The 71,926-nt window shown below is 45.2% G+C and overlaps 3 protein-coding genes across 7 annotated transcripts; all 3 read left to right on the forward strand.

Moving 5' to 3' along the window:
• The first annotated feature begins 11,720 nt into the window (after positions 1-11,720).
• LOC123073971 (very-long-chain (3R)-3-hydroxyacyl-CoA dehydratase PASTICCINO 2B) lies at positions 11,721-16,925 on the forward strand. Its single transcript, XM_044496947.1, has 9 exons — positions 11,721-11,911; positions 12,012-12,123; positions 12,235-12,253; positions 14,537-14,625; positions 14,759-14,812; positions 14,990-15,060; positions 15,186-15,267; positions 15,368-15,464; positions 16,623-16,925. The coding sequence occupies exons 1-9, from the start codon at positions 11,835-11,837 to the stop codon at positions 16,691-16,693; spliced, it is 672 nt and encodes a 223-aa protein (XP_044352882.1). The 5' UTR covers positions 11,721-11,834; the 3' UTR covers positions 16,694-16,925.
• A 1,688-nt stretch (positions 16,926-18,613) lies between these two features.
• LOC123077163 (uncharacterized) lies at positions 18,614-21,718 on the forward strand. 2 transcript variants are annotated; one of them, XM_044499377.1, is made up of 3 exons: positions 18,614-18,804; positions 19,088-20,927; positions 21,205-21,718. In XM_044499377.1, exons 2-3 carry the CDS (start codon positions 19,350-19,352, stop codon positions 21,253-21,255), a joined length of 1,629 nt encoding a protein of 542 aa, XP_044355312.1. In that variant the 5' UTR covers positions 18,614-18,804; positions 19,088-19,349; the 3' UTR covers positions 21,256-21,718. The 2 variants fall into 2 exon arrangements, with proteins under 2 accessions (XP_044355312.1, XP_044355311.1); XM_044499376.1 differs by having other exon boundaries at positions 19,088-21,344.
• Positions 21,719-26,770: 5,052 nt separating this feature from the next.
• LOC123077164 (inner membrane protein ALBINO3, chloroplastic) lies at positions 26,771-31,002 on the forward strand. 4 transcript variants are annotated; one of them, XM_044499379.1, is made up of 12 exons: positions 26,771-27,237; positions 27,985-28,095; positions 28,192-28,266; positions 28,462-28,522; positions 28,762-28,835; positions 28,910-29,014; positions 29,462-29,569; positions 29,648-29,751; positions 29,864-30,013; positions 30,095-30,215; positions 30,347-30,494; positions 30,575-31,002. In XM_044499379.1, exons 1-11 carry the CDS (start codon positions 26,902-26,904, stop codon positions 30,452-30,454), a joined length of 1,353 nt encoding a protein of 450 aa, XP_044355314.1. In that variant the 5' UTR covers positions 26,771-26,901; the 3' UTR covers positions 30,455-30,494; positions 30,575-31,002. The 4 variants fall into 4 exon arrangements, with proteins under 4 accessions (XP_044355314.1, XP_044355315.1, XP_044355313.1 ...); XM_044499380.1 differs by having other exon boundaries at positions 26,774-27,237; positions 30,350-30,494; positions 30,590-31,002; XM_044499378.1 differs by having other exon boundaries at positions 26,775-27,237; positions 30,590-31,002.
• The last annotated feature ends 40,924 nt before the right edge of the window (positions 31,003-71,926 follow it).

Consider the following 71,926-nt stretch of genomic DNA (forward strand, 5'->3'; position numbering starts at 1 on the left):
TTCACATCGCCATGTGATTTAACATCAATAGTTCACATCACCATGTGATTAACACCCATAGTTCACATCGTCATGTGACCAACACCCAAAGGGTTAACTAGAGTCAATAATCTAGTTCACATCGCTTATGTGATTAACACCCAAAGAGTACTAAGGTGTGATCATGTTTTGCTTGTGAGATAATTTTAGTCAACGGGTCTGTCACATTCAGATCCGTAAGTATTTTGCAAATTTCTATGTCTACAATGCTCTGCACGGAGCTACTCTAGCTAATAGCTCCCTCTTTCAATATGTATCTAGACCGAGACTTAGAGTCATCTAGATTAGTGTCAAAACTTGCATCGACGTAACCCTTTACGACGAACCTTTTGTCACTTCCATAATCGAGAAACGTATCCTTATTCCAGTAAGGATAATTTTGACCGTTGTCCAGTGATCTACTCCTAGATCACTATTGTACTCCCTTGCCAAAATCAGTGTAGGGTATACAATAGATCTGGTACACAGCATGGCATACTTTATAGAACCTATGGCCGAGGCATAGGGAATGACTTTCATTCTTTTTCTATCTTCTGCCGTGGTCGGGCTTTGAGTCTTACTCAATTTCACACCTTGTAACACAGGCAAGAAACTCTTTCTTTGACTGTTCCATTTTGAACTACTTCAAAATCTTGTTAAGGTATGTACTCATTGAAAAAACTTATCAAGCGTCTTGATCTATCTCTATAGATCTTGATGCTCAATATGTAGCAGCTTCACCGAGGTCTTTCTTTGAAAAACACCTTTCAAACACTCCTTTATGCTTTGCAGAATAATTCTACATTATTTCCGATCAACAATATGTCATTCACATATACTTATCAGAAATGTTGTAGTGCTCCCACACACTTTCTTGTAAATACAGGCTTCACCGCAAGTCTGTATAAAAACTATATCCTTTGATCAACTTATCAAAGCGTATATTCCAACTCCGAGATACTTGCACCAGTCCATAGATGGATCGCTGGAGCTTGCATATTTTGTTAGCACCTTTAGGATTGACAAAAACCTTCTGGTTGCATCATATACAACTCTTCTTTAATAAATCCATTAAGGAATGCAGTTTTGTTTATCCATTTGCCAGATTTCATAAAATGCGGCAATTGCTAACATGATTCGGACAGACTTAAGCATAGATACGAGTGATAAACTCTCATCGTAGTCAACACCTTGAACTTGTCGAAAACCTTTTGCGACAATTCTAGCTTTGTAGATAGTAACACTACTATCAGCGTCCGTTTTCCTCTTGAAGATCCATTTAATCTCAATGGCTCGCCGATCATTGGGCAAGTCAATCAAAGTCCATACTTTGTTCTCATACATGGATCTCATCTCAGATTTCATGGCCTCAAGCCATTTTGCGGAATCTGGGCTCATCATCGCTTCCTCATAGTTCGTAGGTTTGTTATGGTCAAGTAACATGACCTCCAGAACAGGATTACCGTACCACTCTGGTGCGGATCTTAATCTGGTTGACCTACGAGGTTCAGTAATAACTTGATCTGAAGTTTCATGATCATTATCATTAACTTCCTCACTAATTGGTGTAGGTGTCGCAGAAACTGGTTTCTGTGATGATCTACTTTCCTATAAGGGAGCAGGTATAGTTACCTCATCAAGTTCTACTTTCCTCCCACTCACTTCTTTCGAGAGAAACTCCTTCTCTAGAAAGGATCAATTCTTAGCAACGAATGTCTTGCCTTCGGATCTGTGATAGAAGGTGTACCCAATAGTCTCCTTTGGGTATCCTATGAAGACACATTTCTCCGATTTAGGTTCGAGCTTATCAGGTTGAAGTTTCTTCACATAAGCATCGCAACCCCAAACTTTAAGAAACGACAACTTTGGTTTCTTGCCAAACCACAGTTCATAAGATGTCGTCTCAACGGATTTAGATGGTACCCTATTTAATGTGAATGCAGCTGTCTCTAATGCATAACCCCAAAACGATAGTGGTAGATCGGTAAGAGACATCATAGATCGCACCATATCTAGTAACGATTACGACGTTCGGACACACCATTACGCTGTGGTGTTTCGGGTGGCGTGAGTTGCGAAACTATTCCGCATTGTTTCAAATGTAGGCCAAACTCGTAACTCAAATATTCTCCTCCACGATCTGATCGTAGAAACTTTTTTCTTGTTACGATGATTTTCAACTTCGCTCTGAAATTCTTTGAACTTCTCAAATGTTTTAGACTTATGTTTCATTAAGTAGATATACCCATATCTGCTCAAATCATCTGTGAAGGTGAGAAAATAACGATATCCGGCACGAGCCTCAATATTCATCGGACCACATACATATGTATGTATGATTTCCAACAAATCAGTTGCTCTCTCCATAGTTCCGGAGAACGGTGTTTTAGTCATCTTGCCCATGAGGCACGGTTCGCAAGCATCAAGTAATTCATAATCAAGTGATTCCAAAATCCCATCAGTATGGAGTTTCTTCATGCGCTTTACACCAATATGACCTAAACGGCAATGCCACAAATAAGTTGCACTATCATTATTAACTTTGCATCTTTTGGCTTCATTATTATGAATATGTGTATCACTATGATCGAGATCCAACAAACCATTTTATTGGGTGTATGACCATAGAAGGTTTTATTCATGTAAACAGAACAACAATTATTCTCTAATTTAAATGAATAACCGTATTGCAACAAACATGATCAAATCATATTCATGCTCAACGCAAACACCAAATAACACTTATTTAGTTTCAACACTAATCCCGAAAGTATAGGGAGTGTGCGATGATGATCATATCAATCTTGGAACTACTTCCAACACACATCGTCACCTCGCCTTTTACTAGTCTATGTTTATTCTGCAACTCCCGTTTCGAGTTACTACTCTTAGCAACTGAACCAGTATCAAATACCGAGGGGTTGCTACGAGCACTAGTATAATACACATCAATAATCTGTATATCAAATATACCTTTGTTCACTTTGCCATCCTTTCTTATCCACCAAATAGTTGGGGTAGTTCTGCTTCCAGTGACCAGTCCCTTTGCAGTAGAAGCACTTAGTCTCAGGCTTAGGACCAGACTTAGGCTTCTTCACTTGAGCAGCAACTTGCTTGCCGTTCTTCTTGAAGTTCCCCTTCTTCCCTTTGCCCTTTTCTTGAAACTAGTGGTCTCGTCAACCATCAACACTTGATGTTTTTCTTGATTTCTACCTTCGTCGATTTCAGCATCACGAAGAGCTCGGGAATTACTTTCGTCATCCCTTGCATACTATAGTTCATCACGAAGTTCTACTAACTTGGTGATGGTGACTAGAGAATTCTGTCAATCACTATTTTATCTGGAAGATTAACTCCCACTTGATTCAAGCGATTGTAGTACCCAGACAATCTGAGCACATGCTCACTGCTTGAGCTATTCTCCTCCATCTTTTAGCTATAGAACTTGTTGGAGACTTCATATCTCTCAACTCGGATATTTTCTTGAAATATTAACTTCAACTCCTGGAACATCTCATATGGTCCATGACGTTCAAAACGTCTTTGAAGTCCCGATTCTAAGCCGTTAAGCATGGTGCACTAAACTATCAAGTAGTCATCATATTGAGCTAGCGAAACGATCATAACGTCTGCATCTGCTCCTGTAATAGGTCTGTCACCTAGCGGTGCATCAAGGACATAATTCTTCTGTGCAGCAATGAGGATAATCCTCAGATCACGGATCCAATCCGCATCATTGCTACTAACATCTTTCAACATAATTTTTCTCTAGGAACATATCAAAATAAACATAGGGAAGCAACAACGCGAGCTATTGATCTACAACATAATTTGCAAAATACTATCAGGACTAAGTTCATGATAAATTTAAGTTCAATTAATCATATTACTTAAGAACTCCCACTTAGATAGACATCCCTCTAATCCTCTAAGTGATCATGTGATCCAAATCAACTAAACCATAACTGATCATCACGTGAAATGGAGTAGTTTTCAATGGTGAACATCACTATGTTGATCATATCTACTATATGATTCACGCTCGACCTTTCGGTCTCAGTGTTCCGAGGCCATATCTGCATATGCTAGGCTCGTCAAGTTTAACCTGAGTATTCTGCGTGTGCAAAACTGGCTTGCACCCGTTGTAGATGGACGTAGAGCTTATCACACGCGATCATCACGTGGTGTCTTGGCATGACGAACTTTGGCAACGGTGCATACTCAGGGAGAACACTTTTATCTTGAAATTTAGTGAGAGATCATCTTATAATGCTACCGTCAATCAAAGCAAGATAAGATGCATAAAAGATAAACATCACATGCAATCAATATAAGTGATATGATATGGCCATCATCATCTTGTGCTTGTGATCTCCATCTCCGAAGCACTGTCATGATCACCATCGTCACCGGCGCGACACCTTGATCTCCATCGTAGCATCATTGTCGTCTCGCCAACTATTGCTTCTACGACTATCGCTACTGCTTAGTGATAAAGTAAAACAATTACATGGCGATTGCATTGCATACAATAAAGCGACAACCATATGGCTCCTGCCAGTTGCCGATAACTCGGTTACAAAACATGATCATCTCATACAATAAAATTCAGCATCATGTCTTGACCATATCACATCACAACATGCCCTGCAAAAACAAGTTAGACGTCCTCTACTTTGTTGTTGCAAGTTTTACGTGGCTGCTACGGGCTTAGCAAGTTTTACGTGGCTGCTACGTCCTCTACTTCGTAGTAATTTCAAAAAAAATCCTACGCACACGCAAGATCATGGTGATGCATAGCAACGAGAGGGGAGAGTGTTATCCACGTACCCTCGTAGACCGAAAGCGGAAGCGTTAACACAACGCGGTTGATGTAGTCGTACGTCTTCACGATCCGACCGATCAAGTACCGAACGCACGGCACCTCCGAGTTCAGCACACGTTCAGCTCGATGACGTCCCTCGAACTCCGATCCAGCCGAGTGTTGAGGGAGAGTTTCGTCAGCACGACGGCGTGGTGACAATGATGATGTTCTACCGACGCAGGGCTTCGCCTAAGCACCGCTACGGTATTATCGAGGTGTAATATGGTGGAGGGGGGCACCGCGCACGGCTAAGAGATCAATGATCAATTGTTGTGTCTATGGGGTGCCCCCTGCCCCCGTATATAAAGGAGCAAGGGGGAGGCCGCCGGCCAAGGAGGAGGGCGCGCCAAGGGGGGAGTCCTACTCCCACCGGGAGTAGGACTCCTCCTTTCCTTGTTGGAGTAGGAAAAGGGAAGGGAGAAGGAGAAAGAAGGAAGGGGGCGCCCCCCCCCTCCCTAGTCCAATTCGGACTAGTCCATGGGGAGGGGTGCGGCCACCCTTTGGGGCCTTTCTCTCCTTTCCCGTATGGCCCATTAAGGCCCAATACGAATTCCCGTAACTCTCCGGTACTCCGAAAAATACCCGAATCACTTGGAACCTTTCCGATGTCCGAATATAGTCGTCCAATATATTGATCTTTACGTCTCGACCATTTCGAGACTCCTCGTCATGTCCCCGATCTCATCCGGGACTCCGAACTCCTTCGGTACATCAAAACTCATAAACTCATAAAACTGTCATCGTAACGTTAACCGTGCGGACCCTACGGGTTCGAGAACTATGTAGACATGACCGAGACACCTCTCCGGTCAATAACCAATAGCGGAACCTGGATGCTCATATTGGCTCCCACATATTCTACGAAGATCTTTATCGGTCAGACCGCATAACAACATACGTTGTTCCCTTTGTCATCGGTATGTTACTTGCCCGAGATTCGATCGTCGGTATCTCGATACCTAGTTCAATCTCGTTACCGGCAAGTCTCTTTACTCGTTCCGTAATACATCATCCCGCAACTAACTCATTAGTTACAATGCTTGCAAGGCTTATAGTGATGTGTATTACTGAGTGGGCCCAGAGATACCTCTCCGACAATCGGAGTGACAAATCCTAATCTCGAAATACGCCAACCCAACAAGTACCTTCGGAGACACCTGTAGAGCACCTTTATAATCACCCAGTTATGTTGTGACGTTTGGTAGCACACAAAGTGTTCCTCCGGTAAACGGGAGTTGCATAATCTCATAGTCATAGGAACATGTATAAGTCATGAAGAAAGCAATAGCAACATACTAAACGATCGAGTGCTAAGCTAACGGAATGGGTCAAGTCAATCACATCATTCTCCTAATGATGTGATCCCGTTAATCAAATGATAACTCATGTCTATGGCTAGGAACCATAACCATCTTTGATCAACGAGCTAGTCAAGTAGAGGCATACTAGTGACACTCTGTTTGTCTATGTATTCACACATGTATCATGTTTCCGGTTAATACAATTCTAGCATGAATAATAAACATTTATCATGATATAAGGAAATAAATAATAACTTTATTATTGCCTCTAGGGCATATTTCCTTCAGTCTGTATGAACCCCGACACTGTATGCAAGTTGCGTCACGTTTGGCCATTTATCACTTAGAAAACTTTAGAAAATGCAAGAATTGTCGAAAACTCAAATAACTTGTCATGGTGCTTTGAATTGGTCATACAAGACCATGAAAAAATTGGAGCCTTTTAGGGATGTTGAGAAATGAAGTGCTCCCAAACGGACCCTTTTCGCCTACTCGAATATACTCCGTTGAACATTGTCTATTTTTAGACATGTATGTACGAAATGAATCCAACTTTTCCCAGCTGGTGGGCATACCCATGATTGGCATTCATGCCAGGTTTGAATAAACTCCAACATCGTATGCAAGTTGCGTCACGTCCAGCCATTATTGGCCAATTTTCACCGAGAAAACTCCAGAAAATGCTAGAATGGTCGAAAACTCAAAGAACTTGGCATGGTGCCCTGAGTCGATCATATAACCTCATGAAAAAATGGGGTCATTTGACAGTTGCCGAAAAAAAGCTCTCAAATGGACCCTTCTGGCCTACCCGAACACCCTTCGTTGAAAATGGTCTATTTTTTGAGATGCATGAAATGACCCAAACTTTTGCAAGCCGGTGTGCATGCCCATGTTAGGCATCCATGCTATGTTTGATCGAATTCCGACACCATATGCAAGTTGCGTCACGCCCGACCATTTATCGATCATTTTTCACCAAGAAAACTCCAGAAAAAAATTGTCGAAAACTCAAACAACTTGTCATGGTTCTTTGAATTGGTCATAAAAGGCCATGAAAAAAATTGGGGCCATTTAAGGGATGTAGAAAAGCAACATGGATCTGACAAAAAGTTCACAGATTTATAAAATAAAGAATTTGAAGAAGGTTCATGAATTTGAATAAAGATTACAGTTTTGAAAAAAATCATGTATCTAATTTTTTTCACCAATTTTAAAAAGTGTGTGAATTTGAAAAATAACACAAGATTTGAAAATAAATTCACGAATTTCACAAAATTTAAATTTTGAAAAGTTCATGACATTTCAAAAAGATCATGAAAACTGCAAATTTTCATATATATTTTTCAAAAAGTTCACAGATTTAAAAATAGTTGAAGAATTTAAAGAAAGTTCACGTGTTTTGAAAAATATTGTAAAAATTAAGAAAAAATGGTGGATTGGGAAAACATTCATGTATTTGAAAAACGTTCCCAATTTAAACAAATTATACACGGATTTGAAACGTAGTCCAGGAATTTAAGGAGAGTTCAGGATTTTAGAAAAAATGCGAATTAAAAAAAGGAAATGTAAATGAAAAAAGAATTATAAAGAGAAAAAAAAGCAGTAGAAAAACTGGCAGAGAAGACCTAAAAAAAGAAAACATGGCGTTGCCTTTTTGTTGGCAAACCCTATTTGATGTGCGTGTGCGTCCAGCTGCTATGCTTTCGCTGAAGCGCGCGAGCGAAAGGTCATAGCGGGCGGCCCACTTGAAACCTTTTCTATTTTCTTTTTCTTTTGCCGATTTTCTTTTTTTTGCTGCTTTTTTATTTTTCTTCCTTTTTGTTTCTGCTTGTATTTTTTCTTATCTTTTTATCCTTTTTTATTTTATTTTTATCCTTTGTGGTAAAAAATGCTCGAGATTCCATTTTTCATGATTTCAAAAATTGTTCACGGTTTCAAAGTTTGTTCACTTTTTAAACATTTGTTCACAATTCAAAATTTGTTCAGCATATATCACAAAAAATTTCAATGTGTATTTAAATATTGTTCAACGTAGTTCACAAAAATGTTCAATGTGTATCGTATTGAAATATTTTTCAGCATATGCCATAAGAAATGTTCAATGTGTATTTAAATATTTTTAAGTGTATATCATAATGTTTCACCGTATATAAAAAATTCAATAATTGTTCATAATTCAAATTTGTATTCATGTTTTCAATTTGTTTCTTCACTTTTTTCAGAAATTTGTTCGAATTTCAAAATTTGTTCATGAGTTTCAAAAATTAACCGCATCTTTAAAAAAAATTGTTCACGTTTTTCAAAGAAATATTGAAATTTTTGAAGAAAAAAAACGGATCTACCACTGTACGAGTAATTTAAGTTTTGCATTGTGTTTTGTTTGTAAACAGTCGCCAGCTCAATTGGTTGGAATAGCTGCCCTCGAACCTGAGGTCTTAGGTTCCACTCCAATCTTCCTTTTATTTCCCCAAAAAAAGAGGTTGTTCACACGAGTTTTTTAGCACAAGAATATCCAAAAATAATAGTTTGCACATCTGGGCGGGATGTCCTAGTTGATTATTGGTACCGGCAGATATGAAGAGGTAACTTGTTGAAATCTCACTACCCGCATTTATTTTTGAATATTAAAAAAAGGGCCGAGCTCAAGACTCGTTGGTTTAGCACAGAGTTGGGCTTCTGGAACATACGTGTACGACGGGCAACCCACCATACATACGAAAATGGATAAGACGAGTGAAAGGGGGGTTGTACCGAAGCGGGACTCTACAAAGAGTACACAATTGTGTGTCATCAGTGGGTGTGCGCACAATTGGAGTACTTTCGCGTTGATCCATACCAAAGTGAGAATAGGCTAAGTTACATTAAGCTGACAAAGCTGGTGTACACACGTTACAGCTTGCAGCTCCGCCTTCAGCAAAATGAGACTTATCGAGAAGACAAGGAGGTTGATCCATGTGCTTTCATGATGGATGTTAGTATGTTACTCAATATGATGAAACAAACCCAATCATGGATTGGATGAGCAACTCAAGGAGTGAGTCGGAACCACTTCTGGACGAGGGAGGTCGCCCATCTCTTGTTTGTGACATAGTTCGCGATGTGTGCTCAAAGAGGAAGATGGTCAAGGTTTCAAGTCTTGTGAGGAGGAAAAGGGTGAAGAAAGGTAAGATGGCTGCTTTGGATGAAGAGGGGGAAGCTTCGGAAAGTGAAGATGATCAGGAAAAGACGAAGAAAGTGGTGATGAAGAAGATTTCGATGATGAAGAAGAGGAGGATATGTGGGATGCCTTCACCTGAAAGAAGCACTCAAGGGGTTGAACCAGGAGAAGAGGCTGAGCTAGTGAGGGTGACCGAAGAAGCGAGTGAGACTCGGAAGTCAAAACGACCATCTGGGAAGAAGGAGGACAAAGATAGTGTCTACTATTAGCAATGGTCAGTTCTTCTGCTTAACTTATTTGCTAAATTACAAAGCTTCAGTTTGCAATTGGATTGGTTTATACCTGATTCTAGCTTTACTTCTATTATAGTAATGGCATCTGTGCAGTGTAGATGACTTGCTGAACATGCCAAATATGTGGATATGTGCCTCTGCCACTGTTCTATATTATACTAATTCCACATGTACATGTATTCCCTCCGTTCCAAAATAGATGACCCAACTTTGTACTAACTTATTTTGGAACGGAGGGAGTACATAATTATTTAAAGGTGTCCTTGTTTTTCAGCAAACTAACGTACTGAAATCTGGTGTAACCACAACAGTTGTCACTACTTATCAAATAAATATTAAATTGGCATGTTCTGGAAAATCCTCTCATGCATCCTTGGACTTGTGCATTTTTGTGTAGTGTAGATGACATGCTGCAAGGGCGATCATGGGTGACTTGCCAAGGGTGTCAAGAATCAAGAAAGGCGACAAGACAAGTGACTTTGACTTTGGCTTGCCGAGGGTGTCAAGAATCATATTTTCATCATCTTTTGTGATATTTGTATGAACTGTTATGGACTGCCGAAGTGATGTTATCCTGGACTATCATGAACTTCTAATTTTATTTGACTCCATGAAGTAATGTTTGTCGTTGAGATGATGATTTATATTTTGTAGAATTCATATGCTATTTGACGGTGATCTGGTGTTTTTTCTTTCCCTGGATGTTTTGTTTCTCTGCACTGAAATTTCAGTTCAGTCAATTTTCGGTAGGTTTTTAGGCGAAATTCAAATCACAATTTCGGTCATTTGGCCGAATTGAAAACTGAAATCATAGAGTTTCACTAGAATTCAACGGTTTCGGCACCGGCTGAATTTTTTGCCAACTGAAATTCAGTGATTTCAATCGGCGCCAGCTGAAATTTTTTGTCAGCTGTTTTTCTTTTTCATGGCAAGCACACTCATATACCAGGCCACAAGTAACCTTCCAGAAGAACCGCTGGCGGGCATGAATATGAAAGATCGCAGATTTGAGGGGAGAAAAGAGGCCGTCTTCATCACGTCCACCACCCGCAACTTAGTTTCCTGCAGGCAAACAGCGTTCGATCGACTATACATACATAAGTGCATCATTGACTAACGAGCATTTTGTCAGAATCGCCAAGTCCCTGAACATTTCAATTAGCAATCCACAGCAGAGCCTAAGCCATACTCAAAGTCAAGAACAAATTGCGGTAGAAGATGAAGCAAATGCAATAGGGATCCTGGATTGATAACTTGCTCAAACGAGCTTACATAGGTGGAAATGCAAAAGTCTAGAAGAAAGAAACATGCAGTACAATGCTGCATGCAGTTGTTCGTTGACATCCATGCATGCGTGCTGTTTCCAGTTTAGCTAAATGTCAATCAACTGATTTTGAAATAGGGTCAGTCGATAGATGGCCGGAGTGAGCCGGAGGTAATTAAGGAAGGAGAAGGAAGGGGCTCGCCGGAGGGCTACCCTAGTATCTTTCTTAGGGTTCAGGGTGGGGGCGGTGGTGGACGGCGGTGGTGGGGGATGGTGGTGCACTTTGCCGGAGAAAAAACTTAAACGCGGGCGGGCCTAGAGGGATGGCCGGGGGCGGCGGCTAGACCGGCGGTTTCGGGGAGGACGGCGCGGGAGCGCCGCCGGCCGTGGGTGGTGGTCGCAGGCGGTTCGGCCGGCCGCCCGGGCGGTGGCTGGAGAAGAAGAAGAGATGGAGATAGAAGAAAGGTCGGGCGTCGTTGGATTTCGATCGTGCGTTCAAAAAATCGATTGACCCGATTTGAAAAAGTCGGTCAACTGACGTGTAGCCTCATCGTGCTGTTTCGGCTATATTTGCATGCACGTTTTCTTCGATTTCCAATATACTCGTTTGAGAATACATATGCGTGCAGGGTGTGGTGAAGCATGTGGATCACATGCATGCATGGAGTTGGCGGGAAGTCGGTCGCTGCAACGTCAATCCAACGGTTCCACTGTGCACTCCCCAACCGTATCCGTCCGCCGGATCGATCAAATCGATGCCGATTCAATGTTGAGAAGCAGTGCAAATATCCCCGGCAAAGTGATCGTGGCGGCAAGCCAGATAGCTATCAGTATATATTTGACTTCCGACTTCATCATTCTGATGCGTATGATTTGCATGCAATCAGTTAACTGACATCGAGCAAGCTATCCACCGCCGCAGCTCGATCTGCAGCTAATGGCGGCCGCCGCGCCCGGGTCGGCGCTCCGGCGGCTCTACCTCTCCGCCTACAACTGGGTCGTCTTCTTCGGATGGTGAGTAGCGCAATACAAACGGCCATGGATGCATGGATGGGTGGAGTGGATCTCTCTGGTTTCTTGCTCCGTTGACCGTGAAGATCTCTATGGTTCGCAGGGCGCAGGTGCTATGCTACGCGGCCTCGGCGCTGCTGGAGACCGGCCACGAGGCCGTCTACGCCGCCGTCGAGCGGCCGCTGCAGTTCGCGCAGACCGCAGCCTTCATGGAGGTCGCTCTCTTCTTAGCAGCGGACTCCTTTCTTTCTTAATTATCATGTTACTAACTGAACGTCTTGATTCTGTTTGCCTGGTGATGGTACGTCCTCTTGCTGGCAAACCAGATTCTCCATTCGATTTTAGGTAATTACTTTCTTCTTTCTCTAGCTTTCACATTATTATATATTTACAAAAAAGGGTTTCCCCGCTTTAGATTATAAAGTAACATCCAACCGATACAACCAGCTCGCTGGGGCCGCAGCACAAACAAACCACAAAAAAAAAAAACAAAAAAAACAAATGCCGACGCCGACAGCTCAACTAAGCAAAGATGACCGACACCCGCTGCACCCACCGGAGAAGAACCACCGCCCGCCAAGCACTCCGAAGCCTCGCGTACCAAGCAACATCTTCAGGAAGAAATGCGACGACGACGACGCTGCTGCCTGGACAAGTCCTAGGGTTTCCCCCGGTACGCGGATGGCAGTGGGGAAGGGGGTATCACCGACGCCCCTCAGGAGGGTCCGGCAACGCCCACGGGCGCAGCTGTGCCGGTGGCGAGCCGCCAGAGATTTCTCCCGCCCCGAAGCCACCACCGCCACCTCAAACAATCGGAAGCGCACCGCCCAACATGCCGCCCACCAGCCTGTGCCACCACGGATATCGCACCATCTTCACCGTTTCACTGAGGCCACCAACACGAGACCTGGAGGTAGGACGAGAAGACACCGGGCTCAGAGGCAACCGCACCGCAGCCGACAGGAGGGAACAACCTCCACTGCCGCACGGAGCCGGCCGGACATGGTGACAGGGACTTGCCGGGCCACCACCGGCCCGGCCGGACCCCAACGGGTCCGGACAGTCCCTGCAGCTACGCTGCAGCACGCCGGCCGCCGGAGCCACCACCACCGCAGCCACGGCCCCCTCGTCCCACCACCAGGGAGCCACGCCGTCGCGCACCGGACCGCAGGCCCGCCCCAGCCCAGATGGGGCCCGAAAGGGCCTAGATCTGGGCCGAGCGGGCGCCGCCAGCCAGCCGCCCACCGCGCCGCCCCGCAGCCAACGGCCACGCCGCCGCGTCGAGGGCACCCGAGGCCCGCAGGACGCCGCCGCCGAGCCTCACCGCCGCCGGGGAGGAGGGAGCCCCGACTCTCCCTCCCGGAGCGCGGGGAAGGGACGTCCGCCACTGGCGGCGCCACCCGAACACGCCGGAGGCCGCAGCCGACGGCGACGAAGGGGATGAGGGAGGAGGAGGACCGAGACAGGGGGAGGGCAGGGGGGCGCTCCGCCGCCTCGGGGCCGCCGGCCTCCCTCGCCCCTCCCGCCGGCGCGGCCGCCTCGCTCGCGCCCCCCCCGGTCCCCCCTCCTCTGCCCCTCCCCCTCCCCCTCCTCCGGCGCTCCTGCCGCCCCCCGAGGCGGCGGAGCGCCCCTGCCCTCCCCCCGTCTCGGTCCTCCTCCTCCCTCATCCCCCTTCTCCGCCGCCGGCTGCGGCCTCTGGCATGTCCGGGTGGCGCCGCCGGCGGCGGACGTCCCTTCCCCGCGCGCCGGGAGGGAGAGTCGGGGCTCCCTCCTCCCCGGCGGCAGTGCTGCTCGGCTGGCGGCGTCCTACGGGCCTCGGGTGCACTCGACGTGGCGGCGTTGCCGTTGGCTGCGGGACGGCGCGGTGGGCGGCTGGCCGGCGGCGCCCGCTCGGCCCAGATCTAGGCCCTTTCGGGCCCCATCTGGGCTGGGGCGGGCCTGCGATCCGGTGCGCGACGGCGTGGCTCCCTGGTGGTGGGACGAGGGGGCCGTGGCTGCTGTGGTGGTGGCTCCGGCGGCCGGCGTGCTGCAGCGTGGCTGCAGGGACTGTCCGGAGCCGTTGGGGTCCGGCCGGGCCGGTGGTGGCCCAGCAAGTCCCTGTCACATTATTATATATTCTCAACATTCGTCAATCTCGACAAGTGTAGTGTAACTGTGTAAGTATGTGTGTGCAAGTTCTTTGGCAAACGGATTTTGTCTAAAAGATCCTTCCAAAAAGTGATAAGTTGATCTATATATTTTCTAGAGTGATGCTACTATGTACTCCCACCGTTACAGATTATTTGATGTTTTAGGTTTGTTCTAAGTCAAACATCTTTAAGTTTGAGCAAGCCTACAAAAAAATATGTTAATCTCTGCAACATTAAATATATACAGTATGAAAATATTTTAATAATGAAACTAATTTGGTGTTGTAGATGTTGGTATTGTCAAATTTTAATAAGTTTGGCTTAGGACAAACTCAAAACTTCGTAATTTGGAACTGAGGGAGTAGTATCCATTATTTTCCTCTTGTGGTATGGTTCACTCAAATGAGTATATATAACACACTCGTGGCAACTTATGAACTTGCATGGTGTGCTCACCCAACCTTGGTGTTTGTTGTGATGAATGTCCAATTGTTTAAAGGATTCGTGAGGTCTCCGATCTCGACAACTCTTCCACAAATCACTGGAAGATTGTACATCACATGGGGAATCTTGTGGAGCTTTCGTGAGGTATCATCGGCCACTTGTCCCTAGCTAGCTACCAAGCCTTTGATCTTTTCATATTATAAGAAACATTAATTTAGTTTAAGTTTCTCAGTGATATTGATTAATTGGTCACTCTGCACATTTAACTCTCTTGCAGGCACAATCTCATATTCTTGTAACTTCATTGATCATAAGCTGGTCCATCACTGAGGTACACATTTATCACTCCCCAAAACTAATGTACTAGTACTATTTAATGAAATCTAAACTATTTAATGAAGTTTCTCAATGTAAACACTATTTTCTTGTGTTGATCTGAACCAAACCAAGATTTGTAGTATTCTTCACTTTAAATGTAATGTTACATAAACTTATTGGTTGCCTGCAGATCATCAGATATTCTTTCTTTGGCATGAAGGAGACATTTGGGTTTGCACCTTACTGGCTCCTATGGCTTAGGTAGGTACTGGTTATAGTTAATGAAGAAATTGTTGTTTAACACAAACTTCTAAGCAAATGTAGTGCATTTTATGTTAAATATTCTTGCCTTTTGCTTTATAACTTGTGTGACGATTTGTTTCCAGATATAGCACCTTTTTGGTGTTCTATCCTATCGGTCTGTTAAGTGAGGTTGGCCTAATCTTTGTTGCCATTCCTTCTATGAAGGTAACCTGATTATTAACTAAATATGGAAAGAGCTCAATGTTGTTCATTTGAGCATGCAGTCATGTTTGCTACATGCTCTGATATTTGGAGTTTACCTCAGTCATCATGGAAATGCCGCCTTATGATGCCTAATAAATGGAATTTCTCCTTCGACTACCGCTATGAATTGGCTCTCACCATGGCTCTATATGTTCCAGGTACAATGCTTCATCTTGTCGACATTGTAGTCCTTCACTTCACAACCGAAGTGATATTTTTCTTTGAGCAACTAAAAAGAGTGGTGAATTTTCATTAGGAATGATATATACATAATTATAAAAATGGACCATGTTTTCATGGGGAGCATGCTTAACCCCTCCTATTATACACCTAGTAGCTACTTTGCGGGCATATGCTACAATCTAGGTTGTTGTGCCAAAAGCGATGGTATTCTTATTGATGTCCTCTAAGGCCATGTGGATCACTATGATGTAGGTTAGCCTCTGCTTGGTGAAAATTCTTCTATATCAGTCCTTCTACACACTACGCGTGACATAAGGAAGCCAATCAGTTCACATGTGTTCGACTCTTATGTTGACTCAGATCCCATCAATCCATAGTCGAGGGGGAATTCCCAGATCTTGAGCCATCGGGTTCTCATAATTTAATTTGACCAGTTGTTGACCAAGAGCCATATATCCCTGGAAAGGACAATCCTTACAAAGGTGGATAACAATCACCAAGGCCCCAAGGAAAAATTGGTAAAGAGGGTTACGAGCCATATATCCCTGGAAGGGACAATCCTTACAAAGGTGGATAACAATCGCCGAGGCCCCGAGGCGAAATTGGTAAAGAGGGTTACAAGCCTGTGTTTGACCACCAAGTTGTCTGCGTCGGTAATGTAATATTAGCCAAGAAAGCAAAGTATCAATAGTTGACCAAGAGCCATGTCTCCTTGTAAAACACAATGCATATAGGTGGATAACATTCAATGAGGTCTCAAAGCGAAGTTGGTAAAGAGGGTCATCGAGCTAGTCTTTGACGAATAATTTGTCAGCATGAGAATCTTTCGATGTAGAATTAACCAAGACAGCAAAGTGCAATTGGGCTCCCCATGAGCCTTCCAGACCTTCTCAGTCGAGAATATAATGTAGAATCCCATAAGCTGAAATGGTGGTGTACCCGATTCGATGTTTAGAGGGTGAATCTCACATGCATACCCGAAGCTATAAGGATGTTTTATGTTTCTTTGTGCATATATAGAAAAGTAAAGCCTAGAGAATACCGCCTATATTTTCTATATAATAGTGTTAAAAAATTCGTTAAAATGAGGAATTTAACAAAATAATTTTTGTTTTCTTGGGTTGCGCTTGCAGGGTTTCCATACTTGTTCCGTTATATGGTGGCTAAGCGGAAGAAGGTCTTGTCAGCGAGAAAAACTGCATGATGTTGCAATTGCTTCTTGAGCAATCAAATTGAGACGGAAGGAATGTGAACGCCATAATAAAACTCTTTAGATTTAGTCGTGTTTTGTGTCATTCATTGATCACTAGCTTCAAACTTCCTTGCATCTCGTACGTGTAATCTCCAAATGGGGTATTTTCAATCCTTTTCAGCAATAAATGGCTCGCTGCAACAACTTCATAATAATGATATGTTGATAATTTTCTATGTTATTATTTTTCTATGACATGTCTTGATGTTTTCTTGTTATCTAAAAAACTCTAGATATTTTTACCCTTTTTATCTGAATAGAATGAGTCATGAAACTGAAGGTAGAATGGCATAGGCTAAACCAATTGCATCTCTCCAACTTTATTTGCCTTTTGTAGATGGTATGACATTTCTTTCTCCCATCAAAAATTGCTGAAAAGGAGTATCTCTATTCCTCTTTTCTTCAAGTGTACTTTTCCCTACTGGTACTACGTGTATCCTTTCCATACTGTCCATTTGTGAAACCCTAACAACCACAAGTGACATGTTGGCTAGAAAATAGTCTTCTTTCCCCTTGGTGCAACATTTCCCTTTCACCTTTGTATGTTCGATAAAAAATATGTGTTTGTTTGCACATTTCATCTACCCGATCGAACACTCAAATATAGCTCAACACGTGTGCACGCAACGCAACTCAATTTTGCATGTCAACTCTATAAAATGCCCCCCCCCCCCGGGTGCGTGCAAGAATAGAGAAGTTTTTTCCCTCATATTTGTGTAGACCACTTGATCCGGAGAATCTTCCATAACCGATTGCATCATCCTTCCATGGATGGTATGTTTCTTCCTGCAGCCACGGGAATGATTTTAAGAAGGCCGGATGGAAGTGTTATTTTTGCTGCCATGTTTCTCTTCAGTTGTAACAATGCGTTGGAAGCTGGAATTCATGCATTGATGCAAGGCATAGCCTTGGAGTACTCTGAATAGATGAGCGCCGAAATTGGAGGTATAACAACATATGACAAACCAATTGCATCTTAGGATAAACTAATTGTATCATAGGATAAACAAACTGCATATCTCTCCAGCTTTTTAAGGGGATCTCTCTCTAGCTTGATTTGCCTTCGATCTATTGGTATGTGTCTTTCTTTCTCCCATCCAAAATTGCTGAAAAAGGTCGCTTTTCCTCATTTTTGTTCAGTTGTGCTTTTCTCTACTATAGCTATCCTTTCCATATTATCCATTAGATCATCCTAACAACAACAACAACAACAACTGTGACATGTTGGCTCGTGGCGCAACATTTCCCTTTTACCTTTGTATGTTTGATGAAAAAAGGTGTTTATACACATTTTGTCTGCTTGACCAATCACTCAAACATAGGTCAACAACATGTGCATGCAGACTACTCAATCTTGGATGCAGAGTATCTTCCCTAAACAATTATGACAACTTTGGCCTCTCCGAACAAGTAGTACTTAGGATGGCTTAGTTTCATGGAAATTTCCTAATAATAAATCCTGGGAATAACCCTCCTTCCCTTGTACTACTTGTGTTGAAGAGAGAAAAAAGATCTGAGGTGGTGATTTATTATTATTATTATTATTATTATTTTTATTATTTTATTATTATGTGAATGCATCGTTGCAAGTTGCGCACAAATGTATCAGGCTGGGGGTTCACACTCACTTTCGAAGGCAGCGTCGACACGACTATCATTGTAAGCAATTTCACACGGTAGAAATTCCCTAGAACAGGCTCCAAAAAATTCGAACAGATTTTGAGAAATTCAAGTAAAATTCAATCGAGTTTATATACCAAGAAAGAAAAAAGAAAAGGTAAACTGGGGAAAACGCGGTTGCAGGTTGCGACCCGCAAGGCCGCAACGAGACGAGACCCGAACCCGCTGACGCCACGCCTCGACCGACCACCCCTCTTCTTCTTTGGCTGGCCCGCCCCCCCTCCCTCTCCTCTCTCTTCCCCTCCTCCTCCCCTCTCCGCCCCACCCCCGCGTCTCCGGCGAGGGCTCAGGCCGCGGCCCCGTCGACTCGCGCACCTTCTCCGGCAGAGCGCCTCCTCGGCGGAAACAGCGGTCTCGCGGGAGCTCCCTTCCCCTCCCCCAAGGTTAGAACAGATCAGAGCAAGGGTCCCCCCGCTCCTTTTCATTTTCGGCGGCGATTCTTGGGGTGCTAGTGGGATTCCCAAGGTTTACTCCCGCATGATTCGAGAGCAGATTGGTTCCTCCGGGTGAAATTTTGCTTAGTCTGTAGGTATCTACGGGGAAATCGGCTTGCTTAGAACAGAAAGAGGGCTCAAGATTTCAGTACTAATTCGCATGCTGTTAATGGTGCTCGTTCATTTCACGATTGTGAGAAGTAACTTTTGTTCCCCGTCGATCGATTCGCAGGTCTGCGGCGCCGGATTGGCCTCATCAGCTCGAAGATCTCGATTTTGTTTCCAAGGAAGGAAGGGCTCCTCGTCGCAAATCTCGATCTGTGGACTGGTGGGCAGAAAGACTCGCCTTTTATGGGGCAACCCCGTGAGAAGCCCGTGCCATGATTGGGGCATCAGGGGAGGAGAGGCAGTGGTAGGAGGTACAGCAGGAGGCAGGAGCAGAAGAGCAGGCAAGGATAGGCAGGACCAAGGAAAAGGAGAGGAGGGAGCTCTCCATGGGAGGAGAGCCCCTCCTCACCTCCCTCTCCATGGAGAACAGCAACAGCCATCCCTGCACCCTCCTCTCCATGGACCCCGCGGGGTCGCACCCGGCCTCAGCCGAGTCCTCCGGCGGCGGCGGCGCCGGCGCCGTCAACGGGGTCGGCGCCAGTGCTGACAGGGAGCTCTTCATCATTCCGCGGCATGAGTCTGTGCGTCAAGGCCCGCCGGACATCAACGTCCCGCTGTCGGCAGACCCCTCCCCGCCGCCTGCATTGTGGAGCCTCGACACGTTTGACATTTTCGATGTCGGCCTTGGCACGCACACTCATGAGTCTGAGGTTGCGCTGACGCTTCCAAAGTCGAGCGGCAACGGCAGTGCTGCAGTCGGCGTCGGCGCGAGGAAGTGCGCTAAGAGGGGGGACAGCATTTGGGGAGCTTGGTTCTTCTTCAATCACTACTTCAGGCCTGCACTTGTGGAGAAGGCAAAGGAGAAGGTGACGCGGGACGCGTCTGGGAGCATCACCGGCTTTGACAAGTCCGATCTCCGCCTTGATGTCTTCCTGGTGCAGCATGACATGGAGAACTTGTACATGTGGGTTTTTAAGGAACGGCCTGACAATGCCCTTGGGAAGATGCAGCTCCGTAGTTTCATGAATGGGCATTCCAAGCACGGGGAGCCATCTTTTCCATTCAGTGCGGACAAGGGCTTTTCAAGGTCGCACCGCATGCAGCGAAAGCACTACCGTGGTCTGTCCAACCCACAGTGCCTTCATGGCATTGAGATTGTGAACTCACCAAACTTGTCGGCAGTTCCTGAGGCTGACATGAAGAGGTGGGCTGAGCTTACAGGAAGGGACCTTAATTTCTCAATACCGGCTGAAGCGAGTGACTTTGAGTCATGGAGAAATCTTCCAAGCACTGATTTTGAACTTGATAGGCCACAGCCAGCAGCGTCAAAGGGCGTCGCACATACCTCTCATAATAATAATCACAAGAAGGCACTGAATGGTTCAGGTCTGAACCTATCTACACCGCCGTCATCAGACGATGGGATGGACCTTTCACCAAAGTGCCACAAACGCCGCAAGGACTTCTTTGGTCATGGCGTAGAAGAGGATTGTGCGATGGCCAATAATTCCTGTTCTGAGAGAGAGCAAGAGGTAGAAGTCCACACTGGTGAGCCGTCATGGATGCATGACTTCACTGGTGTGGCAAAGCACGCAAGTGGGCCTGTTACTGCTGCCAAGACTATATACGAGGATGATGAAGGCTACCTGATAATGGTGAGCATGCTCTTATCCGATCCACACAGCGTGAAGGTCACCTGGAGGAACACGCTGACGCATGGCGTCGTGAAGATAACATGTGTGAGCACCGCCCGGATGCCCTTCATTAAGAGGCACGACAGGACCTTCAAGCTGACCGACCCTTCCCCTGAGCACTGCCCTCCAGGCGAGTTCGTGAGGGAGATACCTCTGGCCACAAGGATCCCAGAGAACGCCAAGATCGAAGCGTATTATGACGAGACCGGTACTGGACTGGAGATCATGGTACCAAAGCACCGGGTCGGGCCGGAGGAGCATGAAGTCCAGGTTTGCATGAGGCCCCCGCATCTTGGCGACAATGATCTCGTTTTATCATAATAGAACAGGAAAAAAAACATTTTAGCCTCTTACTAGGTTCATCCGGTGTCATGCCATGAGACACCGGAGCATAGCAGCAAAGCTATCATCATGCCTGGATCAAAAACCGGAAATTTTCTTTTGGCGCTGAACATTAGTCGCACTTATCTGTCTGTCTGTCTCCCTTAGGCGGAAAATTACCTCTTCCTCCTCTGTTAATTCCCCTCTGTACTTTCTTTCTATACAGGTGCTACATCACTACATTGGTGGTGATCCCCTTGACTATTCCTTTCTGTGAAACATGGCAAAGCTAATAGTACTCGTATATATTCTGTCCCTGTATATTCCGAGGATCGGGTTCATAATAATGTGGACAGCTACTACTCATGAGCAGAGTCTGTCGATATCGCTGTTGTAATCATTGTCCTAGGCATCTTAGCATACTTGTATGTATCGTACTATATAGGTATGACCTGGATCGCTCTCGGCATAAATGGGAACCTAAGATTCTGTCTACCTGAATCTGTTCTCGCGCCTGCTTTATTCGTAGTGCTGAACCAATGATGTTCAGGGCCTGGTTTTCACAGCGGTGATGCTGAATCTCGCCGTTTCTGGCTCGCTCCGGCGCGCATTTCTCGGTTCATCCTGGCTCTTCTGGGTGCTGCGGCGTAAGCAAAGATGACATTTCTGCCTGTATATTCGCTGACTTGTATGACCAGGATCGTTTTGGTCTTGGATGAAAATCTGTTATGTGACTTGAATTTTCGCGCTTAAGTTTGCGATTTCTGGTACTGAACGTCTGAGATACTGAATCTCACCGCTCCAGCACAAAACTCTCGGTTTCATCCTTACTTGTGGGTGATGCTGTGTGAGCAAATTAGAGGATAGTTGTACATGTTTGCAGTGCAAAGGTATATTTGCCGAGACTTGGTAGAGGATCTTTCTTGACTGATATGTGGCTGGATTATTAGTGATGATCAGAGCTCAGTTTTTACAGCAGTAACAACATCTCGCCGTTTTGTGGCTCAACTCGGGATGCATTTCTCGGTTTATCCTGACTTTTGTGGGTGATCTCTGGGTTGATGCTGTGTAAGCGAAGGAGAACATTTTCCCCACATTTGCAGTACAAGGATACATATTCCCCTTGACCATTCTTCCTTTCTTTGAAACATAATAGCAGTATATATTCTGCCTGTGCATATATTCTGAGGATTGAGTTCATAATAATTTGGACAGCTACTTCTCATGAGCAGAGTCTGTCGATATCTCGCTGTTGTAATCACATTGCCCTAGGCATCTTAGCATACCTGTATGTATTGTGCATTTGTGATATAGACGGCCCGGATCGCTCTCTCGGCATAAACGCTATTCATGGTGCTGAACCAGTGATGTTCAGGGCCTGGTTTTTGCGGCGCTGATACTGAATCTTGCCTCGTTTCTGGGTTCGTCCTGGTTCTTCTGGGTGACGCAATGATATTTCTGCTTGAATATTCGCTGACTTGTGCGTGTCGATAATAATAATGTGGACAGCTTGCTACTCATGAGGCCATGAGCAGAGTCGGTCGATATCACTATTGGTTGCTGCGATATAAAACGTTTTCAGACCACTATTGTATTTGTATGGCATCTTTAGCGTACTATATGACCCGGACCGCTCTCGCCATAAATGAAAATTCAGTAGCATTCTGTTGCCTGAATCTGCGCTCACCGAGCAGTTTTCGTAGCAGCAGCAGTAGTAGTAGTGCTCATCCTGGTTCCTGGGTGATGCTGTGTGAGCAAAAAAGAACATATTTCTACATCGTAATCTTGTGTCTCTGTATATTCCGAGCATCAGGTTAATGTCAACCTCATAACCTCTTGTAAGCATCATCTTATTATGCATCTTAGCGTGCCACTGCCATGATACCGCTTTCGGCATAAGATGAAAATCTGCTCATGTCACCTGAATTTGTGCCCCCGGGTTTGCTGTTGCTGGTGGTGAACGTCTGAGATACTCTCTCTATAAACAAATGTAAGACGTTTTGGCAGCTTAAATACTGATGATCAGAGCTCAGTTGTCGCAGCAGTAATAGTAAAAGAAATCACCGTTTCAGCGTCGCGTACTGGTGTTTCTGGGCTATGCTGCGTGAGCAAAGAAGATATTTGCCGAGAGCCCGAGAGGTGATCTTTCTCCAGGACTTTCACGTGGCTGACAGTGAGCCATGCTCTGCCTCACTATTTCACCGGTTGCACGCAGCCGGTGGTGTTGCAGGGTGACTGTCCCTGTCTCCTCTGTGTCCTCTTTGTGGCCAAGCACCTGCAGCGGCGAAGCAACTACTGATGGTGTCAACAAGTTGTCTGTCCGTTCTCGGTGCTCAACCCTTTTTTTAGAAACGCAGACAAAAAGAATAAAACTTGGTGCGCTCTCTAGGTTCTCTTTATCATCTCGTATGAAAGAAGAACGAAGTGAATCAGTAGGGTTTCTGACAGCTCGATACTAGTGCTTTCTTTTTTGCTGTCAACTGGGTACTTACGCACGAGAGAAATGCTTTGCATATTTGCTGCTGCTAGTGCACAGAGGTGCTGACCAAATCAGAATTACTTTTTCCCCCCACGGCTGAACTGAATTGAGCCAGCGAGTGGGGCAGGACGAAACCACTTGGAAACAAAGTGGTGTTGACGTGTTACCCTCCCGACGGGTCGTGAGGTGCTCAATTGCACGGTTGAAATGCACCCCAGCTATGTGTGCCACTGCCAACCCTTCTCTCTTCCTCTTCTTCTTCCTCCTCGTAGGTGAAACGGTGTGTGTTCATAATATTCCCTGAGGCGTAGGATGAATAAATTCCACGTGCTCTTCTGTAGATACTGCCTCCTCCGATCCATATTAATTATCGCTGATTTCCCGTACAAAGTTATACTAAGTTAGCGACAACTAATACAGATCAGAGGGAGTAATGCATACCGAAATTCGTAAAAGAAATAGAGAGAAAATCTGAAGCGGGCGTATCAAGTCAAATTTGATGTTTGATTATTTGCAAAAACAGAAACATTTATCGGGGCTACTTCCTCTCTATATCTTTTCACGTGGAAGCTCCGGGTTAGGTTTTATGACAAGAGTTTTTTTTACATAACATAGTTCCTTAATGAGATTACTTTCAACACACTCTCACGCTTAGGGGGAAAAAGATACAAAAGGCCATATAAGTGAGACCCTAGCCAAAGAAGAGCAACATGAGATATACTCCCTCCGTTTCATAATATAGTGTGTATAGATTTTTTAAAAGTCAAACTTTGCAAATTTTGACCGAGTTTATAGAGACAACTATTTATATCTACAATACAAAATATGAAACTACATCTTATGATGAACCTAATGATATACATTTAGCATTCTAAATGTAAATATTTTTCTCCATAAACTTGGTCAAAACTTGTGAGGTTTGACCTTTAAAAAAATATATGCACTACATCATGGAACGGAGGGAGTATTAAACATGTACATGAGTAAATACAAAAGGCCATAAGTCGAGTATATCACAACTAAAAATAAAAGTCGAGTATATCACAACTAAAATAAAAGTCGAGTATATCACATTTCAAAAAGATTCAAATAAGGCTCTGGTTTTATATTTAAAAAATCTAATGATACCAGCCAAATGTGCGCCGCCGCGGTCGCTTCATCATCGAAGCCAACCTGACGTTGTATCATGCGGTCGGGAAGTTGTCATGTTAAGGTCCAGTTGGACCAACGCCCCGGAGAAAAGGCTGTCATCGCAGAAGCCTTGTGTGGATCAAAAATCCCAGAGCCATTGTTGTGACAAAGAGGGAGCACGAACCACCGAAGAACAATTGGTCGTGTCATGGAGACACCCAAAGAAATAAAACTAGGACGCAACCTCGTCTCTACCGCAATAGCTGTGAGAACTTCCCATTCCCAAGGGCCAGCCTTTCGTCGTTGAAGTCACTGGCTGCCCCACGGCACCACCACCACAAAGAGCTTGAAGAAGAAGATAGTTACCTCAACACTAACACCAAGACACACAAAGCGCCCGCCCTGATCCGAAGGATCTGAGATGGCGTAGACACCACCTCCTAGATCCAACACCAATAGCTGTGAGAACCACCGCTTCGATGACATGTCTGAAGGAAACTTATTTGGTGTCGCCATTGCCACCTTCGAAGCCGAAGTCATGGACCGCCAAAGACCTCATGATGACACTAGTAGATTACTAAACACCCGCGAAACAAAAAGGCCCACAGTTCCCCTCACTTCGCTACCGCCGGAGCAGCCGGTGAAGGTCAGGGACCCCGATGACGTGCAGTATGATGTCCGTATTTTTGGGTGTGCAATATGAACCCCAATACTCAGCCTTAGTCTCCTTTAAAGTTCTACTCACTTTAAAAAAATATACTTTGCGTGGTTTTAGTGCAAACGTTTCAAAATACTTGTCGTAGTTTTTGAAGTAAAACCACGACTACTTTTTGCCCGGTGCATTTGAAAACTAGACAATTTGCAATGAAATTCTCTCAAACCGGTCCCCAAAAACATTTAGAAGCATTCGGTGCGCCGAGTCCACAAGCAGGAAGAGGATAAAGCATCATCGTCCACCTCTCTCTCCAACGACCGTCCTCAAGCAACATGAGATATATTAAACATGTGCGTATGCAAGTAAATACAAAAGGTCATATAAGTCGAGTATATCAAAAGTTGAAATAAAAGTCGAGTATATCACATTTTCAATATTTTTTGAATAAGGCTCTGATTTTATATTAAAAATTTATAATGATACAAGACATCTAAAAAAACAAGAAAATTACAACCAGCGAGCCAAACAAACTCAATCTACAGCACGAGCCTAAGACGTGCCATTGTTGCCGCTTCATCATCAAAGTCGCCCTGACGTCGTATCCTACGGTCGGGAAGACGTTATGTTAAGGTCCAGCTGGACCAATGCCCCAGAGAAAAAGCTGTTATCATAGAAGCCTTGTGTAGATAAAAAATCCCAGAACTCGAACCATCTCCTAAACAAACCTCTCGTCAGCGAAAAGGGCGCCATTTTGATGAGGAGGAAGAACAAACAATTATAGAACAACCCGTCGCGCCAGGGAGACACCCAAGGGAATAAAAGTAGGCAACAACCTCGTCTTTGCTGTAAAAACGGTCAGGGGACATCACCCCCGTTTCCAAGGGGTGGCCTTCTGTTGTCGAAGTCGCTGGCTGCCTGCACCACCACCACCACCATCACAAAGAAACTCAAAGAAGAGATACACGAAGATACACGAAGCGCCCCGTCCACATACGAAGGACTTGAGATAGTGTAGATACTGCCTCCTAGATCAAGCACCAATATATGAGAAAACCGCTGCTTCGATCTCAGATCTGGAGGAAACTTATTTGGTGTTGCCATTGCCAGTGTCAAAACCGAAGCTATTGGCCGCCAAAAACCTGATGAAGACACTAGATTACTAAACACGCGCTGAACACAAAGTCTCGGAATTCCCCTGCTTTCTTCATCGTCAGAGCTGCGGGTGGAGGTGAGGAACCCCCGTGACGTGCAGTACGGGGTTTGTGTTCCTGAGTTGTGACGGCTAGGTCAGGCGGGCTATGAGAAAAGAACCATGAACCTAATACCGCATTTCATTTCAAAAATCGCAGACTCAGCCTTAATCTCCTTTAAAAGCTCTAATATCTTTTGCCGGGTGCATTTGAAAATGAGAAAATTTGCAATGAATTTCCCTCAAACCGGCCCCAAAAAGCATCGGAAACATTCGGTGCGCCGAGTCCACAAGCACGGAGAGGATAAAGCATCATCGTCCACCTCTCTCTCCAACGACCGGCCTCCTCTTCCACTCCTCTCCTCTGCTCCACCACCACCACCACCACTCGCTGCTCCCTCCCCGCCGTGCATGAAACCCTAGCCCCGCCGCGGCCCCACCCACCCCAGCCCAGCCCCGCCCGCCCGCGATGGCCAAGGCGCTGCTCTCCTCCTCGCTGCTCCCCTCGCTCCCGCGCGCCGTCGCGGGCGCCGGCGCCGCGAGGCTGCCGCCGCTCCCCTCGCTGCGCCGCCGCGCCGCGGGGTGCCGGGTCAGGGCCAGCCTCCACGGGCTCGACTCCGTGGGAGGCCTCCACGCGGCGCTCGAGCGCGCCGAGGCCGCGCTCTACACGCTCGCCGACGCCGCGGTCGTCGCCGCCGACTCGGCGGCCGGGGCGGCCGGAGGAGGAGAGGACGCGGGCGCGGCCGTGCAGAAGAGCGGCGGCTGGTTCGGGTTCATCTCCGACGCCATGGAGGTCGTGCTCAAGGTAAGCGTGCGCGCGCTGGGGCTCTAGTGAGTTTGTCTGGGTAGAAGAATAGCCGTTGGATTGTAAATGTTCTGGTGAGTCTGGCCGACGCTTGTGGTGCGAGCACTCTGAAACTTACTAGTACAACATTTCGTCAGTCCAATGGTTAGTTGCTCCATTTTGGGGCTACTACCTCCACATGAAGACAGGTGTGCTGTTAGACGGTTCTGCTACCCAGAGTGCGTTTTTCAGGCATCTAGCTTTTGCTGGCACTAGTCCCGGATTCTACAACTTGGGAATTTGAGGACGTGCTCAAGGTAAGCGTGCATAGTATAGTCTTCTCCAGGCTTGCTCTGCTGCTCCTTCATTGGGTAAATGATGGATAATCCTGGAGTTGTTAGTTTGATTATAGTTGGATTATGCATGGCTTGCTTCTTTACTTGCTACTGTAGAATATTGACCAGTCTAATGGCTACTTGCTGGACTTCCTTCTTCAATTGCATGTCGAATCCTTAATTTAGGGGATGTGAAGAGGTCCCCTTGGCCTCGTTTACCCAATTTGTGACCTTCAGCAATTTGCTTTTGCTGGCATTAACCCCCCGAGGCTAGAAATTTGGGAGTTGTGGGTTTTATCAGTGGTTAGGGCATAACGCCGGATACTAGAAATTCGGGAGTTGCGTGATTTTATCAGCGGTTAGGACATAACATTTGGTGACTTTGAAGTTCGAAATGCTGGGTTTCTGATGCTATCCGACATTCGCCATACAGATTCTGAAGGATGGTCTCTCAGCAGTTCATGTGCCCTACGCTTATGGGTTTGCCATCATTCTGCTCACCATTGTCGTGAAGGCTGCAACATTGCCGTTAACGAAGCAGCAGGTGGATGTTCTAAACTGATCTGAGCTAAACCGGATGGGCATTCCTTAATTATCCATCTATGAACTGAATTCAACGGTGCTGCTTATCTGTTTTTAGGTCGAATCAACCATGGCGATGCAGAATTTGCAGCCACAGCTCAAGGCAATTCAGGCGAGATACGCAGGCAATCAGGTTTGTCTTGTTTGGTTAGAACCTCAATCATGGATATACAATAGGGAGATTTATGCTTTGGTTCCAGGCATATGTCTGCATAATGCTGTGATATACTGTGCATATCCTTTCTTTAATGAGATTGTTTTGATTTTCTCCTTTCAGGCACATTTTTTGTTAATATCTGATCTATTGCTTCTGCATAACTCTTATTAGGAAAGAATACAGCTTGAGACTGCTCGTTTGTACAAGCAAGCTGGAGTCAATCCTCTAGCAGGTTTTTGCATTTTTTTTACTTTTCTTCCTAAACCAAGTTACTTCCATTGTGAAATGACTCCTCCGGCACATCTCATACCTTTTGGTATTGTTGCCTTCTGAAAGACATCTTTTGTTATTTTCTATTGTTTTTTTCTGATTGATTGCCATTATTGCTATCACGAATTGCAAAACCAGTTAGCTTTTTACAGCACTTTCTTTTGTAATGCAGCGTCTTGATCTCAATGCTTTCTCTTCCAGGATGTTTGCCAACTTTGGCAACAATCCCAGTCTGGATTGGACTTTACCAAGCCCTTTCAAATGTAGCAAATGAGGTATGCCAGATCCTACTTCTTGAAGTTTGATTCGTTAAGAGTATTCTGGACTAAGTGGATTCTCTGGCATGAAGGGTTTGTTGACAGAAGGATTTTTCTGGATTCCATCTTTGGGAGGCCCTACAACTATTGCTGCTCGTCAAAGTGGTGCTGGCATTTCATGGCTCTTTCCTTTTGTGGTAATAAAATTGCTTATTTATCGATGTATGTGAAACTGTCTACTGTTGGTTCTGGGATTGATTTTGCCTATGTCGTTCCTCTATGACTATGCTCGTCACTTAGATGTTAGCAATATGATGTTACTGCAACATTGTAGTCAAGTTACACCAGTGGCTTGTGGCTACGCATAACCACTTAGGCAGCACATTGAATTGTACTCAACCAACAACATTGGCTTTGGTGCTATTGTTGCGAGAAACAACAGGATTTGCTATGTCTAATTTTAAATCTGTACTTTAGCAGCATGAGTGAAAACGTTGGGCATGTGGCATATCAATCTTGTTTAAATGATGTATTTAGCATATTATTTTCTCAGCTTATTCTTGTAGAAAAATGACAATACCTTTATATGCTTGCATGATTGAGATATGCTAAAGTTATACTAACATTTGAAATGAATTGTGCAGGATGGTCATCCACCAATAGGCTGGCATGATACGATATGTTATCTTGTGTTGCCCGTGCTACTCGTTGCTTCTCAGTTTGTCTCCATGGAGATCATGAAACCACCCCAGGTGAATGTCTCTTTAATCCGCCATAGCGCCGTTATACAAGCTTCCAGTGCATAACCTTGGTACTATTGATTGCTGCAGAGTACTGATCCATCGCAGAAGAATACACAACTTATTTTGAAATTTCTTCCATTTATGATTGGTTACTTCTCTTTGTCGGTGCCATCAGGATTGTCCATTTATTGGTACGTGCATCTTCTGTTTATTCTATGATTGTGCTCAGACATGGTTTTTGATGCTCACTCAGTTTTCGCAGTTGATCAGAATTTGTAACCTGTGTGTTGACACTCCATGTAGGTTTACAAACAATGTCCTCAGTACAGCCCAGCAGATATGGTTGCGGAAACTGGGAGGAGCAAAGCCTGCTGTGAATGAGGGAGCAAGTGGAATTATAACTGCAGGACGAGCAAAACGTTCAGGTGCTCAATCAGGCCAGGGTGGAGAAAGGTGCTTTTGAACTTAAGATGACATTTGATTTAACTGTACTATGTTCGGGATGTAAAAAAGAGTCAACAATATTCTGAGCAGGTTTAAGCAGCTAAAAGAAGAGGAGAACAGGAGAAAAGCTGTGAAAGCACTTGGTGCAGGAGATTCAAATGGTTCAACTACATCAGAGGATGAAGAGTCGGACGACGATACCACAGAGGAGGTACTAATTTTTTTTTATTCATACGTATTGCTAGATCATTGTGTCTAGACGAGCAGTGCTAGCCATCTGGGATTTCCTTGTAGACAGTTAATGCAAATATGGAATTTCAGTTACTGATGTAAACCTGACAGCAGGGAGGACCTGTAGAGGAAACATTCGCTACCGGCAACGACAAGAAACTGCCTACTTACTCTGGAAAGAAGGGGAAAAGGTCAAAGAGGAAGCGCATAGCGCAGTAACGTGACAAAGCCTAATTGCAATTCATTTTTGTCAAAACTGGTAAGCACTGTTAGCATGCCGTGCATGCCTTGTAGACAGATCGTCTCTCTGCCTCTGCGTTACCCGTTGTAATCCATAAGTATTTACAATCACAGGTTAATTCAGTTGACCAGTGAGCCGCTCTAGATGACCTCGATTACAATTTTGATGGTCACCTGCATGGGAGGCCAGATCTTCAGATGGGGATAGACAAAAGTTTTACTACAGGCAGGTATTTGCTGGGAAGCTGTAAGATGAAAATAGTTGGGTTCAGTCAGCACAGTATGTTATGGTAGGATCGCGAGGTTAATGGATCAGGCAAGCCTGTTCCAGCCGAGGAGAGGATATGTAGAGAAGAGGTACATAAACTTTCTTGTGCTGTTCTGTAAGGCAGGCCCAGAAATCGGGCAGGAATTGTGTATTTTGTACAATGTGTATTTTGTCTACCCCTCTTGTAATAACCTAATAACATTGTACGTAGTTCTTGGGAGTACATGGTATGCAAATCGTACAAATTAGTCCGATTGAACTGCTGCGATTTCGTCTCGTCGCTGCAAGTGTAAAGAGATGAGACGAGGACGGCCGACGAGCATTCCTGCGAGTTGAACTTCACTTGCTTGGACGACTTCACTTACTTGAGTAGAAAGGGTTGATGTTGGTTTGCTTTGGTTGGATTGGAGAGGAACAGTTGGTGAGTTTAGCTGTAGCTTGTCATTGCTCGTTCTCATTGTCTCCCAATCTTTTCATGCGGATTTTCCACCCTTTTTCTGTCGTCTGCTCCGCTCGCCCAACCACCGGACTAACATGCTCCTCATCATGGTTAACAATTTGGATGTGTATCATATGCGCCTGTGTGCTGTTTCTGAAGGCAATGTGTAGGATACATATATTCTTGGTGACTTTTTTTTTTCTGAGGAAAGGCCATCATGGCTAGCTTTATTAATCTGGAATAATAGATACATTGTCTACGAGCTTACTGACCAACACGTCAGGAGGCTTGTTTATCCAAACTAGCAGAAAGCTTATTACAATAACTAAATTTTGCTAGCACATGTGCTGCTTGATTAGATGATCTATAACAATGCTTATAGATGACCTTTCCAATAGATGTAGCTGTATCCACACACACTCCGCAAAGATCGCCGCCGCTGCATCCCACCATCTAGTCTGACCGGTACAAAATTCAATCACTTGCATCGAGTCGGACTCTGCTTCTAGACGGTTGAATCCAAGGGAATTCACAAGCGCAAGGCCATCTCTCATAGCCATAGCTTTAATAGTAACTACATCAGCGGCAAAAGGAATAAACTTACAATTAGCTGCAATGAAGTTACCTTTTTCATCTTGGTGACTTGGTGTGGGAGTCTTCGATTTCAGTTGGCCGATCAGGGGCCAAGTTAGATCTGGGAACTCCTGTTTTACAAGGAACGAATCATCAAGATCCAAAAGGGATAGCCAACTCCTTGTTTGAGATTAGAAAGACTATCGTATACATGGCGAATCTATTTAACGATGGCATATTTCCTCTCATTTCTGTATCTCATTAGTGTTTGGCTGGTTGATCAATATAGTACGTAGGTCGTGCATCGTTTGGCAAGATAGTGCGTATATCCTTAAAACAGATTTTCAGAGCACAGGGTCAGCGGAGCCCCCTTGTCGGTGTCAAAACCAGCGGATCTCGGGTAGGGGGTCCCGAACGCCAAGCTTGCCATCCACGCAAGGGAGAGTCCCATACGGACACGGGAAGAAGTCTTCTGTCTTGTATCTTCATAGCCCATCAGTCCTGCCCATGTCATATAGGCCGGATGGCCGAGGACCCCTTAATCCAGGACTCCCTCAGTAGCCCCCGAACCAGGCTTCAATGACGATGTATCCGGCGCGCAGATTGTCTTCGGCATTGCAAGACGGGTTCCTCCTCCGATTACTTCAAAGCACCTGACTTAGAGAGCTGTATTCGGCTTGTGATTTAATGTCATGCCCCTCGGCTTCTGTGCCTCCATTGCTTCTGCCTCCACGTGTCGAGCGAATACGAAAGGGTAGGGTATTTTTTGCACATAACACCTCGGTCGTGCAAGAAAGGCATCTATTTAAAGGGATTGGATCTCAGATCCCATTCCACATCAAGCGGGAAATCCTTAGAGCTTGCCAGGAGAAACCATTCCAACATGGCTTGCGTTCCCAGTTCCTCCTCCCGCCCCCACGGCTCCGAAAAAGGCGACTGGGAGAGATGCTCAGTATCCCACGATCAGCTGGTTAAGCTTCAAACGCAGGGATTTCTTCCCCCCGCGGATCTAGTCCCTGTCCGGGCAGGATTGACCTCCTTCTCTAGCGAAGCCCTGGCGAAAAATTTCCCCAATCCAACCAGGGGGAACGGGTGTGCTTTGTTTCCTACTTGTTAAGAGGCGTCGGATTTCCAATCCACCCTTTCCTCCGAGGACTCCTGGAGTATTATGGCCTCCAACTGCACAACCTCACGCCGGCCTCAATCCTGCACATCGCGGGTTTTGTTGCTCTTTGCGAGCTATTTCTGGGTTGTGAGGCCCACTTTGATTTATGGAGAAAGCTATTCTGCCTCGTCCCTCGCACCCAAGAGGGATCGGTATTCGAGGTGGGAGGCGCTGAGGTATGGCGCATAGCCGGGACCAGATACCTATCTGGCACACCGAAGAAGGCATTCAAAGAGTGGCCCTCAGAGTGGTTCTATATTGAGGACGTCGCTCTCCCCGACCCAATCCGCATGGGTCTTCCCGAATTTTCCAGTGCCCCATTGAAGAAACGCCACAGCTGGCGCCCTCGGAGCCTCGAGGAGGAAGATAGCGCGGAAGTCGGTCAATTAATGGGCAAGATAAGGACACTCGCCCAGTTTGGATTATCAATAATCGAGGTAATGGCGGCTTCCATAGTGCGGGGTGTCCAGCCGCTCCAATTCAGAGGGCTCCCTATGTGGCACTATAATGGGGAAGACGATGCCTCACGCTGTGGACGGAAGGGTCCGGACACACCCGCTGCTTTGGCAAAAATATTGGCCGAACTGTACAAAGGGGAGAAAGAGGAGTTCACTCGTCTTAAACGCCGAGATGGATTTTCCATGTACAATCCTCCTAGCTGGGTGAGTTTTTAATCCCGCCACTTTACTCAATCCTCCCCCGAGTCACTTTTAATTGACATTAACCCATCCATTTGTAACAGGAGTGGCCGAAGACTACCGCGGGGATCCATAGCCCCGCCCCACAGCCAGAGGGCCATAACCGGGACCTCGACCCCGGATTCAAAGAGGATCCGGACATATTTGTAGAGCTTGAGGAGGGAGTATTCTACCAGGCGAGCTACGATGGCACAGAAGTGGCCATCCTGGCCGACTATCCCAGCCTCCTTCCTGCCTCACATGTAAGTAATCAGAAGACATCTCCTCCAAAAGAGCTTCCTCACTATACCTCACCCACCACACTGTCTCGTGCTCAAAAGGGGAGGCGCTCGGCGCGCCATGCTACACCAAAGGCGTCTCGTAAGAGAGCGGCGCCCGCGCCGGACAAGTTGTCGAAGAGGAAGGCAGACGATAACACGGCCGAACCTTCATCGAAGAGGTATGGCTTTTTAAATATGCCTCCTGGCCGTCACATCGAACTGTGACATCATCTGCTGCGTCTTATCAGGAAGAGCGTTCGCCGGACTTTGTCTGGGGATCCCGCCGGTCGCGCCTCCACCAGTCGGGTTCCCAACCCTGCCCTAAGGACGGGGGCTGACACGGGAGTGACGCCGGATTGTCCTTCTATAGAGGATTCAGATGATATGTCCGTCATGAACTCTGAAGTGGAGAGCGCCATGAATCATCGGTGCCGGAGGGCCGCTCTTCGCGACCCCGGTTTTACAAAAGAGGCATTTAACGCCTTCAGCTCGGCTGATGCATACATCCGAGCTGCTCGGGACGGGCTTACCAGAGCCACGAACCAGCATTTAAAAGATATGCGGGTAAGTACGCATTGTATGAATTTGGTAATCATATACCAGTAGCCCCCGAGACTTGAAGCAGTTGATACAGCTGATTTACGGATCATTGTATAATCAGGCACTCACGGAGAAGAACAGCATGTTGTCTGAAGAGCTGGAAAAGTGTCAGACCCAGCTGGTTGCGGTTACCGCCGAACTGGAAAAATCCAAGAAGGCAACGCCTGGTAATGTTCCCCTCCATCCAGAAAAATGTAATCATATACCAGTAATGTTAATACTGTTGCGTTTCCGATGACAGGATCAGCAGATCAACTGAAAGGGGAACTGAAAGTCGCGCAGGCGGGTGAACAAGAGGCCAAAAGGCAACTGGCCGCAGGCGAACGTGTGCTGAAACGGGTCAAAGATGAGAAGAACAAGCTGCAGGATTCCAACACCCTGCTGGGCGAAGAACTAAAAGATGTGCGAGCCCAGCTAGCTGACGCTGTCAAGGAGAATAGGAGGCTACGAGGCGGCATATTCAGTATGCTTTTAAACTTACCTTCATGCGATTCGGCGAAGAAATGACCTAACAGATTTATGTCTGCAGGTACGCTGACTGGCCGCCCCGAAGAGGAAATGTTTGGCTCTCAAGGCGACCTGCTGCAGGAGCTGTCCCAACTGCACGAGCGAGCTCGGCAAGCAATGCGGAGCATTGCCAAAGCTTTGTGGCCATCCGCCTCTCCTCCAGGAAGTATGGAGGAGCCTGTGAAGCTATTCCAGGGAGCTCGGCGATGCTTCCGATTATGGAAGATATCGGCCTGCCGAGAAGGTGCGCGAGAGGCCTGGGCCATGGTAAAAACAGGGTACACCAAGCTTGATCCGAATCATATGGCCCGGGTCGGACCTCGGGGGTAAGATGGAAAAGAAATTCCAGTTAGTTTGGTATATGACCAAGTAAAGATAGCCGCCAAGTATTCCCAACAGGATTGTAAGCTAGATAGCCTGTTAGATGGCATAGAGGAAGAAGTTTTTGAGTCCAAGTGACTATGTACTTCAATGGACAAATTTGTCCCTAGCCGGATTGTAAAACGATTGTCATGGACGACCTTTTCGCTTCAACCTCTGGACCCGAAGGTGCGGAGTGTTTCCGAATACTAGAGCGGCAATACAGACCGGGGTATGCGTGGAAACCAGGCGTAGGGGTCATAGTTGCTTGAACAGACAAGTTGTATCCAGCTAGCTATGTTATATTCCATGTTGATTGTAAGAAACATCTTCCAGGGAGAATAGTTCCGTTAAGGGTTCCTTTCCCTGGTTGAACATGCGTTGGTATGCATGTCCGAACTGTGACTGAAAAGTCGCAGTAGACGTAACATCCGGGGGTTCATAGTGTAATGAGTGTAAAACATCTTTAGTCCGCCGACCGAATATTCCCTTAAGAACGCTAGCTTTCGGCTTCACCCAGTCTGAGGTACACGTCCGGATGACCCGGCTGTAACAATCGCAGAGGTGCTCCCTTTATGCCCTAGCCGAACAAACGGGAACGTAGGGCATAAGCACAGGAGCCAGGCAACCCAGCTTGGCAAAAACTTAAGTCATAACGATGCATATAATGGCGAAGAAAAGGTACATATGCGGAAGAGGACACATATGTGTTGAGCTTGATGCTCGGAAAATAACAATAAGCTTCTGTAAAATTGGATTAAGGACCAGGGCGGCTGGTGCCCGGACTGACCGAATTTTGGTTCGTCACTAACATTGAAAGTTATGGCCGTGTCGTTCCAGGGGTTTATTGCTGCGACTTGGCAGACTTCGGCGAGGTCGCGGAGTGCCCTCTTGCGCCGATTGTTTGAAGCGAAAGTCTCGAAGACCGTTAATACTCTGAGGTCGTCGTCGTCCGGGGGACGTTTCTCTGAGGTATTTTTGGTGAGGATATCCTCGCCGCTTTTGGCCACTTGCCGGAGTATCCAACATGCTCTAAGGCTGTGGGTTGGTTCGGTGTCCGGTGTCGTGTGTATTTTGCATGGCTTATCGAGCCATCCCTCCAGAACGGTTTCGCGTCCCGTAATGGGCTTAGTTTTCTTCAATATGGGCCCGGGTGCCGCACGAGGGTGCACCCTTTTCGCCCGCTCGAGGGGTTGAGTGAAGGCTGGTGGTTCCCAGCGAGCTGTCTGAGTTTTCCAGGCGCTCTCCATTGCGCAATACTTCTGTACTATGGTTGCCAAGTCAGTGAAGTGTAATACGCGATGGCGGTTGATGGCGTTGAGGATTCCTTCATCCATGCAATTATTGCAGAATACTGAAATCGCGTCCTCATCGCGGCAATCTTTAATCTTGTCTTTGACAAGGAGGAATCTAGCCCAAAAGTGATGGACTGTTTCCTGAGACTGGTGTCATATGTACATTAGGTCGCATATATCCGGAGGTCCGGAATTGTTCGGCGAATATTGCTTGTGGTGGGTGAGTGGCTTTAAATCCGAACCCTGACCCAATTTGGGATCCGGAGTTTGAAAAACTTCCGAGCTTAATAGTTCGGGCTCCGGGATGTCAACTAATTTTTCAGGCCCACCGTCCGATTCTAGGTTCGGAGGACTAGGCATGTCGTTCCGCAGACAGGTATCCGGCTCTTCGAGTTCGGAAATCCGAACATAGCTCGTCCTCAATACCGGGGAACAGTAGTGGTTTTGCTCCTCTACGACCGCTATCTGATGGGTGATCGGCGGAGATTTGATTTCTCTCTGATCGGGTTTAGGCCCAACCTGATCATAGTCTGTAGCGACCCCCAAGGCGGCGATGCAATCCAGGAGTTTGTTTAAAGACGACAACTCTGCCGGATCCATCCGTTTGGAGTATTCAGAGTCAATACGGAGACGATTTTCGATGACCTGAGAAGTCATCGTCGGCTTGACGGCCGAACGAGCGGTCATGGTAAAGCCGCCTAGCCGGAGGGTTTGGCCTGAGGTCAGGGCTCCTCCGGTGGTGATGCTGTCCTTGATGACAAGGCGAGCCATCAACCCTATCTTCGACGTCACAGTGGAACTCTCAATGAAAGCACCAATGTCGGTGTCAAAACCGGCGGATCTCGGGTAGGGGGTCCCGAACTGTGCGTCTAAGGTCGATGGTAACAGGAGACAGGGGACACGATGTTTACCCAGGTTCGGGCCCTCTTGATGGAGGTAATACCCTACTTCCTCCTTGATTGATCTTGATGAATATGAGGATTACAAGAGTTGATCTACCACGAGGTCATATTGGCTAAACCCTAGATGTCTAGCCTATATGATTATGATTGCCTCTACGGACTAAACCCTGCGGTTTATATAGACACCGGAGGGGACTAGGGTTGTACAAAGTCGGTTTACAAAGGAAGGAATCTACATATCCGAACGCCAAGATTGCCATCCACGCAAGGGAGAGTCCCATCCGGACATGGGAAGAAGTCTTCTGTCTTGTATCTTCATAGCCCATCAGTCCGGCCCATGTCATATAGGCCGGATAGCCGAGGACCCCTTAATCCAGGACTCCCTCACCCCTTTTTTTGAACTACTCAAAAATGGTGCTTAAAAGATTTTAAATTTTTTGATTTTTTTACATGAATACGCATGCATGTGCTCTAAGTATCTGTGAAATTTTGTCCAATAATACGTGGTATTATGTGCTGCTCAAAAAAGACAAAAAATAAGCCCAAAAACAACAAAAAAACAAGCCACTATTTTGCATGTATTTTGTTTTTTATCTTTCACATGCAAGCACGTATATTGCTGAAGTTTTGGCCCATTATACTTCACTACTATATGAGCTCGCACACAAAAAATTTAAAAATTTCAAGCCATAAATATCTAGGTTTTTTTCACTTCAAGAAACAGGAACAAGTGTGCCCGTGGGCAGATGTCAATTTCGGTATATCCTCGAGTTTTGAAACACGGGATCCGATGAAAATTTGACAAGAGTATAAGGCCCTCAACTATGTAGGCCAAAATCAATACCAAATTCACTTTCTAGTTTTTGGACACTGATGCCCTACATGTTGGGGAACGCAGTAATTTCAAAAAAATTCCTACGATCACGCAAGATCTATCTAGGTGATGCATAGCAACGAGAGGGGAGAGTGTTGTCTACGTACCCTTGTAGACCGAAAGTGAAAGCGTTATGACAACGCGGTTGATGTAGTCGTACGTCTTCACGGTCCGACCGATCCTAGCACCGAATGTACGGCACCTCCGCGATCTGCACACGTTAAGCTTGGTGACGTCCCATGAACTCTAGATCCAGCTGAGGTCGAGGGAGAGTTTCGTCAGCATGACGGCGTGATGACGGTGATGATGAAGTTACCGACAAAGGGCTTCGCCTAAGCACTACAACGATATGACCGAGGTGGAAATCTGTGGAGGGGGCACCACACACAGCTAAGACAACTGTCAACTTGTGTGTCCTAGGGTGCCCCCTCCCCACGTATATAAAGGAGGGAGGGGGAGGCCGGCCGGCCCTCTTAGGCGCGCCAAGGGGGGAGGAATCCTCCTCCTAGTAGGAGTAGGACTCCCCCCTTTCCTAGTCCTACTAGGAGAAGAAGGAAGGAGGGGGCGCCGCCCCTCCCCCTAGTCCAATGCGGACTAGGCCCATGGGGGGGGGGCAGCCCTTAGTAGCCCCTCTCTTTCTCCCCTAGGCCCAACAAGGCCCATTACTTCTCCGGTGGTTCCGATAACCCTTTCGGCACTCCAATATATATCCGGTGACCCCCGGAACTCATCCGGTGTCCCAATATAGTCATCCAATATATCAATCTTTATGCTCGACCATTTCGAGACTCCTCATCATGTTCGTGATCACATTCGGGACTCCGAACAACCTTCGGTACATCAAAACACATAAACTCATAATACCGATCGTCATCGAACGTTAAGCGTGCGGACCCTACGGGTTCGAGAACTATGTAGACATGACCGAGACTCATCTCCGGTCAATAACCAATCGCGGAACCTGGATGCTCATATTGGCTCCTACATATTCAACGAAGATCTTTATCGGTCAAACCGCATAACAACATACGTTGTTCCCTTTGTCATCGGTATGTTACTTGCCCGAGATTCGATCGTCGGTATCTCAATACCTAGTTCAATCTCGTTACCGGCAAGTCTCTTTACTCGTTCCTTAATGCATCATCCCGCAACTAACTCATTAGTCACATTGCTTGCAAGGCTTATAGTGATGTGCATTACCGAGAGGGCCCAGAGATACCTCTCCGTAACACGGAGTGACAAATCCTAATCTCGATCTATGCTAACCCAACAAACACCATCGGAGACACCTGTAGAGCATCTTTATAATCACCCAGTTACGTTGTGACGTTTGATAGCACACTAAGTGTTCCTCCGGTATTCGGGAGTTTCATAATCTCATAGTCATAGGAACATGTATAAGTCATGAAGAAAGCAATAGCAATAAACTTAAACGATCATAGTGCTAAGCTAACGGATGGGTCAAGCCAATCACATCATTCTCTAATGATGTGATCCCGTTCATCAAATGACAACACATGTCTATGGCTAGGAAACTTAACCATCTTTGATTAACGAGCTAGTCAATGTAGAGGCATACTAGTGACACTCTGTTTGTCTATGTATTCACACATGTACTAAGTTTCCGGTTAATACAACTCTAGCATGAATAATAAACATTTATCATGATATAAGGAAATATAAATAACAACTTTATTATTGCCTCTAGGGCATATTTCCTTCAGTCTCCCACTTGCACTAGAGTCAATAATCTAGTTCACATCGTTATGTGATTTCACACCAATAGTTTACATCTTTATGTGATTAGTTCACATCTTCATGTGACTAATACCCAAAGGGTTCAATAGAGTAAATAATCTAGTTCACATCGCTATGTGATTAACACCCAAAGAGTGATCATGTTTTGCTTGTGAGAGAAGTTTAGTCTACGGGTCTGCAACATTCAGATCCATATGTATTTTGCAAATTTCTATGTCTACAATACTCTGCACGGAGCTACTCTAGCTAATTGCTCCCACTTTCAATATGTATCTAGATCGAGACTTAGAGTCATCTAGATCGGTGTAAAAGCTTGCATCGGCCTAACTCTTTACGACGAACTCTTTTATCACCTCCATAACCGAGAAATATTTCCTTAGTCCTCTAAGGATAATTTTGACCGCTGTCCAGTGATCAACTGCTAGATCACTATTGTACTCCCTTGCCAAAATCATGCTAAGGTATACAATAGGTCTGGTACACAGCATAGCATACTTTATAGAACCTATGACTGAGGCATAGGGAATGACTTTTCATTCTCTTTCTATTTTCTGCCGTGGTCGGGTTTTGAGTCTTTACTCAACTTCACACCTTGTAACACAGGCAAGAACTCCTTCTTTGACTGATCCATTTTGAACTACTTCAAAAACTTGTCAATTCATGTACTTATTGAAAAAATTTATCAAGCGTCTTGATGCCCAATATGTAAGCAGCTTCTCCGAGGTCTTTCATTGAAAAACACCTTTCAAACACTCCTTTATGCTTTCCAGAAAAATTCTACATCATTTCCGATCAACAATATGTCACTCACATATACTTATCAGAAAGGGTGTAGTGCTCCCACCACTTTCTTGTAAATACAGGCTTCACCACAAGTCTGTATAAAACTATATGCTTTGATCAACTCATCAAAGCGTATATTCCAACTCCGAGATGCTTGCACTAGTCCATAGATGGATCGCTGGCGATTGCACATTTTTGTTAGCACCTTTAGGATCGACAAAACCTTCTGGTTGCATCACATACAACTCTTCTTTAAGAAATCCATTAAGGAATGCAGGTTTGACATCCATTTGCCAAATTTCATAAAATGCGGCAATTGCTAACATGATTCGGACAGACTTTTAAGCATCGATACAAGTGAGAAAATCTCATCGTAGTCAACACCTTGAACTTGTCGAAAACATTTTCGTGACAATTCGAGCTTTGTAGATAGTAACACTACTATCAGCGTCCATCTTCGTCTTGGAGATCCATTTATTCTCTATTGCTTGCCGATCATCGGGCAAGTCAACCAAAGTCCATACTTTGTTCTTATACATGGATCCCATCTCAGATTTCATGGCCTCAAGCCATTTCACGGAATCTGGGCTCATCATCGCTTCCTCATAGTTCGTAGGTTCGTCATGGTCAAGTAAATGACCTCCAGAATAGGATTACCATACCACTCTGGTGCGGATTTTACTCTGGTTGACCTACGAGGTTCGGTAGTAACTTGATCAGATGTTTCATGATCACTATCATTAACTTCCTCACTAATTGGTGTAGGAATCACTGGAAGTGACTGTGATGAACTACTTTCCAATTCGGGAGCAGGTACAATTACCTCACCAAGTTCTACTTTCCTCCCACTCACTTCTTTCGAGAGAAACTCCTTCTCTAGAAAGGATCCATTCTTAGCAACAAATATCTTGCCTTTGGATCTATGATAGAAGGTGTACCCAACAGTTACTTTTGGGTATCCTATGAAGACACACTTCTCCGATTGGGTTCGAGCTTATCAGGTTGAAGCTTTTTGACATAAGCATCGCAGCCCCAAACTTTAAGAAATGACAGCTTAGGTTTCTTGCCAAACCACAGTTCATACGGTGTCATCTCAACGGATTTAGATGGTGCCCTATTTAACGTGAATGCAGCTGTCTCTAATGCATAACCCCAAAATGATAGCGATAACTTAGTAAGAGACATCATAGGTGGCAGTATATCTAATAAAGTGCGGTTACGATGTTCGGACACACCATTACACTGTGGTGTTCCGGGTCGCGTGAGTTGAGAAACTATTCCGCATTGTTTCAAATGAAGATCAAACTCGTAACTCAAATATTCACCTCCACGATCCGATCGTAGAAATTTTATTTTCTTGTTTCGATGATTTTCCACTTCACTCTGAAATTCTTTGAACTTTTCAAATGTTTCAGACTTATGTTTCATTAAGTAGATATACCCATATCTGCTTAAATCATCTGTGAAGGTCAGAAAATAACGATACCCACCGCGAGCCTCAACACTCATCGGACCGCATACATCAGCATGTATTATTTCCAACAAATCTGTTGCTCGCTCCATTGTTCCGGAGAACGGAGTCTTAGTCAACTTGCCCATGAGGCACGGTTCGCAAGTATCAAGTGATTCATAATCAAGTGATTCCAAAAGCCCATCAGCATGGAGTTTCTTCATGCGCTTTACACCAATATGACCTAAACGGCAGTGCCACAAATAAGTTGCACTATCATTATTAACTTTGCATCTTTTGGCTTCAATATTATGAATATGTGTATCACTATGATCGAGATCCAACAAACCATTTTCATTGGGTGTATGACCATAGAAGGTTTTATTCATGTAAACAGAACAACAATTATTGTCTGACTTAAATGAATAACTGTATTGCAATAAACATGATCAAATCATATTCATGCTCAACGCAAACACCAAATAACATTTATTTAGGTTCAACACTAATCCCGAAAGTAGAGTGTGCAATGATGATTATATCAATATTGGAACCACTTCCAACACACATCGTCACTTCACCCTTAACTAGTCTGTGTTCATTCTGCAACTCCCGTTTCGAGTTACTACTCTTAGCAACTGAACCAGTATCAAATGCCGAGGGGTTGCTATAAACACTAGTAAAGTACACATAAATAACATGTATATCAAATATACCTTTGTTCACTCTGCCATCCTTCTTATCCGCCAAGTATCTAGGGTAGTTCCACTTCCAGTGACCATTTCCATTGTAGTAGAATGCTACCTCTTGAGCACTGCGTTGGTTTTCCCTTGAAGAGGAAAGGGTGATGCAGCAAAGTAGCGTAAGTATTTCCCTCGGTTTTTGAGAACCAAGGTATCAATCCAGTAGGAAGCCACACTCAAGTCCCTCGCACCTACACAAACAAATAAAAACCTCGCAACCAACGCAATAAAGGGGTTGTCAATCCCTTCACGGTCACTTACGAAAGTGAGATCTGATAGATATGATAAGATAATATTTTTGGTATTTTTATAATAAAGATGCAAAGTAAAATAAAAGGCAATAAAAATAGCTAAGTGTTGGAAGATTAATATGATGGAAAATAGACCCGGGGGCCATAGGTTTCACTAGTGGCTTCTCTCAAGAGCATAAGTATTACGGTGGGTGAACAAATTACTGTTGAGCAATTGATAGAATTGAGCATAGTTATGAGATTATCTAGGTATGATCATGTATATAGGCATCACGTCCGTGACAAGTAGACCGACTCCTGCCTGCATCTACTACTATTACTCCACACATCGACCGCTATCCAGCATGCATCTAGAGTATTAAGTTCATAATAACAGAGTAACGCATTAGGCAAGATGACATGATGTAAAGGGATAAACTCAAGCAATATGATATAAACCCCATATTTTTATCCTTGATGGCAACAATACAATACGAGTCGGTTCCCTTTCTGTCACTGGGATCGAGCACCGCAAGATTGAACCCAAAGCTAAGCACTTCTCCCATTGCAAGAAAGATCAATCTAGTAGGCCAAACCAAACTGATAATTCGAAGAGACTTGCAAAGATAACCAATCATACATAAAAGAATTCAGAGAAGATTCAAATATTGTTCATAGATAAAATTGATCATAAACCCACAATTCATCGGTCTCAACAAACACACCGCAAAATAAGATTACATCGAATAGATCTCCACGAGAATCGTGGAGAACTTTGTATTGAGATCCAAAGAGAGAGAAGAAGCCATCTAGCTAATAACTATGGACCCGAAGGTTTGAGGTAAACTACTCACACATCATCGGAGGGGCTATGGTGTTGATGTAGAAGCCCTCCGTGATCAATGCCCCCTCCGGCAGGACGCCGGAAAAGGCCCCAAGATGGGATCTCACGGGTACAGAAGGTTGCGGCGGTGGAATTAGGTTTTCGTGGATGCTTCTGTTGGTTTGGGGGTACGTAGGTATATATAGGAGGAAGAAGTACGTCGGTGGAGCAATGTGGGCCCCACGAGGGTGGAGGGCGCGCCCAGGGGGGGGGGGGTAGGCGCGCCCCCTACCTCGTGCCCTCCTGGTTGCTTTCTTGACGTAGGGTCCAAGTCCTCTGGATCACGTTCGTTCCAAAAATCACGTTCCCGAAGGTTTCATTCCGTTTGGACTCCGTTTGATATTCTTTTTCTGCGAAACTCTGAAATAGGCAAAAAACAACAATTTGGGCTGGGCCTCCGGTTAATAGGTTAGTCCCAAAAATAATATAAAAGTGTATAATAAAGCCCTTTAAACATCCAAAACAGAATATAATATAGCATGGAACAATCAAAAAGTATAGATACGTTGGAGACGTATCAAGCATCCCCAAGCTTAATTCCTGCTCGTCCTCGAGTAGGTAAATGATAAAAACAGAATTTTTGATGTGGAATGCTACTTAGCATAATTTCAATGTAATTCTTCTTATTGTGGCACGAATTTTCAGATTTGATATGATTCAAGATAAAAGTTTGATGTTGACATAAAAACAATAATCTTTCAAGCATGCTAACCAAGCAATTATGTCTTATCAAAATAACATAGCCAAAGCAAGTTATCCCTACAAAATCATATAGTCTGGATATTCTCCATCTTCCCCACACAAAATATTCATATCATGTACAACCCCGGTTTTAGCCAAGCAATTGGTTCATACTTTTTAACGCGCTTAAGCCTTTTCAACTTTTACGCAATACATGAGCGCAAGCCATGGATATAGCACTATGGTGGAATAAGGTATAATGATAGGGGTTATGTGGGAAGACAAAAAAGGAGAAAGTCTCACATCAACGAGGCTAATCAACGGGCTATGGAGATGCCCATCAATTGATGTCAATGCAAGGAGTAGGGATTGCCATGCAACAGATGCACTTAGAGCTATAAGTGTATGAAAGCTCAACCATGATATTACCACCTTTATATCTCAAAACAATTATCAAGCATCAAATTTCTCATGATATTATAATTAAAGTAAATTGCCATGCTGTTTTAAGACTCTCAAAATAATATAAGTGAAGCATGAGAGAACAATAGTTTCTATAAAACAAATCCACCACCGTGCTCTAAAAGATATAAGTGAAGCACTAGAGCAAAACTATATAGCTCAAAAAATATAAGTGAAGCACATAGAGTATTCTAATAAATTCCAATTTATGTGTGTGTCTCTCAAAAGGTGTGTACAGCAAGTATGATTGTGGTAAACTAAAAAAAACAAAGACTCAAATCATACAAGACGCTCCAAGCAAAACACATATCATGTGGTGACTAAAAATATAGCTCCAAGTAAAGTTACCGATGGAAGTAGACGAAAGAGGGGATGCCCCGTAAAATAAAAAAAACAAAGACTCAAATCATACAAGACGCTCCAAGCAAAACACATATCATGTGGTGACTAAAAATATAGCTCCAAGTAAAGTTACCGATGGAAGTAGACGAAAGAGGGGATGCCTTCCGGGGCATCCCCAAGCTTTGGCTTTTAGGTGTCCTTAGATTATCTTGGGGTGCCATGGGCATCCCCAAGCTTAGGCTCTTGCCACTCCTTGTTCCATAATCCATCAAATCTTTTATCCAAAACTTGAAAACTTCACAACACAAAACTTACAAGAAAATCTCGTGAGCTCCGTTAGTGAAAGAAAACAAAACACCACTTCAAGGTACTGTAATGAACTCATTATTTATTTATATTGGTGTTAAAACTACTGTATTCCAACTTCTCTATAGTTTATAAACTATTTTACTAGCCATAGATTCATCAAAATAAGCAAACAACACACGAAAAACAGAATCTGTAAAAAACAGAACAGTCTGTAGTAATCTGTAACTAACGCAAACTTCTGGAACTCCAAAAAATCTACAAAAATAGGAAGACCTAGAAAATTTGTTTATTGATCTGCTGCAATTGGAATCAATATTTTATCAAGTTCTGGTGATTTTTAACAATTGTTTTCGTGAACAGAAAGTTTCTGGAATTTTCAGCAAGATCAAATAACTAACATCCAAGAAGTTCCTATAGGTTAAACTTGGCACAAACACTAATTAAAACATAAAAACAAATCTAACCAGAGGCTAGATCAAATATTTATTCCTAAACATAAGCAAAAAGCAAAAAAACCAAAATGAAATTGGGTTGCCTCCCAACAAGCGCTATCGTTTAACGCCCCTAGCTAGGCATAAAAGCAAGGATAGATCTAGGTATTGCCATCTTTGGTAGGCAATCCATAAGTGGCTCTCATAATAGATTCATATGGTAGTTTAATTTTCTTTCTAGGAAAGTGTTCCATGCCTTTCTTTAAGGGAAATTGGAATCTAATATTCCCTTCCTTCATATCAATAATTGCACTAATCGTTCTAAGGAAATGTCTACCAAGAATAATAGGACATGAAGGATTGCAATCTATGTCAAGAACGATAAAATCTACGGGCACATAGTTCCTATTTGCAACAATAAGAACTACATTAATTCTTCCCATAGGTTTCTTAATGGTGGAATCCGCAAGGTGCAAGTTTAAAGAGCAATCATCAAATTCGCAGAAACCTAACAAATCACACAAAGTTTTTGGAATCGTGGAAACACTAGCACCCAAATCACACAAAGCATAGCATTCATGATCTTTAATTTTAATTTTAATAGTAGGTTCCCACTCATCATAAAGTTTTCTAGGGATAGAAACTTCCAACTCAAGTTTTTCTTCATAAGATTGCATCAAAGCATCAACAATATGTTTGGTAAAAGCTTTATTTTGGCTATAAGCATGAGGAGAATTTAGTACGGATTGCAACAAGGAAATACAATCTATCAAAGAGCAATTATCATAATTAAATTCCTTGAAATCCAAAATAGTGGGTTCATTGATATCTAAAGTTTTAACTTCTTCAATCTCACTTTTATCAATTTTAGCATCAAGATCTAAAAACTCCGAATTTTTGGAACGCCTTCTAGGTAAAGGTGACTCATATTCAGTCCCGTCATTATCAAGATTCATATTGCAAAACAAAGATTTAATAGGGGACACATCAATAACTTTTAGATCTTCATCTTTATTTTCATAGAAACCAGAAGAACACGCCTTCATAAAGCAATCTTTCTTAGCACGCATCCTAGCGGTTCTTTCTTTGCACTCATCAATGGAAATTCTCATGGATTTGAGAGACTCATTGATATCATACTTAGGTGAAATAGATCTAAGTTTCAAAGAATCACCATCAAGGGAAATTCTATCTACGTTCCTAGCCAATTCATCAATCTTAGGCAGCTTTTCTTCAAGCAAAGCATTGAAATTCTTTTGTGAATTCATAAATTCTTTAACACTAGTCTCAAATTCAGAGGGCATCTTATTAAAATTTCCATAAGAGTTATTGTAGGAATTACCATAATTATTAGAGGAATTACTAGGATATGCCCTAGGATTAAAGTTTCCTCTATATGCGTTGTTACCAAAATTATTCGTACCAACAAAATTCACATCCATAGATTCATTATTATTCTCAATCAAAGTAGACAAAGGGATATCATTAGGATCAGAAGAAACACTCTTAGTAGCAAATAATTTCATAAGTTCATCCATCTTTCCACTCAAAACATTAATTTCTTCTATCGCATGCACTTTTTTATTAGTAGATCTTTCAGTGTGCCATTGAGAATAATTAACCATACTATTATCTAGGAGTTTAGTAGCTTCTTCTAAAGTGATTTCCATAAAAGTGCCTCCCGCGGCCGAATCTAAAAGATTTCTAGAAGCAAAATTCAATCTGGCATAAATTTTTTGTATAATCATCCACAAATTCAAACCATGTGTAGGGCAATTACGTATTATTAATTTCATCCTCTCCCAAGCTTGTGCAACATGTTCATGATCAAGTTGCTTAAAATTCATAATATCGTTTCTAAGAGAGATGATCTTAGCGGGAGGAAAATACTTAGAGATAAAAGCATCTTTGCACTTATTCCAAGAATCAATACTATTTTTAGGCAAAGATGAAAACCAAGCCTTAGCACGATCTCTAAGCGAAAAAGGAAATAGCTTCAATTTAACAATATCATTGTCCACATCTTTATTCTTTTGCATATCGCACAAATCGACGAAGCTATTTAGATGGGTAGCGGCATCTTCACTAGGAAGGCCGGCGAATTGATCTTTCATGACAAGATTCAATAAAGCAGTATTGATTTCACAAGATTCAGTGTTGGTAAGAGGAGAAATCGGACTGCTAAGAAAATCATTGTTGTTGGTATTGGTAAAGTCACACAATTTAGTATTATCTTGAGCCATCGTGACAAGCAAGCAATCCAACACACGAGCAAACAAGAAGCGAGCAAAGAAAAAGAGGCGAACGGAAAATAGAGGGCGAATAAAACGGCAAGGGTGAAGTGGGGGAGAGGAAAATGAGAGGCAAATGGAAAATAACGTAATGCGGGAGATAAGAGTTTGTCATGGGTACTTGGTATGTTGACTTTTGCATAGACTCCCCGGCAACGGTGCCAGAAATCCTTCTTGCTACCTCTTGAGCACTGCGTTGGTTTTCCCTTGAAGAGGAAAGGGTGATGCAGCAAAGTAGCGTAAGTATTTCCCTCAGTTTTTGAGAACCAAGGTATCAATCCAGTAGGAAGCCACGCTCAAGTCCCTCGCACCTACACAAACAAATAAAAACCTAGCAACCAACGCAATAAAGGGGTTGTCAATCCCTTCACGGTCACTTACGAAAGTGAGATCTGATAGATATGATAAGATAATATTTTTGGTATTTTTATAATAAAGATGCAAAGTAAAATAAAAGACAATAAAAATAGCTAAGGTTGGAAGATTAATATGATGGAAAATAGACCCGGGGGCCATAGGTTTCACTAGTGGCTTCTCTCAAGAGCATAAGTATTACGGTGGGTGAACAAATTACTGTTGAGCAATTGATAGAACTGAGCATAGTTATGAGAATATCTAGGTATGATCATGTATATAGGCATCACGTTCGTGACAAGTAGACCGACTCCTGCCTGCATCTACTACTATTACTCCACACATCGACCGCTATCCAGCATGCATCTAGAGTATTAAGTTCATAAGAACAGAGTAACGCTTTAAGTAAGATGACATGATGTAGAGGGATAAACTCATGCAATATGATATAAACCCCATCTTGTTATCCTTGACGGAAACAATACAATACGTGCCTTGCTGCCTCTGCTGTCACTGGCAAAGGACACCGCAAGATTGAACCCAAAGCTAAGCACTTCTCCCATTGCAAGAAAGATCAATCTAGTAGGCCAAACCAAACTGATAATTCAAAGAGACTTGCAAAGATAACCAATCATACATAAAAGAATTCAGAGAAGATTCAAATATTGTTCATAGATAAACTTGATCATAAACCCACAATTCATCGGTCTCAACAAACACACCGCAAAAGAAGATTACATCGAATAGATCTCCACGAGAATCGTGTAGAACTTTGTATTGAGATCCAAAGAGAGAGAACAAGCCATCTAGCTAATAACTATGGACCCGAAGGTTTGAGGTAAACTACTCACACATCATCGGAGGGGCTATGGTGTTGATGTAGAAGCCCTCCGTGATCAATGCCCCCTCCGGCAGGATGCCGGAAAAGGCCCCAAGATGGGATCTCACGGGTACAGAAGGTTGCAGCGGTGGAATTAGGTTTTCGTGGATGCTTCTGTTGGTTTGGGGGTACGTAGGTATATATAGGAGGAAGAAGTACGTCGGTGGAGCAACGTGGGCCCCACGAGGGTGGAGGGCGCGCCCAGGGGGGTAGGCGCGCCCCCTACCTCGTGCCCTCCTAGTTGCTTTCTTGACGTAGGGTTCAAGTCCTCTGGATCACGTTCGTTCCAAAAATCACGTTCCCGAAGGTTTCATTCCGTTTGGACTCCGTTTCATATTCTTTTTCTGCAAAACTCTGAAATAGGCAAAAAAAACAACAATTTGGGCTGGGCCTCTGGTTAATAGGTTAGTCCCAAAAATAATATAAAAGTGTATAATAAAGCCCTTTAAACATCCAAAACCGAATATAATATAGCATGGAACAATAAAAAATTATAGATACGTTGGAGACGTATCATAGAAGCACTCAGTCTCAGGCTTAGGTCCAGACTTGGGCTTCTTCACTTGAGCAGCAACTTGCTTGCTGTTCTTCTTGAAGTTCCCCTTCTATCCCTTTGCCCTTTTCTTGAAACTAGTGGTCTTGTTAACCATCAACACTTGATGCTCTTTCTTGATTTCTACCTTCATCAATTTCAGCATTGCGAAGAGCTCGGGAAATACTTTCGTCATCCCTTGCATATTATAGTTCATCACGAAGTTCTAGTAACTTGGAGATAGTGACTAGAGAACTTTGTCAAATACTATCTTATCTGGAAGATTAACTCCCACTTGATTCAAGTAATTGTAGTACCCAGACAATCTGAGTACATGCTCACTGGTTGAGCTATTCTCCTTCATCTTGTAGGCAAAGTACTGTCAGAGGTCTCATACCTCTCGACACGGGCATGAGTATGAAATACTAATTTCAACTCTTGGAACATCTTATATGCTCCATGACGTTCAAAACGTTTTTGAAGTCCCGGTTCTAAGCCATAAAGCATGATGCACTAAACTATCAAGTAGTCATCATACCGAGATTTTGTCAAAACATTCATAACGTCTGCATCTGCTCCTGCAATAGGTCTGTCACCTAGCGGTGCATCAAGGACATAATTCTTCTGTGCAGCAATGAGGAAAATCCTTAGATCACGGCAAGTCCGCATCATTGCTACTATCATCTTTCAACTTATATTTCTCTAGGAACATATAAAAATAAATGGGGAGCTACATCGCGAGCTATTGATCTACAACATAGATATGCTAATACTACCAGGACTAAGTTCATGATAAATTAAAGTTCAATTAATCATATTACTTAAGAACTCCCACTTAGATAGACATCCCTCTAATAAGTGATCACGTGATCCATATCAACTAAACCATGTCCGATCATCACGTGAGATGGAGTAGTTTTCAATGGTGAACATCACTATGTTGATCATATCTACTGTATGATTCACGCTCGACCTTTCGGTCTCAGTGTTCCGAGGCCATATCTGCATATGCTAGGCTCGTCAAGTTTAACCCTAGTATTATGCGTGTGCAAAGCTGGCTTGCACCCGTTGTATGTGAACGTAGAGCTTATCACACCCGATCATCACGTGGTGTCTCGGCACGACGAACTGTCGCAATGGTGCATACTCAGGGAGAACACTTATACCTTGAAATTTAGTGAGAGATCATCTTATAATGCTACCGCCGAACTAAGCAAAATAAGATGCATAAAGGATAAACATCACATGCAATCAATATAAGTGATATGTGTGACGCCCGGATAATTAAGCTACAGTAAACCTCTGTTAATGATGCCACGTCACCATAGTTACTATTGCTAATCTCGCGTTAGTTCGAAACCGATTCAATTTCAATTTCAAAATCAACTCAAACGGTAATAGTTTTCAAACATTAAAACTAAAATGTTTGGGTTGTGCCAAATAATGCATAGGTATTTATGGTGGAGAAACCACACTTTTATAAAATATTTAAATACTCTAAAATGATTTAAACAGTAGCAAAAACAATTATTTAAACGCTTTGAAAATATTAAAACAAATGAAAAACTATTTTATTTAAAGTTCCCATTTTAATGTGGTTGTGGTATAATTAGAACTACCAATTTAGGATCTATTGCTATAATTAATAAAACTAATTAAACTGAAGAGATAAGTGAAAACATAAAAAGGTAAAAAAGTAAAAGAGAAAACTACTAGCACTTAAGGCCCGTGGCTACAGGAGCTAGGCCAGCCCACCAACAACCCTCATCCCCTACCTCTCTGTTCACCACACCCCGTGGACACAGAGGGCTCGTCCATGGTCGGGGATCGCCACGCGGCGTGCATCCAGCTCCCCCGGCGTCCTACTTGACTCCCCTCGATGCCCTGTGAACCCTAGCTTGCCATTCGCCCTTCCCTCGCGCCGCTTCCTTCTTCCCCGCGCACATCCGAGCCGCCGCCGCCATGACCCTCCTCGTCCACGTGGTCACCGAACTCCTCTCCGGCTAGAAGTGTGTCCAGGAGCTCCTCCGTGGTCGTCTTCGTCGTCTACGCGCATCGGTTCGAGCACGAACGCCGTCATGCCATCGCCATCATCGGATCTCATCGCCATGGGCGCCGTCTCGATCCGCTCCACCCCAAGCCTCTCCGACCTCGCCGTCCGCTCCTCTGTGTCCGCGGTGAGCTCCCGATGCTCCTGCGCCTTTTCCCACTACATCTCTCGTTCTATATCATCATTGTTGTAGCTGCCGTAGGTGCGCCGCCACGGGGCTCGTCGTTCCCGGCGATTCTGGCAACCCCAAAGCCTCTCGTGACCTCCCAAATCCAAGCGTGCCTGCTACTCGAGCGCTACCGCTCTGTTGCACGGCGACTGCTCTAGTGCTGCTGCTGCTTTGCCTCTGTCGTTGCTTCTACTTGATGCTGTCGCTGCGTCCTGCTACGGTGCGATGCTACTACCGCCCACTACCCCGACCGCGGCTCCCCCTCCCACGTCCACACACCCGCCTGCGCGCCTCCTCCTTTCTCCCTTGCCGCGCCGCCCGCGCCCTGCTCCTCTGCTGCCCGCGCCATCGCCACGCCTCGCGCCGTAGCCGCTCGTCGACCGCTCGCATGTGGCCTGCTCCCCCACCGTCGGGCCCGCGTCCGCCGACGCCTGCAGGACCCAGCGCCCGCCCGCTGCCACCAGCCGCCTGCCTGCGCGCGGCCGCCCCTCCCCCAGTCGCGGCCTCGCTCACCCCGGCTGGCGCCCGCCGCCCCATGCCCGCCGCAGGCCTGAGCTCCATCGCCGCCCCGCTCACTGACGCTGCCGCCACAACCCACCACCGGCTCCCCCACGGCCACCGTTCGACTCGCTCGGGAGTGCTCGTTCGAACGCCACCACCCACGCGAGCTCCCGTGGCCGGAGTCGGCCTGCCGACGATTGCCGGAGCCGCCGGATTAGCGCCGGTGGTTACGCTGACGTGGCACCATTAGATTAGGCTAATCACGCGCTTAATTACCTCCCCTATGTATGATAGTGGGACCCGCTGTTTAATTAGAACCATTTAATTAAAGGAAATAAACTGTTAGTTTTAAGCTGAGTCACTGACTACTGGGTCCCGCTGGACCCAATTGACTAGTCAACTCTGCTGATTGGGGACTCCCAGTCATTGACAGGTGGGACCGCCTGGGCCCCTTTGACTTCATTGACCAGTCAACTGATCAACAGTTGACTAGGCTGACTTGGCCCCTGGCCCCACATGTCTGTCTTAGTAGAACATATATGGGTACACTTCTGTGTACCCGTAGTAATTTCCCTTTTATTTTCGATTTAATTTAACTTCAGAAAATGAATAAAACTTTGAAAATTAATATAAAAAAAATCTGTAGGTCGGATGAAAAAACTTTGTACATGAAAGTTGCTGAGAACGACGAGACGAATCCGAATACGTAGTCCGTTTGTCAGCCACATGTCCCTAGCATAGCGAACATGGAACTTTCCCCCTCCGGTCCGTCTGTCCGAAAACGTCAAACACCGGGAATACTTTCCCGGATGTTCCCCCCCTTCGCCGGCATTGCCTAGTACCGCGTTAGCGCATACCTAGCACCGCGTATTGCCTCGTTATGTTTTGTGATGCTTTGTTTGCCCCATATTTACTGTTTCTTCCCCCCTTTTCTTCTCCGGTAGACCCCGAGACCGGCGCTGATGCCGCTGAGTACGACTACGTCACCGACGACCCTTCTTCCTGTACAACAGAGCTTCCAGGCAAGCCCCCCCTTGATCACCAGATATCGCCTATTCCTTCTGTCTACTGCTTGCATTAGAGTAGTGTAGCATGTTACTGCTTTCGGTTAATCATATTCTGCTGCATAGCCTGTCATTGTTGCTACAGTTGTTACCCTTACCTGCAATCATAATTGCTTAGTATAGGATGCCAGTATTCCATCAGTGGCCCTACACACTTGTTCGTCTGCCATGCTATACTACTGGGCCGTGGTCACTTCGGGAGGTGATCACGGGCATATGCTATATACTTTATACTGTTACACTACTTATGGTACTGTTCGGAGATGGGGGCAGAAGGGGCAGGTGGCTCCATCCCGGTAGAGGTGGGCCTGGGTTCCCGACGGCCCCCGACTGTTACTTTGTGGTGGAGCGACAGGGCAGGTTGAGACCACCTAGGAGAGAGGTGGGACTGGCCCAGGTTGGCGTCCGCGGTTACTTCAAAATAACACGCTTAACGAGATCTTGGTATTTGATCTGAGTCTGGCCACTGGCCTATACGCACTAACCAGCTACGCGGGAACAGTTATGGGCACTCGACGTCGTGGTATCAGCCGAGGCCTTCGTGACGTCAGCGACTGAGCGGCACACGCCGGATTGGACTGGAACGCCTGCTAGGCTAGGTCTGCTTCCGGCCGCCCATGCAACGTGCGTGTGTGCAATGGGCGATGGGCCCAGACCCCTGCGCCATAGGATTTAGACTGACGTGCTGACCTCTCTATTGTGCCTAGGTGGGGCTGCGACGTGTTGATCTTCCGAGGCCGGGCATGACCCAGGAAAGTGTGTCCGGCCAAATGGGATCGAGCATGTTGGGTTATGTGGTGCACCCCTGCAAGGAAGTTTATCTATTCGAATAGCCGTGATCTTCGGTAATAGGACGACTTGGAGTTGTACCTTGACCTTATGACAACTAGAACCGGATACTTAATAAAACACACCCTTCCAAGTGCCAGATATAACCCGATGATCGCTCCCACATAGGGCGACGAGGGGAGGATCGTCAGGTAGGTTTATGCTATGCGATGATACTTGGTGAACTTACCATCTACTCTCTTCTACATGCTGCAAGATGGAGACTGCCATAAGCGTAGTCTTCGACAGGATTAGGTATCCCCCTCTTATTCTGGCATTCTGTAGTTCAGTCCACCGATATGGCCCTTTACACATATACCCATGCATATGTAGTGTAGCTCCTTGCTTGCAAGTACTTTGGATGAGTACTCACGGTTGCTTTTCTCCCTATTTCCCCCTTTCCCTTCTAACTGGTTGTCGCAACTAGATGCCGGAGCCCAGGAGCCAGACGCCACCGTCGACGACGACGCCTACTACACTGGAGGTGCCTACTACTACATGCAGGCCGCCGCCGACGACCAGGAGTAGTTTAGGAGGATCCCAGGCAGGAGTTATGCGCCTCTTTCGATATGTATCCCAGTTTGTGCTAGCCATCTTATGGCAAACTTGTTTAACTCATGTCTGTACTCAGATATTGTTGCTTCCGCTGACTCGTCTATGATCGAGCACTTGTATTCGAGCCCTCGAGGCCCCTGGCTTGTATTATGATGCTTGTATGACTTATTTATGTTTTTAGAGTTGTGTTGTGATATCTTCCCGTGAGTCCCTGATCTTGATCGTACACGTTTGCGTGCATGATTAGTGTATGATTGAGTTGGGGGCGTCACAAGTTGGTATCGGAGCCGACTGCCTATAGGAATCCCCCTTCCACACTCCTTGGCCGAAGTCGTGTCTAGTCACTACAAAACTTTTACTAACATGGTTCTGTGTCTTACGGGACCACGTCGCCATTGGGTGGTATTAGGATCTTTTATTCCTCAACCTATACTCTGGGACTCTGACATCTCTTCTATTCGTGTTAAATGAATTTTGCTAACTCTAACATTAGGATCTCGTGATCACTTCCACCCGGAGAGCCCCGTGTTACCGATGACCGCCTGCTGCACCAGAAGATTCCGAAGATACTCTACGATGTGCTCTCGTGACTATGTGCCATCGCTTTTGCAATTCACTTCCATCGATAATTCCCTCTGGATAACTACTTACACATGTCGTTCATATTGTCATCCCCAGTTGCTCTTGTTATTACAAGATGTCTACTCTCCGATATTCCGAGAATTCTTTATGCCTACTGCCTTGCAGTTCTTTACCACATGAATACCCCTGCAAATAATTACTCGCACTTATTGAGTATTCATCCATCCCCAGTTGTTCATATGTTTCATATGATACTTTGAAATAATATCCGATCTTTTGAGAATCCTCTTTAAAACTATTGCTCTGCATATACTTGTCTGCTTGTATTGTGGATGCTTCCCATAGGTCTAGCAACATTCATTAGTCTCCTTTGACACCGTCATTTTGATCCTATTGATTCAACATGAGTGCGAATGCACGCAATCATCGGTTGATCCTTTTAAAATTATCTATTTGGCTGATATGTCATTTTGAACATGAGCTGGTTGTCGACCAATCAAATTGTCGTCAATTGTACCCCTAAGCCTATTCAACTTATCCATTCTGAATCAGACCGTTGGCTTCTGATCCCTTGATTTGTAAATGATAATTCATTTACATTTGAGCTTTGAATCAGTCAGTTGTTTGTATAATCCGATGCCCTTTCGTTCCTTCTTCCTCTGATAGAGTACCGATACTCGCATCAGCTCCATTGTAGACCACACGACCCCCTTGTTGGATTATTATCCGATAGTGTCCTTCCTATTCAATAACCTTGTGAGCCTTTCCATGGGTATATAATGCCTTTGGTAATTTGTATCCTCTGCTTCGATAACCATACTGTACTTTCGGGCTTGTGTTAATTACTCCTAAAGTTTGTGGTATATGTTCCTAAGATGCCCTGATGGGTTGAACCTATACCTTCCCCAAAACCGTATGGACCCGAAAGTTTTCACAAGTCATACCCTTCTGGTGTTTTACCAGATAATTTTCTACCATACAACTTCTTCGAAGATGAGGAGTGAATGAAAGGTTAGACATTGAAGAAGTGGGAGTCGACCCTGAACTTTGTGTTCATGCCCATGGACCCAATGTGGAACTTATCATGGAAGCTTCTTGCAAAAGTATTGAATCATTTGAATAATTCTTCCGGAGTCATTATATTGGATCCCTTACAGCTATGGTTCCGACCATGCTAACTTTATTTAATATATTCCTGAAAGGAAACCATTCCAGTGCCTCATCTATTTTGACAAGGTTAAAGTATCTGCTATCGTTACTCAACAATCCAGTTCAGTTTCTATCCTGATCTACTTTCGAGTATTACCCCCTGGTATCTCGAGGATACCAACCCATTGCACTTCATCTTATGAATTTCTGATGAAGTAATACCTTTCCCTATCATAGTCACTCCACGAGTTCTAGGTTGTCGTCAACTGAGAACCCCAAATAGTGAATCGAGTCCGCACTGCAATTCGACAACTCTTAGTAATCTTCATTGCTTAAGAGTTTTGTACTCGATCATGTCATTCCCAACTGGTTGACTACATCATCATCGTCAGGCTGACTGCTTGACCATTCTACCTATGTCCTTCATCCCCGGGACACAATCCCGACAGTGCTCTAAGCTTACATCGAACTTTCCGCATCATATTGTTTGTCTTGAGAGACAACTCTGTATTATGAGATGGCATCTTATCTATGGTTATAGTAACCTTTTGCTTCATCATTCCCTTGGTGTGATGTCGTCGCCGATCGATTACATCTTCTTGAAACCTCTCGATAAATGTGTAGTGATCATCGTCAACATTTTAACTTCTTCCGAGACGTACATTGAGTTCCTGATGAGAAATTCCATGCTTGCCCCCTCGATGATTTGTGTTAACATTGACAACATTATTGATCTCCTCCCAACACAAAACTTGTTCTAGTTTTGCATGGTACCTTGAGTTCCTTGCTATTCAACTTATGTTATGTTCTACCTTGAAGTGTTACTGTCTTTTATGTCAAGGATGTTGTGAGGACTGCGCCACCTCTTAAGGAATTCTTGGTATTGTGATACTTCTCACCCTCACAATTCTTTCTTGGTCCCCGTGTTGGTTTTAACCGGGATACCAACACGTGAACCGTGCTGCTTGGATTATGTACTTCTAGCAACCCTATTGCTTTGAAGTTAATGGTCGATAGTTTCATTCTAAGTCTATTGCTTATTGAATCATCATTCAAACATTGATCGTGCTACCTAGTCCAGATGTCCGGGTGCCCCCTTCTATCATTGTTAAATTGTGTATGTTTTCCTCGAGCATACATCATTATATCATTTGATCTGACTAATGTTATCTCCTTCTTCACATAACTGTGGAAATTCGTCTTTTTGGAAATCTCAATGAATTGTCGCTGAGTCAATCAGCCACCTCCTCACCTCTCCTTGGTTTAATGATGAACTCTTATTTTGGATCTCGCTTCCATAGTTCATTTCCCGAGAACCTTAAAATGTTGTCTCATCAATTTGTGTCGCACCTTTTCTTCCCAGACATCCTGAGTCTGAGGTATCCTAACACCGATCAGATCTGAATCTCGGTCAGATATGATGGTTGGAACACTTTCCAAGAGTCACAACATTGGTCTTTATATGACCCGGTAAGGTGATGTCATGCCTAGCACACCTGGCCGGAGGACCTATTGTTATAGTTTCCATCCTAGCAAGGTTAACCATTCTTCCATGAGGAAATTGTGAGACTTACTCTGTAAGTTGTTCCTGATGAATCCTTTGTATATCCAAGTCCGACCTTTGCCTGAACACCATGTCAATGCTATCTCAAAGCATGTCTGTGGTACTCCGATTTTCAACAAGAACATTTGAAGCCCAATGCTAAATGTTTCTTGCTCAATTATCCAAACACCGTTGTATGGGTAGTGTCATGAAGTTTCTCTCCCCTTACCTAAAGGGTTTTCTACATTATGTCTTGTCACAGATATCAGGCTCTGCTTGTCCTTGGGAAGGATATGCCCCTGAAATATGTGTTTAAACACATTTTTCCTTTCCATTGTTCTGTTTAACCTGATAATCATATTTTCCTTTCCATTGTTTGGTTTAACCTTTCTTGTGATCTATATGATCTAAGCAGTATTATTCTCCTACTTATGCAAACGCCTTGGTGTACGACCGTGTCAGTAAGACCCTGTTACTATTGTTGATGACATTCCGGTAACCACCGATGGACGAGAACTTTTCCTATTGATCCGCCTCGTTTCAACGAGTAGGAAAATGGTTCTCTTCGTCCCTCGCCCTTGGTACTGACGTTGTTGCTGACATATAACTGACAGACTACCCTCTGACATGCCTTGCTATCATGATCGTGCAAGATGTCACCGCCCTTCCTACTTTAACCCACATGATGGGCCCATAACCCGCAAGTTCCATAGGATCGAAACCTGACTCTCTTATACACCTCTATTTCCAAAGTTATTCCTCACGCTTGGCTTTGTCTGTAGATCACGAGCCACCTTCCTAGAGATGGTCTGTTCCGGTATCATATGCAATACTTAATCTTGTTGCTTTGAACCCCTTTCACGCCCTATTTCAGGCATCGAGCGATTGCCTGCCCGCTCGAAACTTCCCATGATACCTCCTTACTTTGCTCTCGATAATTTTCTTAAGTTTCAATTCGAGAGTTACTTTCTGCCACCTTCCTCGATGTTATCGACCAGATAGTCAACCTTACAGAGGTCCGTTCTCCCGGAATACCCCCTCCCCTTTTATTCTTTCGTAAGTACGATGGAGTTCCTGAAAAAAGGATGCCGGCTTCATTATGATGACGTGAAGCAGAGAAATGAAGACCTCAATGTAATGGATCGATCTCTTCGAGAAGGACAACCAAGATCTAGAAGATACGTTAGAATTTCGTTACCAAATCCCTTCCCCCCTTACTCCCTCTCTTAAAATCTCGGGACGAGATTTCTTGTAGTGGAGGAGAATTGTGACGACCGGATAATTAAGCTATAGTAAACCTCTGTTAATGATGCCACATCACCATAGTTACTGTTGCTAATCTCGCGTTAGTTCAAAACCGATTCAATTTCAAATTCAAAATCAACTCAAACGGTAATAGTTTTCAAACATTAAAACTAAAATGTTTGGGTTGTGCCAAATAATGCATATGTATTTATGGTGGAGAAACCACACTTTTATAAAATATTTAAATATTCTAAAATGATTTAAACAGTAGCAAAAACAATTATTTAAATGCTTTGAAAATATTAAAACAAATGAAAAACTATTTTATTTAAAGTTCCCATTTTAATGTGGTTGTGGTATAATTAGAACTACCAATTTAGGATCTATTGCTATAATTAATAAAACTAATTAAACTGAAGAGATAAGTGAAAACATAAAAGAAATAAATAAAAGAAAAGGTAAAAAAAGTAAAAGAGAAAACTACTAGCACTTAAGGCCCGTGGCTACAGGAGCCGGGCCAGCCCACCAACAACCCTCATCCCCTACCTCTCTGTTCACCACACCCCGTGGACACAGAGGGCTCGTCCATGGTCGGGGATCGCCACGCGGCGTGCATCCAGCCCCCCGGCGTCCTACTTGACTCCCCTCGATGCCCTGTGAACCCTAGCTTGCCATTCCCCCTTCCCTCGCGCCGCTTCCTTCTTCCCCGCGCACATCCGAGCCGCCGCCGCCATGACCCTCCTCGTCCACGTGGTCACCGAACTCCTCTCCGGCTAGAAGTGTGTCCAGGAGCTCCTCCGTGGTCGTCTTCGTCGTCTACGCGCATCGGTTCAAGCACGGACAACGTCATGCCATCGCCATAATCGGATCTCATCGCCACGGGCGCCGTCTCGATCCGCTCCACCCCAAGCCTCTCCGACCTCGCCATCCGCGGTGAGCTCCCGATGCTTCTGCGCCTTTTCCCACTACATCTCTCGTTCTATATCGTCATTGTTGTAGCTGCCGTAGGTGCGCCGCCGCGGGGCTTGTCGTTCCCGGCGATTCTGGCAACCCCAAAGCCTCTCGTGACCTCCCAAATCCACGCGTGCCTGCTACTCGAGCGCTATCGCTCTGTTGCGCGGCGACTGCTCTAGTGCTGCTGCTGCTTTGCCTCTGTCGTTGCTTCTACTTGATGCTGTCGCTGCGTCCTGCTACGGTGCGATGCTACTACCGCCCACTACCCCGACCGCGGCTCCCCCTCCCACGTCCCACACGCCCGCCTGCGCGCCTCCTCCTTTCTCCCTTGCCGCGCCGCGCGCGCCCTGCTCCTCTGCTACCCGCGCCATCGCCACGCCTCGCGCCGTAGCCGCTCGTCGCCCGCTCGCCCGTTGCCTGCTCCCCCACCGTCGGGCCCGCCTCCGCTGACGCCTGCAGGACCCAGCGCCCGCCCGCTGCCGCCAGCCGCCTGCCTGTGCGCGGCCGCCCCTCCCGCAGTCGCGGCCTCGCTCACCCCAGCTGGCGCCCGCCGCCCCGTGCCCGCCGCAGGCTCGAGCTCCACCGCCGGCCCGCTCACTGACGCCGCCGCCACAACCCACCACCGGCTCCCTCACGGCCACCGTTCGACTCGCCCGGGAGCGCTCGTTCGAACGCCACCATCTACGCGAGCTCCTGTGGCCGGAGTCGGCCTGCCGACGATTGCCGGAGCCGCCGGATTAGCGCCGGTGGTTACGCTGACGTGGCACCATTAGATTAGGCTAATCACGCGCTTAATTACCTCCCCTGTGTATGACAGTGGGACCCGTTGTTTAATTAGAACCATTTAATTAAAGGAAATAAACTGTTAGTTTTAAGCTGAGTCACTGACTACTGGGTCCCGCTGGACCCAATTGACTAGTCAACTCTGCTGACTCGAGACTCCCAGTCAGTGACAGGTGGGACCGCCTGGGCCCTTTGACTTCGTTGACCAGTCAACTGGTCAACAGTTGACTCGGCTGACTTGGCCCCTGGCCCCACATGTCTGTCTTAGTAGCACATATGTGGGTACACTTCTGTGTAGCCGTAGTAATTTCCCTTTTATTTTTGATTTAATTTAAATTCAGAAAATGAATAAAAGTTCGAAAATTAATATAAAATAATCCGTTGCTCGGATGAAAAAACTTTGTACATGAAAGTTGCTGAGAACGACGAGACGAATCCGAATACGTAGTCCGTTTGTCAGCCACACATCCCTAGCATAGCGAACATGGAACTTTCCCCCTTCGGCCCGTCTGTCCGAAAACATAAAACACCGGGAATACTTTCCCGGATGTTCCCCCCTTCGCCGGCATCGCCTAGTACCGCGTTAGCGCATACCTAGCACCGCGTATTGCCTCGTTATGTTTTGTGATGCTTTGTTTGCTCCGTATTTACTGTTCCTCCCCCCTCTTCTTCTCCGGTAGACCCCTAGACTGGCGCTGATGCCGCTGAGTACGACTACGTCACCGACGACCCTTCTTCCTGTACAACAGAGCTTCCAGGCAAGCCCCCCTTGATCACCAGATATCGCCTATTCCTTCTCTCTACTGCTTGCATTAGAGTAGTGTAGCATGTTACTGCTTTCGGTTAATCCTATTCTGCTGCATAGCCTGTCATTGTTGCTACAGTTGTTACCCTTACCTGCAGTCCTAATTGCTTAGTATAGGATGCTAGTATTCCATCAATGGCCCTACACTCTTGTCCGTCTGCCATGCTATACTACTGGCCGTGGTCACTTCGGGAGGTGATCACGGGCATATGCTATATACTTTATACTATTAAATTACTTATGGTACTGTTCGGAGATGGGGGCTGAAGGGGCAGGTGGCTCCATCCCGGTAGAGGTGGGCCTGGGTTCCCAACGCCCCCCGACTGTTACTTTGTGGCGGAGCGGCAGGGCGGGTTGAGACCACCTAGGAGAGAGGTGGGCCTGGCCCTGGTTGGCGTCCGCGGTTACTTCAAAATAACACGCTTAACGAGATCTTGGTATTTGATCTGAGTCTGGCCACTAGCCTATACGCACTAACCAGCTACGCGGGAACAGTTATGGGCACTCGACGTCGTGGTATCAGCCGAAGCCTTCGTGATGTCAGCGACTGAGCGGCGCACGCCGGATTGGACTGGAACACCTGCTAGGCTAGGTCTGCTTCCGTCCGCCCATGCAACGTGCAGGTGTGCAATGGGCGATGGGCCCAGACCCCTGCGCCATAGGATTTAGACCGGCGTGCTGACCTCTCTATTGTGCCTAGGTGGGGCTGCAACGTGTTGATCTTCCGAGGCCGGGCATGACCCAGGAAAGTGTGTCCGGCCAAATGGGATTGAGCGTGTTGGGTTATGTGGTGCACCCCTGCAGGGAAGTTTATCTATTCGAATAGCCGTGATCTTCGGTAACAGGACGACTTGGAGTTGTACCTTGACCTTATGACAACTAGAACCGGATACTTAATAAAACACACCCTTCCAAGTGCCAAATATAACCCGGTGATCGCTCCCACACAGGGCGACGAGGGGAGGATCGCCGGGTAGGTTTATGCTATGCGATGATACTTGGTGAACTTACCATCTACTCTCTTCTACATGCTGCAAGATGGAGACTGCCAGAAGCGTAGTCTTCGACAGGATTAGCTATCCCCCTCTTATTTTTGCATTCTGCAGTTCAGTCCACCGATATGGCCCTTTACACATATACCCATGCATATGTAGTGTAGCTCCTTGCTTGCAATTACTTTGGATGAGTACTCACGGTTGCTTTTCTCCCTCTTTTCCCCCTTTCCCTTCTACGTGGTTGTCGCAACTAGATGCCGGAGCCCAGGAGCCAGACGCCACCATCGACGACGACTCCTACTACACTGGAGGTGCCTACTACTACGTGCAGGCCGCCGCCGACGACCAGGAGTAGTTTAGGAGGATCCCAGGCAGGAGACCTGCGCCTCTTTCGATATGTATCCTAGTTTGTGCTAGCCATCTTATGGCAAACTTGTTTAACTCATGTCTGTACTCAGATATTGTTGCTTCCGCTGACTCGTCTATGATCGAGCACTTGTACTCGAGCCCTCGAGGCCCCTGGCTTGTATTATGATGCTTGTATGACTTATTTATGTTTTTAGAGTTGTGTTGTGATATCTTCCCGTGAGTCCTTGATCTTGATCGTACACGTTTGCGTGCATGATTAGTGTACGATTGAATCGGGGGCGTCACAATAAGATATGGCCATCATCATCTTGTGCCTTTGATATCCATCTCCAAAGCACCGTCATGATCACCATCGTCACTGGCTTGACACTTTGATCTCCATCGAAGCATCGTTGTCGTCTCGCCAACTATTGATTATACTATCGCTACCGCTTAGTGATAAAGTAAAGCAATTACATGGCGATTGCATTTCATACAATAAAGCGACAACCATAAGGCTCCTGCCAGTTGCCGATAACTTTGTTACAAAACATGATCATCTCATACTATCAAATATAGCATCATGTCTTGACCATATCACATCACAACATGCCCTGCAAAAACAAGTTAGACGTCCTCTACTTTGTTGTTCCAAGTTTTACGTGGCTGCTACAGGCTTAGCAAGAACCTTTCTTACCTACGCATCAAAAACCACAACGATTTTTCGTCAAGTGTGCTGTTTTAACCTTCAACAAGGACCGGGCGTAGCCACACTTGATTCAACTAAAGTTGGAGAAACAGACACCCACTAGCCACCTGTGTGCGAAGCACGTCGGTAGAACCAGTCTCGCGTAAGCGTACACGTAATGTCGGTCTGGGCTGCTTCATCCAACAATACCGCCGAATCAAAGTATGACATGCGGGTAAGCAGTATGACTATTATCGCCCACAGCTCTCTGTGTTCTACTCGTGCAAATAACATCTACGCATAGACCTGGCTCGGATGCCACTGTTGGGGAACACAGTAATTTCAAAAAAATTCCTACGATCACGCAAGATCTATCTAGGTGATGCATAGCAACGAGAGGGGAGAGTGTTGTCTACGTACCCTCGTAGACCGAAAGCGGAAGCGTTATGACAACGCGGTTGATGTAATCGTACATCTTCACGATCCAACCGATCCTAGCACCGAAGGTACGGCACCTCCGCGATCTGCACACGTTCAGCTCGGTGACGTCCCACGAACTCTAGATCCAGCTGAGGTCGAGGGAGAGTTTCGTCAGCATGACAGCGTGATGACGGTGATGATGAAGTTACCGACGCAGGGCTTTGCCTAAGCACTACAACGATATGACCGAGGTGGAAATCTGTGGAGGGGGGCACCGCACACGGCTAAGACAACTGTCAACTTGTGTGTCCTAGGGTGCCCCCCTCCCCACGTATATAAAGGAGGGAGGGGGAGGCCGGCCGGCCCTCATAGGCACGCCAAGGGGGGAGGAATCCTCCTCCTAGTAGGAGTAGGACCCCCCCCTTTCCTAGTCCTACTAGGAGAAGAAGGAAGGAGGGGGGAAGAGAAGGAAGGAGGGGGCGCCGCCCCTCCCCCTAGTCCAATTCGGACTAGGCCCATGGGGGGCGCGGCTAGCCCTTGGCAGCCCCTCTCTTTATCCCCTAGGCCCAACAAGGCCCATTACTTCTTCGGTGGTTCCGATAACCCTTCTAGCACTCCAATATATATCCGGTGACCCCCGGAACTCATCCGGTGTCCGAATATAGTCATACAATATATCAATCTTTATGTCTCGACCATTTTGAGACCCTCGTCATGTCCGTGATCACATCCGGGACTCCGAACAACCTTCGATACATCAAAACACATAAACTCATAATACCGATCATCATCGAACGTTAAGCGTGCGGACCCTACGGGTTCGAGAACTATGTAGACATGACCGAGACTCATCTCCTGTCAATAACCAATAGCGGAACCTGGATGCTCATATTGGCTCCTACATATTCTACGAAGATCTTTATCGGTCAAACCGCATAACAACATACGTTGTTCCCTTTGTCATCGGTATGTTACTTGCCTGAGAGTCGATCGTCGGTATCTCAATACCTAGTTCAATCTCGTCACCGGCAAGTCTCTTTACCCGTTCCGTAATGCATCATCCCGCAACTAACCCATTAGTCACATTGCTTGCAAGGCTTATAGTGATGCGCATTACCGAGATGGCCAAGAGATACCTCTCCGTAACACGGAGTGACAAATCCTAATCTCGATCTATGCTAACCCAACAAACACCATCGGAGACACCTGTAGAGCATCCTTATAATCACCCAGTTACGTTGTGACGTTTGATAGCACACTAAGTGTTCCTCCGGTATTCGGGAGTTGCATAATCTCATAGTCATAGGAACATGTATAAGTCATGAAGAAAGCAATAGCAATAAACTTAAACGATCATAGTGCTAAGCTAACGGATGGGTCAAGTCAATCACATCATTCTCTAATGATGTGATCCCGTTCATCAAACGACAACACATTTCTATGGCTAGGAAACTTAACATCTTTGATTAACGAGCTAGTCAATGTAGAGGCATACTAGTGACAATCTGTTTGTCTATGTATTCACACATGTACTAAGTTTTCGGTTAATACAATTCTAGCATGAATAATAAACATTTATCATGATATAAGGAAATATAAATAACAACTTTATTATTGCCTCTAGGGCATATTTCCTTCACTACATAGCCCAACCAGAGCCACAAAAAAAAATCTAGGCATCGCTTGCTCCAATGCCAAATTCTCCAAAGCTAGCTTGAAGGGCACTGGCAGCTGGATCAGTGGATTTTTTTATCAATTCCTTTAGACGGAGCGGTGCCCTACACTGTGGAGCTGGTGCCATACATTTTTCTTCAGGCATCGGTGATGACGTGACACCTTTGACCAATATGGCACCGGTAACATAGTGGAAGGCCTTAAGTTTGTGTTTTCAACGGGAGAGGAAATGTTCCCAGATCCCAAACGAGGGCTCTATAGTCTTTAGCTAATAACAAAGCACCGATTGCTTTTGGCCGTCCTTCGTCGCACATTTTGCAGAAAAGTTCCCACACTTTTGTGAAATTAACCAGCGGTCCCAATTTAAGTGGGAACAGAAAAACGTTTCGCTTTTTGCAGAAACCCCCTAGAGGTTTCAGTTAATCAACATGCGGTCCTATTTTAAGTGAGAATAGAAAATGTTTAGCTTTTGTGCAGAAACCCCCCTGAGATTTGAATTAATTAACCTGCCATCCGTCCAGAAAATAACGTTTTTTATAGATTCAAATGTTTTTCTAAAATATTCATATCTTTTAAACAGTAACTTCAATTTTAACATGTTATATATGAAAATCGATTAGAAAATGTGTAGAATATGAATATGATGTTATTTTTTACCCATTAACCATTTTAACTGATATGTAGGGACAAATTAAAATGCTTTATAAATATTCATATATTTTAAACCCTAACTCCAATTTTAACATGTTATATATGAAAATTGATTAAAAATGTAGAATCTAAATATGATGTTGTTTCACATGTTAATAATTTTAAGAATATTGTTTAGGATGCAACATTAATCAGTAGTGCATGATCGGTCTTTCTTTTGTACCGGTGCTGCTTCAAATTAAAAATGAACACCTCAACAAAAAATTTGAAGACAAAGAAATCATCTATAACCAGGCATATCTGTCGGCGGGAGTGGGAAGAAGGATGAACAGCAAGACTGATAAGATGCCATGTTGAAATAAAGGACGTGGGCTTATTGGGGTCTTGAGTCATGGTTATTGTGTTAGGGGCGTGTGGTATTTTTTTTCTTCCGTTGCAATGCACGGGCTCTTTTGCTAGTAAAGAAATACGGAAATTTGCATGCTCGAGAGGAAAGCGATGGCACATCAAAGGGCCGTGTGTATTGACAGTTTGGGGCCAAGAGGCCTGATCTCAGACATATGCATGGGCAACCTTTTCTTTCAGCCCAGACACCCTGCTTAATTTGCCTACAGCTAATCCGCCATCGTATTGTAGACCCCAGCATACAATTTTTTACGCTCGTCATGCATTTTTTTGGTCCCACACGGGGAGTTTGGGCCGCTGGCGATGCGCTTAAAAGGCGACGCGCGTGCGCCTGCCTCGCCGGGTCTGGTAGCGCGGGCCTGTCACCCCACGCTTCGGAGAGTAAAAGAGGACAGGTTGTGTGACTTGATTTCAGCCCGAAGCCGGATTCGGCTGATCTCAGTCCGAGGAGCCGGGTCGAGTCGTCCGGAAGTCCTACGGGATTGGCCATGCGGTGGGGTGCCCCACTTGTGTGACCGTCTGCGCAGGACGACCCCGGTCGGCCGGGGACATTAATTCTTCTCATCACGGACGTATAGAAATGATGGCAGGGGCACGCTCCCCCGGCCAGCTCCCAAGTGTTAAATTAAATCCGGCTGCTCGGATCAACTCCCACCCCCTTGTCGCCACTCTTTTTTTCCTTACCTCGTTAAGAGCATCCCGGCATCTCCCACAGTCTCTTTATTTCCAAAAAATATAAAAAATGCATGTATAGGGAGAGTTTAGGTTAAAAAATGCCCCCTCTATTTATAAAAATACAATCCCTCCGTTCTAGAATATAACATATATTGGTTTTCGTGCAAGTCAACCATTTGAATGTTTGACCAAGATTATGGAATAAAACAACAACATCCACAATACCTAATAAATAAAATATGAAACTACTTTTATGATGAATCAAATGATATAAATATCGTATTATGGATATTGACATATTTTTTAAAAAACTTGGTCAAACATGCACTCGTTTGGTTTTTTTAAATACGTCTTATACTAAAAAAACAGAGGGAGTATTTGGATCTCTAAAAAAACACCCCATCTCTCCTGAATAGAGGGAGAGTTGATGCTCTCTCAATAATTTTTCAACACATAACACATCATCGCGCTGCCACCGGCCCGCTGAAGCCGCTGCCTGCCTGGCCGCCATCCACCGCATCGGCTGCTCCCTCTATTCATAAAACATACTCCCTCCATTCTAGAATATAAATTGTATTGATTTTCGTGTAAGTCAACCATTTAAATGTTTGACCAAGATTATAGAATAAAATAACAACATTCGCAATACCTAATAGATAAAATATGAAACTACTTTTTATGATGGATCAAATGATATAAATATCGTATTATGGATATTGACATATTTTAAAAAACTCGGTCAAACATGCACTCTTTTGATTCTTTTTAAAAAATACATCTTATATAAAGAAACGGAGGGAGTATTTGAATCTCTAAAAAACACCCCATTTCTCCAGAATAGAGGGAGAGTTGATGCTCTCTCGATATTTTTTCAACACATGCCACATCATCACGCTGCCGCCGGCCCGCTGCAGCTACTGCCTGCCTGGCCGCCATCCACCGCATCGCGTGCCCCCTCTATTCATAAAAAACAAATGCTCCCTCCGTTGTAGAATATAAGTTGTATTGGTTTCCGTGCAAGTCAACCATTTGACTGTTTGACCAAGATTATAAAATAAAATAACAACATCCGCAATACCTAATAGATAAAATATTAAACTACTTTTTATGATGGATCAAATGATATAAATTTTGTATTATGGATATTGACATATTTTAAAAATAACTTGGTCAAACATGCACTCGTTTGATTTTTTTAAATACATCTTATATAAAGGAACGAAGGGAGTATTTGGATCTCTAAAAAAACACCCCATCTCTCCTGGATAGAGGGAGAGTTGCTCCTCTCTCAATAATTTTTCAACACATGCCACATCATCGTGCTGCCGCCGGCCCGCTGCAGCTGCTGCCTGCATGGCCGCCATCCACCGCATCGCCTGCCGCACCATTGCTGCCTTGCCACAGGTCTCCGGAGCTCTGGCGATGTCTTGCATGGACGCGAGAGAGAAAGAGAAGATAAATTAGTCACTGACAAGTGGGGATCGTATGTCGAGGTAAAGTATATGGAAAGGTTTATAAGGAAAGTACAACAGTCACAAACCTCTCACACCCAATAAATATATTGGGAGAACCGCTGAATGCATGTATAGGGAGAGATTTTTAAGGAGACTGTTGGAGATGCTCTGAAACTTCTCACCCTTTTTTGCAAGAACTAGGTTAATGCCCGTGTGTTGCCACGTAACAAAAAATTTAGACAAGGTGACACAAATATAGGGTATGAGTAAGTGTTAACACTATGTCAAACAAATATCACAGATGCTTCAATAATCACCCACCATGTTATGTGTGTGGAAACACCAAATAATAATAGGACCTTTTCACCTCATCAAGAAAGAATACTGCAGTTGTGTGAGTTTGAATTTCTATCAGAGTTCAACCTCCCCCCCATCCAGAAATAATAACACAGATTCGCACATGTGATAATTACAAGATTGCAACTGTCCTTTGGCAATCGTCTAAAAAGAATATTGTATTGAACTTAGTGACCGCTGCCTCCTCGTGGAGCATGTGGAAACCGAGGAATGATTTTTGTTTTCAGGGGCGCACTTGGCGAAGTGTGAAATGTATTCTTGCCAAACTAAGCTTGTACTTGCACCAATGGAAGGTGCTTTGCACCGATGCTCAGGCGGTACTCCAGGGGCGTGTTTGGTTGCCGTCGGCTACATACCTGCGTTGCATACCCTTCTCTATTCAGTCTGGCTCCGAAAAAATAGCCTCATATGCGACATCTGCAAGTTGTTTGGTTGTCTACATATGGACTTCCTGCATTAGGGGATCAACTTTGGCACGTTGTTTGGTTGCCTGCATTGTCTCGGCGCATACAACTACACACTGTTTGGTTACCCGCATGGGGTATGATTAAGAGCTAGCACTTGCACTTAGCACACAGGGTTAGGAGCTAGCAGAGGAAGGGGGAGAAGAAATGCAATGTGCGCCGGACCATGGCGACCGCGGTGGATAGTGGCTGTGGCACCGTGTCCGACATGACGAGCATGGAGTCGTGGGCGAGCGACCCCGTCGGCAGCACGGCGAGCGACACCGTCGGCGAACTAGTTGCGGTGCTCGCGCAAAGACAGTGGACAGAGGAGGAGAATGCAGTGCTCGCGCCATGGTATCATCCGTGCAGTAGGACCACTATTGAGTAGGACGAGAGAGGAGGCCGAGGTGATCGACGCTGGAAATGACTCCACTGTAGTGGGACGAGAGAGAGGAGGCCAAGATGATCGACCCCGTCGGCAGCGCGGCGAACTGCGGTGTGCGCGCCATTGCAGCATCAGTGCAGTAGGAGGACGACTGAGAGTAGGCCGAGATGAGTGATGCCGGAAACGACTCTAGTGTAGTAGGACATGGGCAAGGAGATCAAGAGGAAGGGCGTCGGCGTCGAGAGGGACGAATAGGAGGGCTATGAGCAGAGGACAGAGGAGCTCGACATGGCGGCGGAAGTGCAGTAGGCTGCTGTTCAAAGAGAGATGAAGCTACGATTGTCGAAACCAAAAACTTAGAACACGAATGTTGTGAGGAACTGCGAGATTAGGCTGCTGGTCAAAGAAAATTTCAAATGATCGACAAAATTCGTCCAGAATATCTCCAAACGGGAACACGAAATTAAGAACTTACGGCCGACGAAACTACGAACCGATCGCCTGAATGGAACCGTAGCATCGAGGTGCATCTTTTTCGTGTAGAGCTTACATCGAATCGAATCACTGTTGTGTAGATCAGATGGACAAGGAAGAGAGGAGATTAGATAGAAGCTTACTCGAGGTTGAAGATGACCTCACGTAATTACCTTGCATC

This window comes from Triticum aestivum, chromosome 3D, assembly GCF_018294505.1.
Source record: "Triticum aestivum cultivar Chinese Spring chromosome 3D, IWGSC CS RefSeq v2.1, whole genome shotgun sequence".
NCBI lineage: Eukaryota > Viridiplantae > Streptophyta > Magnoliopsida > Poales > Poaceae > Triticum > Triticum aestivum.

Coding starts and splice junctions, on each gene's coding strand:
- LOC123073971 (XM_044496947.1), top strand. CDS start 11,835: ATGGCGGCCGCCGCGCCCGGGTCGGCGCTCCGGCGGCTCTACCTCTCC. Junction 14,813..14,989: donor TAAGCTGGTCCATCACTGAG/GTACACATTTAT, acceptor GGTTGCCTGCAG/ATCATCAGATATTCTTTCTT. Junction 15,061..15,185: donor TACTGGCTCCTATGGCTTAG/GTAGGTACTGGT, acceptor ATTTGTTTCCAG/ATATAGCACCTTTTTGGTGT.
- LOC123077163 (XM_044499377.1), top strand. CDS start 19,350: ATGGGAGGAGAGCCCCTCCTCACCTCCCTCTCCATGGAGAACAGCAAC. Junction 20,928..21,204: donor CGGAGGAGCATGAAGTCCAG/GTTTGCATGAGG, acceptor CTTTCTATACAG/GTGCTACATCACTACATTGG.
- LOC123077164 (XM_044499379.1), top strand. CDS start 26,902: ATGGCCAAGGCGCTGCTCTCCTCCTCGCTGCTCCCCTCGCTCCCGCGC. Junction 29,015..29,461: donor CATGGCTCTTTCCTTTTGTG/GTAATAAAATTG, acceptor TGAATTGTGCAG/GATGGTCATCCACCAATAGG. Junction 30,014..30,094: donor TCAGGCCAGGGTGGAGAAAG/GTGCTTTTGAAC, acceptor TATTCTGAGCAG/GTTTAAGCAGCTAAAAGAAG.